The sequence below is a fragment of the Elaeis guineensis genome, chromosome 1 (assembly GCF_000442705.2).
Source record: "Elaeis guineensis isolate ETL-2024a chromosome 1, EG11, whole genome shotgun sequence".
Lineage (NCBI taxonomy): Eukaryota > Viridiplantae > Streptophyta > Magnoliopsida > Arecales > Arecaceae > Elaeis > Elaeis guineensis.
This window is the reverse complement of record NC_025993.2, coordinates 146,316,243-146,388,331: the sequence shown is the minus strand read 5'-3', so window position 1 is coordinate 146,388,331 and position 72,089 is coordinate 146,316,243. Positions and strand designations below refer to the sequence as shown.

Below are 72,089 nucleotides of genomic sequence, written 5' to 3'. Positions count from 1 at the left end.
GTTTCTTCAAGACGAACAGCATCCTGAAAGAAAAATCTTATGTTCTGTATCAGTAAATTTACAACAAATAAAAAGAACTATGATCATTCTAATGACATTAAGAGTTACTTGGGTTGGATGAAGCCCATACAAATCTAAGACATTACAAAAGAAGGGATGAAGAGGAAACTAAAGCCCAGACCGAAGTGCCTCATCGTAGAATGTGATACTATGTTCTAGAGGTTCAGTAATCTGGTCATTTCGATCTGGAACTATTAATTGAAAGTCTTCAAAAATCTGATATTTCTCTTTAAGTTTCAGAAGATCAGATTTAGAAAAAATAGATTATTCAGTATCAAGATCGAAGTAATTCAAAAATTTTCATATTGCAGATTTTAGATCATCCTGACTTGAAGTACTTACATCAATGACTGGTCGAGGGAGAGTTGTCATCTGAAGCTTGATTTGGGACTGGGTTAACCAAGGCATTTGATCATCTAGATTCTTTTTCCTCCTCATATCATCACTGTCAGAAGATATTTTTCTAGAAAAAGAAGTAAAACAAAAGAATAAGTGGAGATAGACAAAAGAAGGTGAAGAAAGGGGAGAGGCCTATCAAAAAAAAGAAGTAGAGGGAACAAGATCTAAAGACCTAAGATATAGAGGAAAAAGAGATAGAGAATAGTGGGATCTATCTAATGAATAGGGATAAGGCCTTAAAAAATCTCTTTCTCTGGCTCGAGCAACCTTAAAAGGACTCTCTTCTCCAGCTCCGATGATGCTAGTGGTTGCAGAAGGCTGAAGAACTTTCTGAAAAAACTTCAGCAACACTTCCATATAACAAACAGTAAAGTAACAATCAGGATAAAGGCTGCTCTATTTATAAAAGTAGCCGATTACTCAAATCAACATCAGCTATTGTTAGATCAGTGACACTTGGTAATTATCTAATAACTGAAAAAGGATTATTCGATGCACCTATACCCAAATTAAGCCATGGGAGCTTGATCCATGTGAAAACTATGGCGACTAATAATGTGTTGACAAATGGTGGGCAGGCATTTAATGAATCCAGGCATGATCTTATAGGTAAATGATGACCTCCCTATATTCTAAAGCCCTCGTAATTGCTTGGGGATCTGATAAGTCATTTTCAAAAAGCGGTATATTGCTTCGAATCATTAAACAATTAATATAGCTGAAATCGCCATACAGCGTATTTATCACTAGCGACAGAGATAGAGAATATTTCTTGGTCTACTTCCCACATCCAATGTGAAAAATGTCACTTCAGATTTGAAAAGTAGGAGGCAATATGTTGGTACACCTCACCTACCTCCAGCCACGTGGCAGCATCAGTTGAGATCGACATGTTACCGATCTGTAGATGAAACATCATCATATCACATTAGCTGATCTGAAGATTCACTAGAATTGCTTTAAGCTAGAGTGAATTATTACCGACTTACTGATATGTTACTCGATTCCCAGCAAGGGGACATCGGATTTAACCGATCTCATGATCAGACTTAACTGATCTCACTCTTAGAGTCAATGAAGCTTCAAGTTAGTTATCTTCCAACTATATTACAGTTGTGCTATAGTTATGTTACAGCTATACTCTATATCAGTGAATGATAACTTACGATCTCCCTACAGCTGACCATTCTGTTATAACAAACTAATGGCCTAACAAATAGATCTTCCGAATCAAATGGTTACTAGCGGCCTAACAAACTCTCTTCATTACTTAGCAGCTAACTTCCTCTATATAAAGAGTAGCAAGGGTCTTTTTGAAGAGAAATCAGAACTCACAAAGTTAAGACTCTACTGAACTTTCTCCTTCATTGAGGAAAATCTGAGTTCTTCCTACTCCAGTCTACTCTCTTTCTACTTCTGATCCTTTTCATTTGCATTTTTTTACTATCTATTTTTAAGGCCTCAACTGACTTAAGCATGGATGGTCCTAAATCGGAGGGTACTCTATCAATTTTAGGATGTTTTTTGCAGTATTACCTGCGGACTTCGTTAATTTGATCATCCTCAGCATTTCGGTTCGGTTCTCGACCGACTTCATTGTGCTTCATCGGAGCCTTGCAACAATAGATAACTTTTATGTTAATGATTCAAGGGAACCTAGAGAAGACTGCAGGATAGAAAATTTTGTTTCTTGATGAGAGGGGCCGCCCTGTATATGTGTGTGGGCAACGTCACATTGTTACAAGAGGATTGTTATTTAGAAGCCGAAGTGCCACACTATGCTTGCCAGTGGCTGGTGATCATGCACAAGATAGAGACGGTCCAGGCCTTTATATTGGTGCGGGGATGCCACTTTGTCGTTAATTATAGCAAGATAGCGAAAATTTATAAGCAGAAATACTACACCTTGCTTGTCAATTTTTGGTGATAACAAGTTAGACAAGGTTCATGCATATCTTCTTGAATGCAGTGGATATAACACTAGTGTTAATTTTAGAAGCTAGATTGTACTAAATATCCTTGATATGTTGAATTAAAAGATGCTCATGACTAGAACAGGCCGAGTAATACGGCTGACAAATTTGTTGCAAGGTTAATTAGGTTCTGACCTGCATCAACCAGGGTATTTTATATATATATATATATATATATATATATAGAGAGAGAGAGAGAGAGAGAGAGAGAGAGAGAGAGAGAGAGAGTTTAGCATCATGCCAGTTAAAATTGACATGAGCATGGGTCTCGGTTGTGGTATATATCAACCTTGCTCAAAAACTCTACCAATTACGTTAGTTGGAACCCGTGTTCATATATAATAGAACTATATACGAGTCATGTTTACTGAGGTTGGGTTGATTGCGTTGCAAAATGTGCGTTCATGTTGAGGCCGGTTTTAGGTGGACGACTCAATCTTTCAACCTATACATGATCCAGTTCCACATTTGGCTATGACACCCTTCTAGTTGTTGCCTTTCTTTGTTGAGAATAAATTGCTTGCCTCCTGTATTTGTAAAGATATAGGAAGCGAAATGCTGTGATAGGATCGTATCATCCAATTATCGGACTCTAGACCAAGGAACCCGTGCGAAATTATACTGTAGCATTTAGAATATTTGTCTCAGAAATAAATAAGAGTGGCCAAGTTAAACAACATAAGCACCATCTTAAGGGATTTTTATTCCATATAAAAATCCAACAAGACATGCAAATTAAATCCATAAAATCCCATCCAACACTTCTCTCAAACCAAACCAATGTGGCAGGGAGGAGGAAAGAATAGCACAGGAACAATAATACAAGAAGAGAGAGAAACAAAAGATAAAAAATAGAGTCATATCTTCCTCTTTCTTTCTTATTTTGTGAGGCCTACTGCAAGTAGAAGGCGAAGAAGGAGAGGATAGAGGCTCCGATGACAGCACCAATAGAAGGGGTGACATCAAAGGAGGCGCTGACGGGGCCAGGGGCCGGGCCATCAGCAGCCAAGGCCGTGGTGGCCGAGGCGGCGGCGGCGACCAGGACGGCGCAGGCAATCTTCCTCATCTCCATTGCGTGCGGGTGGTGGAGTTTGGCCGGAGACCACCTTTGGTATGCGCAGAGGAAATGGGAAAGAATGTGTTAATGGGTTTGTTTCTCCTCCTTGTTTACAGGCCTGAGGAGGGAATGGGAGGAGGTGGATGTGGTTTTATAGGTGGCTTGGGTGGTTGGGATGGTTACTTTAAACGGTTAAAGGTTTTGTGGCCCTTAATTATATTAGGATTGTTGTTAGGTGCTGGGTGGTGGCTATTTGTTGACAGGGTGTTTTACGCGCGCTCATGTGCATGGAAATAGGCATTCAATCGTCTCTTGAGCTTCTTACCCAAAAAAAAACGTCTTTTAAGCCGGCGAAAGGGTAGATATGTAGGAATTTAGCAGAACACCAGGAATGAGGATACTGACTTGCCACGTACCCTGACATAGAAGGTGGTGCCATCTTTGTTCATGCGCTGGGTGCTGGAAATTAGGTTACCTAGGGATGCTTATTGGCTAGCTGCCCCGTGGGCACCTTTTAATATTTTTCTCTGATTATATGATATTGTCCCTTTTTTTTTTTTCTTTTGTTATTATTAATTTTACTTTCTTTTTTTCTCTTCACAATTACATTAGATCGGGGTGGCATCCAATCATGATCACAATAAAAAGTAGAACCAGCTCAAAAGATGCAACAAGGGGGCAAGAAAATCAAAAAATTATTGATTAGGTGATTCTATCATATGAATTTTGGACCATCCAATAAAATATTATAATATCATTCAATAAAATTTTAAAAAAAATTAATAAAAATTAAATTGAAAATGACTAACCATAATTGACCGTATACTTTATTTCTATTCACACGTTCAACCATATAAGAGATTTTAAAATTTTGAATCAATATATATGTTGTGATATTTCATGGGACGGTCAAAGTCCATGCGGTAGGATAGTTGAAACCAATAATTTCTTCCAAAAAATTGAGCCATATATTACTATCAAATGATTCACCATACAGTATATTGAGAATAACTTAATACTTCTTCCTCCTAATTACACATTGGTTGTATTCAAGTTTTGCTCAATATACATCTACAGTTATAACATTCTCTAGTCATGGTCCTTCCACTATTCTCAACAGCAGCTGAAATGATTAAGAAATATTAGCAATTTATGAATTTTACTATTTATTTATATGTTGCTTGGTAATAAACTAATTATTTAAGAAAGAATGTCAGCATCTTTTGGGCACTGCACATATAAACGGTCAAATTAAGTTGTTTTTCTGATTTTTTTAACTTAACGTCTTGGCGTTCCTTTCTGACTTTGTAATTTATGTGTACCTCCACTAAACTGCTCCAATATCCACTTATTATGATCATCAAGCAGCACCAAATTGGAGTTGCCATTGGACCCATATGCACACCGGCAAAACTCCGCTAACCTGGATTCCAGGCAATCCGCAGTGGGTCCTTAAGGCAGCCTAAAAGAAAAGGCAATTGGTACGGTCACGAGCTGCAACAGTCCATAGGTCACGTTGTCCTTGTAGTGCCAGACACCTTATCACGGTGCGAAATAATGGTTCAGGATTAGGAGTAAATCATTGTGTTAGTCTTATATCCTAAATAATGAGACGACATAGGAGCGAGGCATGTGGGAGGTGACTTCAGGCCGGTCTAGCTAGCTAGGGTCAGTATTTTTAAGAAGGATTGTAGTACAGTGCTTTCTAAATATATGTTATATAAAATTAGGGGGCATTTCGAGAATTGATTATTTGAGATTAATTAAGATATTTTCATCTCAACAGGTTACCAACCGATAATCGTAGATTTTTTTTTCTGCATGACTTTCCTCGTCATTTTCCGATCCCTTCGATGCCCCACTACCCTTCGCCACCCTTTCTCCTCACCCACAGCATCTCCATACCGACGGTCTCTCTGCATCGGTAGCGTCCCCAAGCCCTCCTTTCCTCTGCTACGTCCAGACATCTTCAACCCTCGACTCTTGCCCACTACCTCCCCATACCGACGCTTCCCTGCTAGGATAGCGCTGGTCACCTCCTCCTCTTGCTGGCCGCCCCCTCCTCATGTGGGTAGGCATTGCCTCTCCTTTTGCTGCCCCCGCCTCTCACTCGCAGCATCCACATATCGTCGGCCTCCCTGTGTGGTAGCATCAGCACCCCCTCCTCTTGCCCAATGTGTCTGGCTGTCTAGCGGCCTCCTCGTGCCACGGCCTCCTTGCGAGGGCAGCCCAGCCACCCCCACCCGCTCCTCACGCAAGCAGGCGTTGCTCTTCCTTTCGACACCCCCTCCCTTCGCCACCTCTCTCCTCTCGCCCGCAACATCCATGTACCGGTGGCCTCCTTGCACCGAAGCATCGCCGCCCCCTTCTCTCATTGGCAGATCGAGAATAAGGAAGCCATGGATCACGAATGAGGAAGAAATCAATGTTGAAAATGCATGTAATCTTCTAAAATTCACCGTCCTAACCCAACGTTGAAAATACATACAATCTTCTGAAAATTTACCATCCTAACCATTCATTTTACTACAAGAAATAAGACAATTAGCTACGTAAAAAAAAAAAACGTAGCTAAATAACAAAAAAGTGTAGCTAAATATAACTACCGACGTAAAATATATCGGTAAATATGCATCAGCAAAAGAGAGGTCATTGATTCTTTTGCCAATGAAAAAATTTTTCCATCGGAAATATTTACTTTTATCGATATTTTTTTTAACATTGTTGATTATTTACCTATGCTTAAAATAAGCATTGGTAAAAATTTTTAGCGATGCAAAATTAGTGTAAAAAAAATCAATTTATCTACACTTAAAAAGCATCGATAAAAGAATTTAGCAATGCAAATGTTTACCTATGCTAAAATAATCATCGTAAAAATTAATTTTTTGCGATGCTAAAGTTTCATTGGAACAAATAATTAGTGACGCTAAATTTGTGTCATCAAAAATAAGTTTTGCCTATGCTTATTTTGTGTCACTAATTTGTTTTAGCAATGCAAACTAAACATAGATAAAAATCTTTAGCGTCGCTAATGGTAAAACATCCAGCATCCTGACACAACCTTTGGCGACACCATATATAATTTGTCGATGCTAATTAACGTCACTAATGGATTTTGCCTACACTTATTTTGCATCATTAATTATTTAGTGACGAAATATAACCATAGGAAAAAATCTTTAGCATCGCTAATGGTGACACGTCCGTCGCCCTGGCACGCCCTTTAGCGACACTATATTTTATTTGCTACACTAATTAGCATCGCTAAAGATTTTTATCTATGCTTATTTTGCATTGCTAATTATCCTTTTAACAAAAAAAATAATTATTTTATGATAATTTTTTATAAATTTTTCTATAAATCTATAGATAAATAAATATATATAATATATACACAATATATACGCTATCTTCTTCATTCACACATGGTCAGAATCAAATTCATTTATTTTAACAACAATACTATATATATATATATATATATAATATATATATATATATATATATATATATATATATCAGAATATTATATGTTCATTTTTACAACTACACATATAGCAAAACAAATATATAGAACCATATAAAATGTCATATAAAAATATATGTATCCATACAAAATAAAATTGCACATGCCAAGCCATATCACGAACCTGCAATAGATTAAAAAATTAAGTTAGCAAACTAATTATTTACTAAATAATAAAAATATTAGATTAAAAATAATATAAAATAATATTGATCACAAGAGGATATCCATCATCATTATCGTGGAGTCATCATCATAGGCATCAGCAGAGACGTCGGAAATCGATGGGCGGGGGTATACTGGAGGTATGCGGTGAACTAACTCATCGAGCTTTACCCCAAATACAGTAAACTGGGATCTAAGCTCAATATTATCATGCTGTAGGGCCATTATGTCCTCTTGAGATTTACGACGATCCTCCTTTGCTCGATGCATCTACTCCTCATCTCTCCTCTCCGTCTCATGGAGATGAGCATCACAACAAACATGTGATGCATTAGAGGAGCTGGGGCCGCAACCGCATATCTCAACTTCGAAATATAATTGGATCTCTTACTAAGCCCTCATCATAGATATCTCATTTGTAGATGGGGTGGAGCCCTCAGCGGTGGGCTGGGATCATATCTCCATCATTCGGTGCTAATTAAAAAAAAAATAAATATAATCAAAAGTCTAAAGTTCATAATGAAATTGAAATATAGAACATAATCAATTAATACTTGTATGCCTCTCCTTAGTCCCAGGAAGCCACTCCCTTGTCGCCTGACGATGGGTCTTCTGGTAGACGTTAATCTGCTCGGACAGCTGTTTTGTCTCGCTGTCTCTCTAAAATTTATAAATATAAGTACACAGATACACATATTTTAAAAAATTATTAGACATATATGTATGTGTACTTACCAGCTCATATTAATACTATGCAAATGACTTCAATCCGCCATAATGCATCACCGTGAGCCTCGACCAGTTCTGTGCATTCCTATCGCAAAAGGCCTAATAAGTAAATGCATTCAAGATATTAGTGAATATATTATTTTTATTATACCACATCAATTCGATAATTCATATTTTTATTATATATAATAGTTATACCTGATATGCAGGGTCCTCATACTTGTTGCAGAGGAGATCCCAATCGGGATGTGAAATATTCCTGTGAGGTATCTCACGTGCCCCCCCAAGCCCACGTGCACCGAAGATCTCCTTCCAATGGCTATGGAGCTAATATCTGAATTCCTTAAGTAATCTCCTCATATTCCTAAGGATAGCCTCCCGCACATGCGGGGCATCAACCTCCTCGATATCAAAGTCGTACTGTAGAAATAATATACAACATATAAGATTTAAAAAAATAAAGATTAAGTACATATCAAATTAAATATAAAATAAATAGAAAGATCCGTAAAAAATACAACATAATTTATATTTAGTTACCGATAAATGAGCGAGGAGGATCTGTTTTGCGGCCTCGAAACTCTCCATCAATCGAATATCGTCAGGAAAGCGTACACTCGGACAATGATGCCAACCTCGCATACGTACGGATCTCTGATATGGTGCTGAACTAGCATGGCATATCCCTATGGGATGACAATCCTCATCCTCTTTCTGGGATGTGCCCTCCTCCACTCCTAAAGCTTCTCATTTCTGACGGCTCCACGAGTCCACTTAATGACAGTATCAGCTGCAGTAAAATAAAAACTTAAAATTAGTTATTTATACATGATAAAAATTTAAAGTAAATTAAATATAAAAAATATAATATATAAAATTAATCTATCATAGCAGGAGATGATATGCCTACCTCAGTAGATAGCTGTGGGGATGAGGTACTGACATCTCCATGTGGGTCTCTCCTCTCAGATGGTCCTTCTGGTCGTATAGCATAAAATCAATTATTTATACATGATTAAAAATTAAATTAAATTAAATATAAAAAATTATAATACGTAAAATCAACCTGTCACGACAGAAGATGATGTGCCTGCCTCTGAATGACCCAACTGCTGCTGAGATAGAGATGCGTCGACATCTTCATGTGGCCCTCTGTTGTGAGATGGTCCCTGATGGCATAGCTTAAAATCAGTTATTTATACATGATAAAAAAATAAAATAAATTAAATATAAAAAATAATAATATGTAAAATTAATCTATCATCGTAGGAGATGTTGTGGCTGCCTCATCTCCGCATAGGCCCATCCTATGCGGTCGTCCTCCTAGTGCCATGCCTGTATCAAACAGTATATTGAAGATAGTATAATATGGATAAAAATTACATCAATACTAAATGATATATGAAATATAAGATATATGAATTTTTTTTTAAAATTACATATTATTATTTAATGTCTGTATCTTCACCAGAAAGATTATCAATATCTTCATCATCATAATCCACCAATGTATAATTTTCCTCGCCATCATTTATGAAGTTGTCATCATTGTCATCATCATCCTCCAACATGTTCAGATTTAATTTACTGATATCAATATTATCAGGTTGCAAGTCATCCCTAATCAGAGAAGATGTGCTTCCAATATCGGCACTGTACTATCTCAAGTCAGCTGTATTCTATTCCTCCTAAAAAAAATTCTCATCTGCTTGTATCTCAGAATGAACATTTATATTATAAACATCTCTTGGTATAATCCTTTGTACAATATGCCATTCGCCTTTATATCTCATATCTTTTAGGTATATTATCTACTTTGCCTGACTAGCGAGTATGAAAGGATTGAACTGGTATCACGTTCTCACAAAGTTGACACTTGTGAAGTATGCATCTTTATGAATACTAGTCCTATTATTGCTGATATCCTATCATTAGCATTTAAACAGGTAAACAAATCATTTTGACCCATATTTTAACTGTATAATATCCGTTAGGATACCATAATATTCAATCTCATTTTCTCCATCGTTTTCAATATCAAAATTCTACTATTTTGAGTCCACCTCTGCATGTCAAGATCCCTTGTATGAAATCTCATACCACCAACAATACATGAGCTATAACATGAAACCTTAGGATCGTGGTGGCATGCCAAATCATACAGTTTCTTGATTGTACCATCTTTCTTATTATGACATATTAACATCATCTACAATAACATGCGTATAAGTTACGATAAATCATCTGTATACATTACATATAATAAAAAGTTGAATAAAAATGCTATAGTACTTACACGTTGTCTGAACCAAATTGCGAACTTCCTTCGATATCATCCCTCGATATCTCTATTATTTTGTCGCAATAATATGTCTCTATGCTCTCTACAAACTGTCAGGAGAGCTATCAGAAGTGTTTTCAAAATGTGCCCCTTCATATAAATCATCTAATATCTCATTGATGCCAATTGATTCAAGCTGTGATCATATATTGATCTTTTATGTTAGCAGGTCTACATTCCCCATGCAAATCTCAAATAGTATACTTTGGATTCATATCCCATTTCAACAAGTGCTCCAATGCTGTAACTGTAGGCTGGAAGTAATTGTTATGATATCTCTGACAAGGATATTTGATTCTATTGGGATCATCAACTCTTTCTCGTGCAAATCTTATAAAATCTCTAATACCTTGTCGGTATTCAGGTAAAATGATAGAACGAACATTCATCCAACTCTTGTCGATATTTTTCATCTATCCATGAAAAATATAGATCATTAAAGTATGTATTATAAAAAAGATTTTAAAAATGCATGATCCTATCTATTTCTAATAACAATAGTAAGATTAATGAATACCAACTCAACCAACTCTTTCCTAATAGGTGTGGTCCTATCCCTTTCAAAAATGTATCACTTTTATTGTTGCCATAGCTTTGTTCTTTATTTCTTGTTCCATATCCAGAGAAAATCCGACAGTATTTCCTACAGTTCTCTAAGTACACGATATGGATGGTCATATTTTAACCACATCTAATATGTATCCGAAAAGCAAATGAGATAACTACAATAGAATTTTCTATAATAGAACAAAGAACATCATGACAACAATAAAAAATTGATACATTTCTGAACTACCCAAATTGGGGTATTCAAGAGCCGTTCACAGAGTCCGTTTTGGAGACTCTAGGACCGACTCTTGAATGAAAGTCTAAGGTTACATCAATGCATGCATTATACCGAATAATGATCCGGATCTGGATCGAATCCCGAACCGGATCCCGACTTGGATTCGAATCGAATCCCGACCCAGATTCAGACCTATGGTTCTATGCAATGCAAATTTTATAAAAATAAATACTAATTAATCAATTAAATTAATAAGTAATAATAAAATATAAATTCATCAATAACAACAGTTCATATGCATTAAAAATTTACTAGAGGATTCAGCTAATCCTAATTAAAATATTAAATCCTAATCATAATAAAATACAGAGACTAAACAAGCAAAAATATTAAATTATAACAAGCAAAAGTAATTTGTATGAAACAATGTGAATGGCAATAATGCAAGCATTCAGCGAGGCAGTGATATGGAGTACTTTTAGGACAGTTCTACTACTATTTTTCAGAGGTATCAGTCAAGAAATGGCACGTCCAACTGATCGCGGGCTGATACCAATATCAACTTGTCCTTCGCCTCCGGCCCTAGCGATTGTCCCCTCCCCTCGGCCATGACGGTCTGCCCCCAGCCTCCATGCGACTAGCCCCCCCAGGTCCTAGTGCTCTGCCTCCTATCAGTGCCCCCCTCACATTTTTCAAAATTATTTTTTAAAAAATAATATTTTATCATTATTTAAAAAATCTAATTATTTTCATTACATAAAATAATTTATTTTTAAATATTTTATTTTTGTAGCTTTATCATTATTATTTTCTAATACTTATTATTATTTTTATTATTTTTATTAATAAATTAATAATTTTTAAAAAATTATTTTAAAAATAATTTTTTTATTCTTGTTTCCCCTCCTTATGCTTCCACCACATGCCACAACCCCCCCAACCCCGACCACTCTGCCCTCGGCCCCCAACCATCAGCCCCAGCCCCGACGGCTGTCCCCTTGCCCCCAGGCCCCAGTAGTCTGCCTCCGGCCTCTGCACGATTAGCCCCCCTCCTCCTCTCCTCGAGTCTCGACGGTCATCTGTGGGAGTATAAAACCACACCTCGGGTCCTTTGCCCCCGACCCGACGGTCGTTCCCTCACCCTCGGGCCTTGATGGTCCGCCCTCGGCCTCCACGCGACTAGCCCCAAGCCCCACCCTCTCCTCCCCCTCGAGCCCCAACTGCCATTTGCGGGAAAACAAAACCCCCCCCTTGGGTCCTCCACCCCAGCCCCGACGGCCATCCCCTCCCCGCCCAGGCCCCGACCTCCATGCAACTAGCCCCCTCGGGGCCTAGCACTCTGACCCCTGGCCCACCTCCATCCTCCGTCACCCGCAGGCCCCAAGGGGTCCCTCCACCCCCCCCCCCACCGCTCATGGTCGGGAACCACCGCCCCGGCCTGTGGACTAGCCCTCCGACCACCCACAGGCCGGGGGGCCCCTCCTCCCCCCCACGGTCAAGGGCTCCCCCCTTCCCTGCGGAGCCACAAAAAAAAAAGGTTTACCTTCCTCTGCTCAGCGACGGCAGCGGCGGTGATAGCGACAGTGACGGCGATGGTGGTGACTAATAATGGTGACAACCGATAGCTAGAGCGGCGACGGTCAAGAGAGAGGGAGGGAGAGAGGAAAATGGGGGTGAGAGTGGGTTCAGCAGGGGAAATAGGAGGGCGGGGGCGGGAGATGAAATCACGCGGAGGGGGATGGGTTCGCCCATTTTATTTTAATTTCTAACTATTTACCAATGCAAATTTTGCAAGGTAATAACAATAATTATCTATGCAAAACTTAATGCCAGTAAATATCATATCTACCTACATTAGATTAGCATCAACAAATATTTTATTAAAATTAAATAATTAATAAAAAATAAAATCTTTTTCTGATACTACTTTAGTGTAAGAAATTACCATAATTACCTATCCAACGTTTAAACATAAGAAATTAGGCTTATTGCCTACATAATTTTGCATCGATAAATATTTTTTTAATTTTTTTATTTTTCGTAAATAATTTATTGTTATCTAAATAGCCGGTATAATTTTAGAATTTAAAACTCATCTTAACCGTTCATTATCTAAATAATTATCGTTAGAGTATCGGTACAGAAGTTCGTCTCGATCCGATAGCCTTAGCTATATTGATCAATAAAATTTGATTTTGACGATCACGAATGACCGCATGATGATCTGATAGATAGAGACCACTGATAGATTCAAAAATTTACAACAATGATCTCGATGATATTTATAGTGTACTGTCAAAATTTTACTTCAATCAGACATCATTATCATGATCAATTTTGTATGAAATTTTTGGACCGTTAAATGAAAAATAAGTGATCAAAAGGCCAAACTGCGTCTGATTAAGGTGATTTATTAGATAAATAATCTTTGCTACTACTTTCATTATTTATATGATGACAATCATAAAATTCAAATCATGCATATATGAACTATCCATGTTAAGCAGATTCTACAAAAGTAGAAGTATAATTACTTAAGGACTTTAAGAATGAGTATCAAGAGACATATAATTTTAGATCGTTCATATATGTGTGATTTGAATTTTATGATCACCACCGTACAAACGATGAAAGTAGTAACAAAGATCATTTAATTAAAAAATCATCTTAATCGGACGTCGTTTGGCCTTTTGATCACTCATTTTTTATTTAAAGATCGAAATCATCCCGTACTAAATTGACCATGATAACGATATCCGATTGAAGTAAAATTTTGCTAGTGCATTACAAATATCACCGATATTATCGTTGTAAATTTTTAGATCCATCGATGGTCTCTATCTATCATATCATCATACAATTGTTCGTGATCATCGAAATTGAATTTTATTGATTGATATAGCTAGGGCTATTGGATCGAGACGAACTTTTATGACAATACTCTAATAATAATTATTTAGATAATGAATGATCAAGATACGCTTTAAATTCAAAAATTATATCGATAAATTATTTATAAAAAAATTTATTAAAAAAAAATATTTGTCGATGCAAAATTTGCATCAGTAATTATGTTAATTAGCTACGCAAAATTGAGCATACAAAATTAGAATTATTGCCTATAATTTTTTGCATTGGCAATTATTTTTTTTTAATTTTTAATTTTTATAAATTATTTTTCGATGCAATATTAGTGCCGAAAATAAATCTAATTACTTACGTAAAAGTTAAGCATAGGCAATTAGGAACTAATTGCCTACGCTTCAATTTTGCATAGGCAATTATCCTTATTGCCTACGATTACTTAGCATCTGTAAATAGTTTGTCAAAATAAAAAATTAATAAAAAAATATTTATCGATGCTAAAAAAATATAGATAATTATGCTAATTGCCTATGCATACATAGCATCGGCAAATGCTTTGTCAAAATAAAAAAATTAATAAAAAATATATTTTTTGATGCTAAAAAAGCATAGATAATTATGTTAATTGCCTATGATTTCATTTTCCTTATGTAGTTATCCTTATTGCCTACACTTATTTAGGATCAGCAAAGGGATTGCCGAAATAAAAAACATTAAGAAAAAAAAATATTTGTCGATACTAAAAATGCGTAGGCAATTATGCTAATTGCTTATGCCTATGTTTTACGTAGGTAATTATCTTTATTGTCTATACTTATTTAGTGTCAGCAAATTATTTATTAAAATAAAAAAATTAATTAAAAAAATATTAGCCCACGTTAAAAAAGTATAGGAAATTACATTAATTGCCTACGATTCTATTTTGCATGGACATTATCTTATTACCTACACAAATTTACCGTTGGCAAATAATTTATCAAAATTAAATAATTAATAAAAAATATTTATCGATACTAAAAAATATAGATAATTATGTTAATTGTCTATGCAAAATTGAAGCATAAGCAATTATCCTTAATGCCTACACTTATTTAACATCGAAAAATGCTTTGCCTAAATAAAAAAATAATTAAAAAAAATATTTGCTGTTGCTAAAGAGCATAGGCAAATATTCTAATTGTCTACGCTTTATTTAGCATCGGTAAAGATTTTATCAAAATAAAAAAATTAAGACCATCTATTGTCCATGCTTTAATTTAAATACCGACACTATGTTTACATTGATAATTATTTTAATATATTTATTTTTTAGCATACCTAATTATGTCTTTTTTATTTTATTGAGTCTAAAATTTTTTGTAGCTAATTATTTTTTTTACCTACATATAATTTTACATACATAAATATTACGTAGGTAAAAATCTTATTTTTTATAGCGTCTCTATACTAATTTGCCTTCAAAAGTTGAAAAAATTATCCGCACCGATCACGATCGTGAAAACAAACAGTACCCACCCAGTCTATGTCCGTTGCTTTTTAATTCAATAATTAATTTTTTTAAAAAATAAAAATAATATAATGATCTTTAGAGCACCGTAGCATTTGCCTTCTCATCGAGCAAGGTGGCGGCCGAGATTGACGAAAGCCATCTCCATGCACATAAACGGACCGAGAACTCCCTTGATACATTCCCACCACCCACCAACAACAAAAACCTACGATAATTTAAGGCCAAAAGAACCTAAACAGTTTGAAGTTTAAATCAACCATCCCAACCACCAAATCCCGCTATAGAACCCTCCCCTCCTCCCTCCATTCCTCGGTTGATAAACAAGAACAAGCAACAAACTCCAAGACAGATCTCTTTCCCATCTCTTCTGCGCTCTCGCTATCCACCGCCGCCGCAATGGAGATGAGGAAGATTGCCTGCGCCGTCCTAGTCGCCGCCGCCTCGGCCACCGCGGCCTTGGCCGCTGATGCCCCAGCACCCAGCCCTGCCACCAGCGCCGCCTCTGAGGTGATCACTCCTGCCATTGGCACCATGATCGGGGCCTCCGTCCTCTCCTTTTCACCTTTTACTTGCAGTAGTAGGTCTTGCACGAGAGAGAGAGCAAAACTGCAAAAGCCATCCATGTGCAACGATAAGGAAATAACAATTCCCGTTTGTTGAAGATATTTTATCCTTTTTTTATTATTATAAAAAAAAATTCTTATATTGTCGTTCCTGGTCTACTTTGCTTTCCGTCCTACCGTATTGCTTCGGCTTGCGATTTGCCAAACGTAAAAATGAAGGGTTACCAAAACAGGAAAAAAAAGGTTGCATATTCGGCGATTTATTTGATTTATTTGTGAGTACTGTGGCGGATATTCTTGGATTAAAGATCTGTAAAGTATCATATGTATTTTTGGGCTACATGATTCTTACGTGCATATTAATTCTTTGATACGAAGCTCTCCATAATTGGATGACAAGTCTTCCAAGATCATAACACGTACGGCAATTTATTATTCTTAGTAAGTAAAAGATAAGTAATAGATTTGTCGAGTGAAAGGAAGAGATGCCCGGCCATACCATAATTATATGTCCCAGGCAATGGAATCCACGCGAGAATAGATTCTTTATCTTAACAAAATATCATGCCAACAAATTATAAATTACCAAGGTAGGTTGCTGTGGCAAATCATGTACAGAGCTATAATTCTAATCCGCAAACTCTGTATGGCCAAAACTCGTGCCTACCAAAACTTGATAGCTCTTATGGTAATTTTAATGCCGGACTCGAACTCGAACCCAACCCATTTTTTCGATGGGCGCAGGATGGAGTAGGTAGAGGATCTGGACCTAACTCCCTGATGGATTTAGGCCTGAGTTTGGTGAATTTGGAGGCCGACTGGTATAACTCAAAATTATCTGCGAACCTTATCTTAAATAAAATTAAATAAATAAAATATATTAATCATATGAAAAATAAAAAATAGATCTGACCACCAACTAATTAACTTCTCTCTCACTTTGACCATATTCAATAGGGAACCAGTCAATCTTAGCATCAAGGGCTCAGATTATCTCATTCCTCTCAATGCAGTCTAAGGTAAACTTTCTTTTCCATTTGGATCTAGCTAACCAAAATTCATTTACTTTTTCTATTAATCTATTTAAATTTTTAAAATATTAATTTTTTGGTCTGTAATCAGTAGTAGGGGTGACAACTTGGTCTGAGCCATCGGGTATCCGATCGATCTAACCCAATTAAAATTCGGGGTAGATATGAGTTCTAGAAAAAAAAAAAAATCCAAGTGAATACGGATTATGTACGGATAATAGTACATTCTGCCCTGAACCCAACTTGATATATATCTGACCTGACCCGATAATATATCCGACTGATATATATATTTTTTTTTTTTTTTTTTTTTATATATATATATATAATAGTTAAAGCCCACCTTCATCTCTCTGTTTGAATTTAGCATTGCATATATTCGTAAGATTTTCTTGCAACCCATCCAATCCCGGAGGATATGGCTTTCTTTGTATTGCTACGTTTCTATTTCAATCTTCAATCATGCAATGGATTAATTCACTTAGGATTATTTCTGTTGTTGGGGTCTTACATGCATTATTTTCTTTTATCTCAGATCTATGAGTTTACAAGATTGGGCTATATGTTTATTTGGATTTCTAAAGCATGGCATGTCTTTCTATGTTTCCTGTGCTTTCATTTGCTACAGTTGGCTTAATTTTCACATCACTATTGGACACTGCTTTCATCTTGCTGGATGCTGTGTGGGCTTCCATCTACTACTCATCTCTATCCGATTCTATTCTATCCACTGCAACATCTGGGCCTCTATGGATCTATCTATGTTATATTACTCACATATGCTACAGATATGCTGGAGATTCTCTCATACGTTACCTATATTTCCTGATACATTACTGATACGTCGGAGATTATTTGAGTTTCATCTGTATCTGCTAATGGTTGCTCTATGGTCTCCTTCCTTGATTCCTCAGAGCTGCTAGAGATTATCTGCTGGACTTTATCTGCGCTGCAGCTTTGGAGTAACTGCTTGATGGTCTGGGAGAGTTGGTTCAGCAGATATTGCACTTTTTCTCCTGCTGCAGTGTATTTCCTCTACCTGTTGGTTGTCAGGGACTACTGCTTCTACACAGCACAGGTTCAGCATGCGGGTTGTGCTGCTATCATTACTTCTCCATCAGATTATGCATTGGTCTGCTTCACCTTTGATGCTGGCTTATCTACTCCAACATCAGGCTCTGTGAATTGGTTGCACTGGTTTCTGTTCTTTGCACATCTTGGCCTTTTGCTTATAGTCCTCTGGTATGATTTTGTCCTCATTCGTGAACATCTTACATTATGTACTTCTCTTCCTCATAGGATGTAGGCCTACAGCTGTACTTGTTAATTTGGTCTTGGGTACCTTTTGTAATCCGACCTCGTATCATTTTCTGGTTTAACTATCAGTTTAAATCTTTTACTTAAAAAAAATAAAAATTAAAAAAAAAAAAAAAAAAAAAAGAAAAAAGAGAAAAAGAATCCATCCAACCCATCCTTGAGAGCACTTTGAGACACGAGAAGCCAAATGGTCCCGGTTTGCCCGACCATTTCTTCGAGTCGAAGTCTCGCAACCCACAGTTTGCGTTACGCGTCACGAAGCCCCATTCCGGACGGCACGCGTGGAAATCAACCAGAAAAGCAGCGGCGCGCAGCACGCAAATCGGACCGCGTCACCGCGGATTCGGAACAGCTGTCCACGCCCATTAGCTGGTCTCTATCACGTTGTGGGACCCACTCCCTCCTTTCCTTTTTTTGGTAGAACCCACTCTGGCTCTCCTTTCTAGCCTCTATATAAAGAGTCGGCCCGCATCTGTGATCCGCAACGGACTCGAATTTAGGCCAAAGCCCATCGATTCCTGATGGCGCGAGTCACCTTCTCGGCCGTGGCAGCGGCGTTCCTCGTTTTGGTGGTAGCAGCGGTGGCGCAGGAGATCGAGACGGGTCTGGCGCCGGCTTCGGGGCCGGCGCCGCTGGCAGGAGCGGCGGCCGGTGCCGGAACACCGGCCTCCGCTGTGGTCATCTGCTGCTTTCTCTTTTTCTCTCTCCTCGCCCCTTTCCTCTTCTCTCACTAGATTTTTGTTGTGGGTTTTGGGTATCGTTGATATGGGTAGTTGAGTGATGTTCTTCGTAGCGTTATGTGATTTTTCTTTCTTTTCTGTTGTGGCTGTTTTTCTTTTATTTGTGTGGATAATATGTAATGGACCGATTTGATGAATAAATAACATGGATTCTTTTATTTATATGGTTTATGGATCTTTATTGATTTGAGGAATTTTAACTCAATACTTCTATGATTATAAGTTGTTCTTTCAAAATACGAGCTTGGCAATGACAATTATGACAGAACAGCGACAAGATTACAAAATCCTCTTATGAGAGAGAGCTGAAATAATGTTTAGAATTCTTCAGTGATATGGATATAATCTTTTGTGGTGTCATTCTTTGATGGATGCATGCACTGGTATCTTCTACAGCAACATGCACCTGTTAAGAATCTCTATTCGTTGAGGTATCGGTGGATAAGGCACTGGGAAAAATCAAACCTTTCTGTTTGGGCGAACCTTTTTAGTGAAGGCAAATTTAATTCCTCTTTGACTTGAATTTTGTACCTCATCTTGGATTTCGATGTCCATTTCAGAACCAACCTTCCAACATGTTTATAAGCGCAAACAAAACAGCGATAATTATGAACATACCCGTATTAGGAATTAAATGAAAAATGTTAATGCTATCAGACGAAACATAAAATGGCACTCGTCCATAGTTTTTGACTAGAAGTTTAGAATACTCGAGTGGGGTGCATGTCTATTAGCCAATTTGTGCACAAACATCAAAGTTTTTTATACTCTGATTTTCTTTTAAATAAAGCATGGGTATTAGGTTAAGCAATTATGATAGGATGGTTAATGACTTCTTTAGGATTCAATGTCCATCAAGAATATCGGGTTTTTTTTTTTTTTTTTTAATACAAATGAGTGATCTCACCACTCTGATGCAAGTAGGTGTATAAAATATCGTAAAATATTTATGGGCATATATCTTCGTGATATCATGATCAATCTCTAGTGTGATCGACAACAAATGATACTATTCAATCTGTGGTACTGTTTGTCTTTCGATAGATATATCGAACAGCCGTCGCAGACAGTGGCCAAGAGATTTCAAGATATCATGAAATAGCGGATGAGTTTTCATCCACTTCGTTTCGTTTCATATTCAGTCAACGACTGTGGTAGAATCATCCTTCATCAAAATGCTCTCCGTATGTAGCTCCTGTCGTGTGTAAGAGATGCCGATCTAGACTGTCTGGAGCTCTGCTTCTCATACCGATGGATCAAATAGGTGTGAGCTTCCAATAGCCAGGAGTTTACCATTCGAGTTTCAAATGATATAATCTATACCATCTCTGCTATATCTGATACTGTCAATGAAGAATGTCGATTTTTTTAATTTTTTTTAGAAGTGATGAGATTAGCAAAGCATGCCCGCCAATCTATTAAGCAACAGAGGTGTAGTTGTTAAGAGGCCTTACTTATATCAAGAATATCAACTTTAAAGCGGCAAAGCTCATCTAAAACAAAAGTGGAGACAATCACACAAAATTTATGAAACCTAAGAAAATAAAACAATATAGCAGCTAAAGTAATCTATAGACATCAGCACCCCAAAAAAAAACCATAAAAACGTAATCTATAGATGTCAGTGTCTCTCTCCTCGTGTAATCAAACCCATGGTCTTCCAAATGTTGTCTATACATCTAACCCATGTCTCGAAGAACTAAAATTAAATCTATCATCCATACACATTAACCTTGTCACACTAATTTTTGATATGAATTTAATATATTTTCCAAATACATTTGGAAATACACATTGCCGGATGTTTGAAGTTATAGAAGATGTGATTTCAGGCTCATGTATTGGGATTGTATGGTACGGGTTTTGATACAAGGTCCTTCATTATGAGTTGAGCGTTGATACACAGAAATAGCAACTTAGGAATATTTGACCCTCCACGAATCACACGGGGTGACACGCTAGCAGTAGCAGGAACCCCATGCACCATAAGGATCGTATCGTACCATTCGGCGTTCACTTGTTTTGTTTTTTTTGGTAAGAAGTAACTTGCTTTGTTGGAATATTTGATACCAAGTCGCTTGAGAAGCAGTGTTAATTCCCAATAATTACAATGATCAAATTTGATACCAAGTCGCTTGAGAAGCAGTGTTAATTCCCAATAATTACAATGAGCAGGTGAGAGAACAGAATGCCTCAGCAAAGAGACTCATCATGTCTCACCCAAAAAAAGAGACCCCATCACGAATCTGCGGCAAACTTTTCGTGCTACGATTGTCCAAGTGGATTGTTGCTTGCATTCGCGTAGTATGCAATAACCCATCTCCAATGGAAAAAGAGGCGGAAAGTGTGGGAAACCCTTGACATTTAGGAAATGGTAATCATTGCTTTTAGCCTTTTTCTTTTCCCCAAAAGAAAGCAACTAATGACAAAGAATGCGGATACATGATTCGAACCTAGAAAGTAGACTCAGATGATGGCGCATCATAAAGAGTGGAACAATCTAATACGACAAAGTTCTTTCTTGCATAATTTATTAAAACATCCAATACGTCCCGGAGGCAATGCACAGCCAACGCACACCACTTCCGCCGGGGAACAGCAAAACACAGCTATCGCGCACCATCTTTTTCCGAGACTTTCCGTACTGCCCAAGCATGTCACCAGGACTGCTTCAAAGCGACCATGCATCTAGACAACACTAGAGAAACGGAGAAGCGCCTTGAGCAGAGAAGAAAGAAAGAGTTTGGTAGATCAAATACGACGAGGCAAAAACACGTGGAAATTTATACGCATGGACGAGCTTTCTAAGTTGGGTCATAACTGAGTTGCAAGGCCGATACGCGAAGGGACGATCTCAGACCGAGGAAAATACAACGGAGACCTTCCCAGTAAACCACGACTCCAGAGGGTCGCCGCAGTTAAAGCATTATTTCGTCTCACAAGGATAATGTCTCGAACATCTAAGCAGCCACAAAGCGACCTGACCGATTTGCGGTCCATCCTGAAATCATTAAGAGCTCACCGGCACTCATGCCTTCGAAAACAAAATTGAATATGGCAAGCAAAGATAAAAATAATAATTCAAAAAAGCCTTGACCAACATTACAGCTTTTTGTTCGGTATTAAATATAGAATCTGATGCGCAAGGACAATACATATATATATATATATATATATATATATATATATATATATATATATATATATATATATATATATAAATCAAGACATTGAAACATTTTTCTGCATGATGAGCAAAACAACAGAAGCTCATTCCTCATGGAAGAACCCAGCAGACTCACTCCACTAAAAAGCCTGCATGTCTTGTAACAATATAAGTTCATTGTAAATTTTAAAACCACGTCTTGGCAGAGAACTAAGAATAACTAACGGAACAATGCCAAAATTTGTATGTGATATGATGCTGAAAAGAAACAGGCACAAGGTCTCATGCAACAGCACAACTTTGTGACTAGTAAGGGTGAGTTTTTCATGGTAACACGCCATTATTTGTGTTTTCCTTTCTCTCTTGCTATTTCTGTTTTTCTTTACCATTTATGATATATTTTTTTCCAACTGATAATTAAGCAAGCCCAACAGCGTCATTTACATGTCTCTATACTTCATCCAGTCAAAATATTCTGCATTAAAATGCCAATATATCAGTTCCAAGATTCAGAATAGACTAGAAAGTAATGACCCAAAAGTACTGCATCAATCTTTGGAAAAGATCCTTTATGCAAGCAAAAAGAAAATATACCAGAAATGTTTCAGGCTATTAGTATTCTTTAACCATATGCAAAGAGTGAAGGGCAACAGTTGCCACTCACCCTTGAGTTTAATTATGGGAGTACAGAGACATCCCAAATTTTGGGTGCCAGATTTATACGCCACTTGGTCATTTCGAATGAAACTATACACCGACAGATGGGCCTTCAGATGCAGCAGACAATAAGTCAAACTGATTGTGATATAAATCTTCCCAACTTAAAAAAATAGTGGCAAACTAAATTGGATTAATTATTGATTAAATCAGAATTTCTTTCATACTTGGGACATTTCCTTGGTATCACAGATGTCAAGAGAACAACAAACTTCAAGATTACCCTGCTTTACATGGGTTGATTTAATGGGGCAGTTTGATATTCCAACTGGTGCATTAAGTACTTCAAAAACTTAGAAAGAAATGATAACGGTGAAACAATAAATAGACAAAAAGGCCTTACACTTAGCAGCCAATGCTGATAGAAAACATGGAAGGTGGCTAGACATGATCTCCATCAGGTTAAGGGGAAAAGGTGGTAGAACCAATAATGTTGCTCCCATTTTTAGAAATCTTGCTTACCTTCTATTATTAAACAATACATTTACCAACCTAGAAATAACAGGAACTGTAAGTTACCTTTAGACCAGATTCTTGACCAGTATACATACATCTCCCTGACTGCAGGTGGAGGTAATCGGGCAGCTGTATGAATTTTTGAAACGTGAAAATGAACATGATTCCTAGGCCATTATATATATCCTGAAAAAGAAATCAAGTAAAAAGAGCATCAGGGAAGTTCTTCTATCATCATTAATGCACTGCCGGCTCAAGCAGAAACTTCTTAAGTTGGATTGTCTTTTTTTTGTTCTGCTGCAAGTAGATTTTCTCTTCCAGCAGATATCTTACCATTTGAAAATTGAAGTTCTAATGTAAGGCATGTCATGGAACATTCAAGGATTATACTTATATTGATAAAAAGAAGTAACTCATTGTAATTTGTACAGAAGACTTAATCTTTGTGCTTACATTTAAAGTATGCATGAGTCACATAGATCCTACATCCTAGAGATGTAATGCACTGAAGAAGTCCGAAAGCCTGAGACAATGATCAATTTAGAAATAAACAGCAGCCTGTATGACAAATAGATTCCTATTTTCATGCGAAACAATATGGAAGAAAGCAATGATGAACCTAATATTCTTAGCTATCACAGTGCTCCCATCTTCAGCATCAAAATGCCGTAGTACCACTTCTTCTAAACGACCATCTCTGTAAGCATGCTGAAATAGTAGATAAGCTTGTACAATCAGGAATTCATACCTTGATATCAAGGTAAGAAATCAAATCATAAGTAGCTAGAGTTGTGCACATCTTATCAACCAAACATAAATGTATGCCCAAGATAATGCTGGAGAAGCCAAAAGGTGATGCAACATTAGCAAAATCAAACAGAAGAGATGAATGATATACCATCAGAAAGACAAACACCATTAATGTGAAAATTGGTATATGTCAAGACCTAACTTGCATGGATAGCAAACCACAAATAATATCATAGGAGTTCAAGACACAACCTACTCTAAGAAAAACTCACTATGGAATACCATGCTAACTGGAAGTAGGTAAAGAATACCTTCTTCCTTTTCCAAACAAGGCCGAGAGGATGCTTGCCAACATAATTTATAACACATCATATTCACATTTTAACCTATATCATTTAAATATTTAAGAAACTGAGAATGAACAGAATCCAGCGTGCAATTACAATACTACCATACAGGAAAAATGACAATGATGATCCAGGGTAACAGAATCAAGAACGCACTAAGAGAAGTTACACAGAATCATCAATAAATGAAATAAGCATACACTTGACTTCCAAGTCAGGAAAAAAATTGTGTTCAATGTCCAATATCAAGCTTATCAGCCAGAATTTAACAAATTCTGCACCAACTTATCATACCATGTACACATGCTTCAGTTTGAATTTCTAAGATTTAAAGCATGTCACTTCTGATGCTCGTTTTTAAGATCACATAATAATGTTCCTACTAAAAGCCAATACTCCTGACCACAAATTGAATAGGCAATTACGAGAATGAAACATTGACCAAGAACATAAAGACCGGTCTTGAGCAAGCATTAAAGTGGCCACCAACTCTGTAAGAATAAAGAAAAAGCAAAATCAAGGACTGCTTCCCATATTGCCTTCTAACCAAAAGCTGGGAGGCCACTCAAAATTCGAAGTCAACTTAGTTCAAATTCAACAGAATAAACATCCATACATTACAGATGAAGAAACAAAATGGAGATCAGTTCTCATCATCGCTAAATGAGTCCCAGTCATCAAAACCCAACTGCATTAGTAGAGCACTCATTCCCAAAAAACTGCCAATATCTTCAGTATCAAGATCCCCAAGTTCCTCTTCTTCTATAACTAGTTGCCTTGCAAGATCAACTAACTCCTCTTCTATGACTAGTTCTCTGACAAGGTTTTCTATTGCCTCTTCTGCTACAACTACTTGTCTGGGCCTGTACGTACAAGGCCTAAAGTTAGGTGGCCTTTTTGCATGCGGCTTGTAAGTGTGCTGGAACACAACAAACACGGTACTCATTAAAACCCAAACTTTTTCGAAATAGTGGAACAAGTTGCAGAATAAAAATTAAAAGCCAAGTCACATATATCCTGGCATTTACTTGTCTTAATCTAGCAAATACTTAATTAACATTCTGCAGAATAAGTTCCAACAGCTGCTACTAAAATAAATTATAATTAAAGAGAATTAATATGATGAGCATGGAACTCTTCAAAGAACAAGGATAGAAAGGATCAGATTAACAAGAATATTTGCGGCAACAACATAATTTTAACAGATGCAGATCACTTTGGTCAGATTTATATTTCACTTCAGAAATATAAAATATATAACCTGAGGTAAGCACAAAATATGCTAGTAAAAGAATTGGTCAACATCCCAAGGTGCAAGCATGAGGACTGCCAAAGAGGGTTGGGATCATGTCATGCCATGAAGAAGGTGCTTGGTCATTTCACCTAAGCCATTCCATGCATTGGATGCTTTTAGTGATCAGTCACTGGAAAACCTACACGTCAGAGCAAAAAGGCGACAGATTGACTGGCAAAGGTGGCTAGGTCGTGGCGCATCAGGCCCATAGTGATTTGATGCAACTAAGAGTGTCTTTCTAATAGACATTGTGTTTCGAATAACTCTGACTTGGATGACTTGAAATGCCACAGACTAGAAACTTTGTTTTAAAAAAGCTGTAAATTAGCATGAAGTACTTGTATGGTGTCGAAAAATGACTTTGTAGGTTGCATACTTGACGTGGGTACATGCATCATAAACATAAGAAGATACATACGGGCATACAGCATAACACAAAAGTTGGAGCTGCCCATTTATGCTACAAAAGTCATGCTTCTTTCACATAAACAAAATCAATAACAAAGAATGATCAAATGTATATATAAAATTTAAAATGGTGACAACATTGACAGGGAGATAGATTGCAAAAACAGAATAGAGAAACGAATTGTTATACCCATACATTCATGTTATGTAACAAGCAACAATACAAATACTCAACTCACAAAAGACTAGAAGGCAACTAGATCTGATCACGAGCCATGTGGCCTGCCCAGCCTAGAACAAAATTTAGTGGGCTTGGGCCCTAAAAATAGGCCCATGGGATAGGCCTAGGCAAAAAAGTAGGAAAAATCAAGACTGGCCTAGAAAAATTAAAAAATAGCCTGGCTCAAGATTACATATATTGACTAATTACATATTATGATAAAATAATAATATATTATGTAATATGATATAATAATAATAATGATAATAATACATTATTACTAGAATATTGCAAAAGGTTGAGGGAATTAAATTATATTATTGGCTAAAATATAGCATCTAGATTTTATTTTGCACTATGAAATTATATTGCATGTAGCCTATAATAGTGGGGAGGGGGAGGGGGAGGGGGAGAAAATCGAACCAAATGGGTGAGCCTAGGATTGGCTCTTCAAAATTGCGCCAGGCCACACATAGGTATCATGTATCAATCTAGGACTTTATCCAAAAAGACCAACCAGAAAGTATTATTTAGATTCCTTGGTCCTATATGAGTATCTAAAATCTTCCCAGCGAATAACCGATGTAGGACTAAATATACCATACATATTCTCACATGCTCTCCCGTCTAAGCTTTAACATTCTTACTAGGCTAAGGGTCCAAATCCATGCAAATTCATTCATAAACACCATGATTGGCCCGTAGTCATCCCCAATGAACCCATGCTACAGTGTTCTCTATTCCACATAGATTTTGATATCATTTATAACGACTCACCCAAAAAGATTAGTCAGAAGATATTATTCGGATTTCTTAATTCCGTATAAGTATCCAAAATCTTCTCAATGAATAACTGATGTAGAACTAAATATATGTCCATACGGATCCTCACACATCGGGCCAAAATTCTACTATACAGCTTAGTCCAACTCGATGTTTGACCAACTCTAAAGGCAATTAAACCCTATGAAGTAGCCAAGCATCTTTTGAGGACAAGAAGATATTGATTTTGCGAACCTATGAATCTTTTGTCATCGAATCTTCCAATAATCTAGTAATTACATATATGCACTTGCAAGTAAGAACTGAGAACATCTATTTATCCGGTCATTGCTCAGGATAATGGCTTCCTTACATTTTTGTGTTCCACAAAGGAAATGCTACTGAATGTGAAGTAACGCCATATATATGTCAGTGATGATTTAGAATGTTAACTTAAATCATAATCACATTTCAAAAACCAAAGTCTTTCCATTTGCATCATTTCGCAATCTAAGTCCTAGACAACATCCTCTGGTAGTATTCATTCTACTCAAAAACATGGTCCAATGAAGTCATGACTTGACATTCAAAGTATAGTTGCTTTATTGCCACAAGCTTTTCCAAAACAGAAATTTGCTGATCTATCCATTAGGATTTCAAGTTCTTTATCCGATCAGTCATATAGGTGTTCCAGATGAAAAGAGGAGGACAAATTGCACCAGCATAGACATTTAAGGCTTTATTTTACTTATCAAACACAATAAATTGGCATACATAGAGCATGCATGCACACACATACAAAACACATATTGTGGGGGTGGGGGTGGGGGAGAGAGGGATAACAAAGTCATTTAAGCAAGCTGCATGATTGCATTACCCTAAAAACAAGCCTCAGTTTATAACAATCACTGGAAATACTAAGATATGAAACTGAAGTCTAAACTAAAAACAGGCATACCCTGTAGAAACAACTAGTCCCGAAAGGGCATGTCCCATTCCCGAAGTCAAAGTATTTACAATCAATAGACCTGCCAAAGAAAAAGAGTATTAATCCCAAGCACATGATAAGTCAGTCAGTTTTGCAAATATTTATGGTTCACCAGACACAATCATGAACTTTACCCTACCAAACTTTATGATTTCTAGTGCATCATCCCCGTCCTTATCAGGTCATGTTTAGACAATGTTGCATAAATACAAATTTGGCAATATAAGAAAGTTAGAAGCATTCATAAATACATCTAGCTGCTATGGTAAGTAGAAGGAATTCACAACAGGATGGCCACATCTCCTCGATTCTAAACTGCTAGTGTTGGCTAAAGCCAACAACAACCCTTTAAGCCCCAAGACTGAACCAAATCAATTTCAGGCTTGTAAAATAATGCCCATCCATGAGCAAGTAACTCCAAGTTGCTAGCCTAAGGCCAAGAATTTTTTTCTACTTGCAAACTTTTCCATGTCTCCAACACCTCTATGATGCACAACTAAAAAGAAAACGATGGTAAGCATATTCTTAGAAGTTGCACATGCAGTGGTCTCCCTCTCAACTATGCAATCATAATGGACTTCAAGGATTAATTTATGATGACTAAACCTTAAAAAGGATTGACATGGAGAAAGGAGAGACAGATGAAAAATAAATTGTAATTTATTGAAAAAGTATAGGATCCACCAATAAATGAAGGATGGAAACATAACTAATTTATAAATAAATAAATAAATAACACTATAATACCGAAGGCTTTTCCTTCTTAAAGTAGGCAGACACAAATAAAAACACAGTAGACTTCATGGCAACCTTTATATGACAGCCACATCTAAATAGAGGTTAAATCTGGTATTCAATCATGTGGATCCTTGAGCATGAATTCTATCACATCAAGAAAAAAATGGAGTCAAGTGTATACAAAAGAGGAAGAAACAAAAATTACAGTAAAAGTATTCTTAAAGAAGGCAGACCCACATAGGCACCTCGGTAAGCCTTCCCATGCAGAAATTATAGTAAATTCCAGCATTTGATCAAGTGAATCTTGAGTGTAAATAATCAAAGAAGAATGTTTTCAACCATATAAAAAAATGGGAAAAATAAAAAATACAGTAAAAGTTTTCAGGTGGACCCACATATGCACCAAGGCAGGCCAAGCCATGTGAGGATTAAAATCAGAAATAGCAGAAAACTAAAATTAGAGAGATCAGACCTTGAACAGAAAAAAACCAATCTTATACTTGTCCATATTGAGTAAGTATATTATTACCTCATGGTATATTATGTAGAGACTAAACATTTCGCATAAAACATCCATGGATATGCAGCATAAAAGAAAGAAATGACATGTAGCATAAAAGAAAATCTAATAGTTGAAGCATATAGATATCCATATAGAGATAGATTGGAGTATAGAAATACTTGAGCTTGGCTTTGTAGTTATCAACGATCTCTTGTTTCTCCTCCTTTGTTGAATACCATATAACACTAGGGATGACAAAATAAGATATCTTTCTGCATATTGGACAGGCCCTCACTGCATTGTTGACATCCATGCCAGAAGCAGGAGAATTACTCCGCCAATTCCGGATGCATGAAATACAAAATGGATGGTCACATTCTGAAAGCAATCCAAACTTCCGTTCAGCAGCAGTGGGCTTAGAGAGCACTCGATCCAAGCATACACTGCATTCTATCTCCTGACTAAGCTTCAATGCTTCAAGACGTTTGTTATTTTTCTGACAGAGCTTTATATGTTCCTCTCTTTCACCCAGACGGTGTGGATGTAAGCAATGCTTTCCACAAATGGAACACAAATCCCCATGGATGTGAGGGCACTTTTCCCCATAAGGACAACTACCAGCAGCAGCAAATGAACAGATTGGCAGGTCGGCCAATATGACAGACATGGGCACATGACCGCCCTCATTTTCTGGAAATGTATGAGTCTCAAAATTTTGGGTCCATACAGGTTTACCAGGAGGAACGAAAGGTTTACTTGAGGCTGTTAACTCTTTTGGAGCACTTGATGCTGCTTTAAATTCTCCATTCAGAGCATCCATATGAGGATGGGTGATTTGAACAGAATCTGATGCCACATATGGAAGAGAACTTGATGACGATGATGAGGCAGATGCCTGATGACGAGAAACTTTAACATGGTCATACCTGCATCGACTACCATAAGAGCACACCCCTTTCTGATAAAAGGTGCATACCTGCAACCATAAACAGTACCAAGAGGAAAATATTAAATGGATGAGCTATGCATTCTAGGTTAAAGCAGCTAAACTGGATGACAAGGTTAAAGAGTTTAACATTGTTACATTGTTGGGTTGGGCTTTCCAATCATGGGAAAATTCACAGTACTCCCCTTTCAGGCATGCCCCATGTGCAAAATACTTGCAAAGAATCCTGGAAGGATTGACAAATATCAAACTGAGGATACTGTAACTAGTTTATATAGATGGAGGTCTATGATGTTAGGCTCATTCAAAAGTGACAAACACCTTGAGACACGAGTAAGCTTCATAGACTTTCCTTATTTACTAAAGAAATGTTAAACTGGTAAACTTGTGTAAAATGCACGATGAATGCATGATTTTTGTGTTTGCACTTGGATATTGTACCAAACAATGGTAAATATTTAAAACTGCATACACAACTGGAAAAACTAATAATAATAATAAAGGAAAAGGATTAGGAATATTCCCTAATTCTACCTGGCATCACTATGTTTCAAGATCCATGAGTAAGATATATGCACAAAAATAGATAATCATTGTCTTGTCAAAATGCATGAAACAATCAAATTTAGGATTCACATATTGATAAGTCACAATTGGTCTCAAGAGGCCAATTATCTCGTTCTTCATTGAATTCCCAACACCATTTTGAATTGAGTAGGACATCTGAATTCTACCCCTTGCATAGCCTCAGGGAAACAAACCTAACTCCACTTAGATGGATGAGACTCATCATACTTACTCTCTCCAAAAATTCAAATGTCGCCTCCCATTTCTATCTTAAGCTCTAACCTTAATTTGTTGGGATGGCATGAATTAAACAAAATAGACGAAGGATCTACAATCTGATAAAAGGAAGCCAAAACATATTAATGTCGATAAGTAAACAAATCTCCACAAAATCCACATGCGATTAGGATGAAATAGTCACAGAAGTCACATCCTGATATCCTCTCAACTTAGAATAGTTGTTAAATATTTATAATTTTATTGATACAAGTTTCGAAATAGTGACAAGTCATCATCTCTCTGGTGGAATTTTAACCCATTCCACTTGTCCTTGGGGAAGGGTTTTCTTCTAACTCGAGCAGCCACAATCCAAACACAGTCGATTCTGTATCTACTGAATCCCCAACCTTCTGCCAAACTGCCGGACTCTCCCCACGTCCGCTCAGCCAAAACGAAAAACCTAAAATTTCGTATCCATGTCTTACATCGGACTGTTAGAAAGCTATATTGACATGTTTCATCCAATCATCTAGGTGATTAAAAAAAGAAGTAAAAAACTGGATAAAATCTTGATCCTCGCAAAGCGGAGTCTCAAATCACCTTCTAAATGCTCTCACTAGCCTCATATGCCTCCAATATCACATCAAAAATCACAAAGAAAAGCACAACACAAGAATTCCTCACCAAAAGTGCAACCAAAAAAGCCAAATAAAAAGATACCATAGAATCCAAAATAAAGAACATCTTAATCGCGAAAAAAAGGGCAGAAATTGACGATTGACATGCGTTAGGCGAGGGGGAGAGGGACAGAGAATGCAAAGAAGATTATTACCTTCTCGACATGGGAAGAGGAGAGGAGAGGAGAGTCCAATCGAGCTCGGAATCACCAAGAGAAAAGACGGTCTCGGCGAGATTGGGGATACTAGCCAGCGGTTCTAGGGTTGGGGCGGCAGAGGATCGCCTGAAATGGTGTTCGTTTCTGGGAAACTACCGAAATACCCCACGCCAAGGTGTAAGGGAAAGAAGCGGAAAGGTAGGATTGTGATTAAAGATAAGTGTAAGGGTATAAAGTTTATGGGCCCGACCGGCTTAACATTGTCCGGTCGCATGCGCTTCTTTCTGGGGCCAAGCGCACAAAGAGACAGCATGATTAATGGAATAACTTAAACTAAACGCTAAAGAGTACGTTCCTGGGAGAAGCTGAGACTAGATTCACGGAGTGCTAATATAATTTTTAATTTATTTATTAAATTAATATAAATTTTATAAAATATTATTTAAAATGATGTTTTATATATCCACATCACCATTTTTTTTCATCTTTTTTAACATTGACGATGAAAAAAAAATTAAACTCGCTATTTCAAAAGATATTTTTGAAAATAATATTTAAATGATATTTTTAAAAAACATCATTTCAAATGATGAGTCTAATTATTAATTCTTCAAAAAAAATAAAAATAAATTATAATTTTAAATTTTTAAAAAAGTAAAAATTTTAATTTTAATTCAAATAAAAATTATCATTTCAAATTAGTATCCTCATTTCAAATTATTTTTTTAAAAAAATATCTGAAAAAAATTAATATAAAATAATAAAATATATCATAAAAAAATTAAAAAAAATTATAATTCTAAATTTTAAAAAACTAAAAATTTTAATTTTAATTCAAATAAAAATCATCATTTCAAATTACAATCCCCTTTTCAAATTAATTTTTTTAAAAAAATACCATAAAAAAAGAAAAAAATGAGAAAAAAATAAAAATTATAATTTTAAATTTAAAAAAATAAAAATTTAAATTTAAATAAAAAAACATCATTTCAAATTATTTTTTTTAAAAAAAAATATCTCAAAAAAATATCTTAAAAATTTAAAAAAATAAAAAATATCATTAAAAAAATGAGAAAAAAATAAAAATTATAATTTTAAATTTTTTTAATTCAAATAAAAAACAACATTTCAAATTACTTTCTCCATTTCAAATTAATTTTTTTAAAAAATATCTCAAAAAAATATATTAAAAAATAAAAAAAAAATAAAAAATATCACAAAAATAAAAAAAAATAAAAAAAATAAAAATTATAATTTTAAATTTAAAAAATTAAAAATTTTAATTTTAAGTCAAATAAAAAACATCATTTCAAATTACTTTCTCCATTTAAAATTAATTTTTTTAAAAAATATTTCAAACAAAGGAAAAAAATGCCTAAAAAAATGCCATAAAAACAGACAAAAAGGCCAAAAATAGAAAAAAATTAAAATTATAATTTTAAATTATTAAAAAAATAAAAATTTGAATTTGAATTCCAAAAAAATAAAAAAAATAAAAAATACCATAAAAAAGTGACAAAAAGGGGAAAAATGAAAAAAAATTATAATTATAATTTTAAATTAAAAAAATAAAAATTTTAAATTTAATTCAAATAAAAATTATCATTTCAAATTACTATCCTCATTTTAAATTAATTTTTTTATTAAAAATCACATAAAAATAACTAAAAAATTAAAAAAATTAATTTAAAATGGAAAAAATAATTTGAAATGATGTTTTTTATTTGAATTAAAATTAAAATTTTTATTTTCTTAAATTTAAAATTATAATTTTTATTTTTTTCTCATTTCTTTCTCATTTTTTCTTTTTTTATGACATTTTTTTATTTTTTTAATTTTTTAAAATATTTTTTTGGGATATTTTTTAAAAAATTAATTTGAAATGGGGAAGTAATTTGAAATGATATTTTTTATTTAAATTAAAATTAAAATATTTATTTTTTAAATTCAAAATTATAATTTTTATTTTTTTCTCATTTTTTTTCTCATTTATGATTTTTTTTAAAATAATTAATTTGAAAAGGGGATTGTAATTTGAAATGATGATTTTTATTTGAATTAAAATTAAAATTTTTATTTTTTAAAAATTTAGAATTAGAATTTTTATTTTTTTAATTCTTTTTTTATGGTATTTTTTTTTACACTAATTTTTTTTCAGATATTTTTTTTAAAAGATAATTTGAAATGAAGATACTAATTTGAAATGATGATTTTTATTTGAATCAAAATTATAATTTTTATTTTTTTAAATTTAAAATTATAATTTTTTTATTTTTTTATTTTTTTTATTTTTTTAAAAAATTTAATAATTAAACTTGCTACTTGAAATGGTGTTTTTGAAAACATCATTTCAAATGGCATTTTTAAAAATGACGTTTTCAAAAACGCTATTTGAAATGATAAGTTTTTTTTTTTCGTAGTCCACGTGAAAAAATGGTGGAAAAGGGGTGGTGACGTGGACATATAAAATGGATGGGTAGATAAGTTAAAAACTATATTATTTTTATAAATAATTTTTTTTTAAAATATTTAGGTAAAGCACTCGGGATTCACGAGCATGGAACCTACAGAAGAGCTGGGGCAAAATTAATTGGGTGGGTAGAGAAATTTTTTGGACACTAGAAAATCCGATGTGGAGCATATTATTTTATATGATTGATTTATATAATTATTATTTAATATATATATATATATATATTTAATATTTATAATTTTATTTTTTATTTAAAAATTTTATAAGATAAAAATATTTTTATTTTTTAAAAAAATTATAATATTATGTGATATATTATGACTTTCTATACGCAGGATATCATAATATGGTTCAGAAAATTATGACATCCTGTACATATTATGACATCCGGCGTCAAATTATGATTTTCTACATGCAGGATATTATAATATAGCTCAGGATATGATAATATGGCCTATGATATCATAATATGAAAGAAGTATTTTTGTCCAACCACTTTTCAATGCTCATTTAATATCTGCACTTTATTTTTTCTTTTGAAAATTTTTAATGACGAAAATGTCTCTATTGTTTAGAAAAAATTATGATATCCTATGTATATTATGATATCCTGCATTATATTATGACATTCTGTAGACAAAAATTATGATTTTCTAGATGCAGGATATCATAATATGGACATAGGATATCATAATTTTTTCAAAAAATAAGAGTATTTTCATCATTCAAAATTTTAAATGAAAAAATAAAGCTGCAGGTATTAAATGTGTATTGAAAAACGATGACTACATGGACCAAGTGGATAAGATGGTGCACTCTACATCGGATTTTCTATACACTCGCGGTGCACAAAAAATTTTCGAGTGGGTATTCAATGGGCCTTCCATTAATGTATGGCACATATTTTGCAGCATGTTAATGGTCATTTAATTATGATTTAATTATGATTATTAATGACAATTTGAGGTGCTCATGAGGAACCAATAATGTTATCTCTTGCACTCCTGTATAGAAATTTTATTTGAAAGTCTAACATCATGTACATGATAGCACGTCCTGTATATATATATATATATATATATTGATCAAGCGGGGCTTAAATCAGGTTGAGACATGCAACAAGATTATCTCAGATTGAGTTTATGCCAGAACACTCAGGGGATGCTTGGTTGGAGGGAGTGGGGATCTGAAATCAAAATGAGAATGAGTAACTCTCGTTCCAACTGTTTCATTGGGAGAAGTCCTATTCCAATTCCAAAGTGAAATGTGAATAGTCTAATTTATCTAGAACTTAATTTGACCATTCCAAGATTCTGATTTCAATCATGAACCAAATATTTTGAAAAATTTGACCATTCTGATTCTGAATCCGATTCCAATCCATTCTTATTTTCATTCTAATTTCGATTCCGGCGGCAAACCAAGCAATGCCTCGTAGATTTACCCTTATTTCCAAGGCTCCCAACCATTTAATTGCATTCTTATATTAGTTAAACTGGATGGATCACAATCATGTCGACCTAAATTATTAAATGGTTCAAGGCTCTAAATCCGAACCTATTCCATTCAATTAGTAGACTAATTGATAGACATGTTTATAACACAAATCTTGTTATACCAACCAAATTTGCTTTTCTTGTTTTGAATTGATATACCATGTTTTTAATTGCTGCATCACCTCTAGTGTCTCAAATGGACTAGAGGAAAATAAATTTAGGTTGGAGACCTAAGTGCCTTCTAGTAACTCAGGGACATCTGGCCTGCCATAAATATCACACCCCTCTAGTTAGCAAGCAAAGGATCGAGTCCAACTCTTGGATGGTAGGTTTTCAAAAATCTAAATCTGGATATGATTCTTTCATACATCCAAACTTGCTTTTTGTGAAGTCAGAAGGCAAGTGATAGCCCATTCAGGGATCAGGAACATTAATGCAGCTACTGCAACATGAGTCTAAGGGGCAAACAAATATTGATAGATCATACTTACATTAAAGAGTATACATTATCCCTTGTTAAATCGCATCATAATAATTCATAGTTGATTGCATGTACAATGCATTAACCTTTTCCTTTAATTCTCCCGTATACGCTTGTGGCGTGTTTGTCTTAGTTTTACAACAGCTGAGGTATGTGAATGGTAATGCTAGCTAACAAAGACGGTTACCATTATTTACATGTGTTGCTGATTATATGAATTTGCTTGAAACTGGAATGGTTACAAATCTGATACTACTCATGAAGCAGTTCCCTTGGATTGCTGGATCTCCAACTCGTGCTCTGCTACCATGATGCAAGAATCCGACTCCAAAGCAGAGGCCGTGCTATTATCTCTCAATAGAGATGTTTTGGGTGAAGTTAGCACATCAGGAGTGCATTGTACATCAGGTGCAATGCCAACCTGATCGATATCGTGCAGCGCTGGTGACAAGTACTTTGCAACAGTGATGAATAGTGCTGAACCATCGTGAAGCTCAGTCACACTCTGCATCCCAATTTCACAGATGACACCATGGCATAAGTTAAATGCTTGACAAGCACTCAAAGAGCTCATCGAATTATGACTATTAAATAAGAGCTTCAGCGGTGACCAAATGGTAATTAAAATTCTGAATCAGAAAAAGTGGAAACATGAACTTTCAAGTTTTCTAGGCCTTGCCATTCTCTATGGCATCAGACTGCTGATAGTGGAGGTGCCATGTAGTCTCTCCCTTTTTTGGGTCCAGAAGGAAGAATTCATGCAGTGGAGGTGCCATGTAGTATCTATGGCATCAGACTGCTGATAGTGGAGGTGCCATGGTCCAAGAGTATCAGGTTGTTTAGGAGTGACAGTTGTATGAAGAACTCACACAGTTTATCACGTGGAACTAATGAAGAATACCTGAATTTTTCCTTTACCAAAGGTTTTGTGTCCAATGAGAATAGCACGGCCATTATCATGTAATGCCGCAGCCAGGATTTCACTTGCACTTGCACTACCTTCATTAACCTGTATTAACAAATCAAAAACATAGAGAAAAAGTCACTTCAAAAGGTACCAAATTGCATTTTCTCCAGTCCGACAAATCTATAAGATGCTGATCGAGAAGAAGTGCAACTTTATGATTAATTTATCAAAAGTATACAGTAGACTGAAAAGACAATGGTGATAAAGAATCATGTGACATATGAAAAGAATTTTGACAAATAGCATGAGCTTACTAAAAACTCAAGGAGTACTCAAGATAGAGCAAGTAGTCAATCAGGGAAAGTAAAAAGCAGCGAAAGGCAGAAAAATAGAGCCCTCATTGGAGTTAATTAATTGATATTTATTCTAGTTTCTTGGTATAATATACTGTCATTCATAGAATTATTTAGGGCTTTTCTACAGTACTCTGAAGGGTATGTGAGTCTTTTTGACATTGTCCTATCCCTGGCCATATGATTCAACATGGACGATTTGGATTTGTCCACCAGCAACCCAGTTGTAGCTGGTTATGTGTATCGCTGGTGTGATAAATATATCAACTTTTAAAGTCATTTTATTATTGAACAAGATGGCAAAATCGGTAATTATCTCAAACTTCATGGTCTTTTCTTGAACACCCTTCTCCATCAGCCCCGATTGCTAATGCCCTATGAGGGGGAGGAGGAAGAGGAGGTGGAGTGCTGCACAAGGAGGAGGAGGGCCACACGAGAAGGAATGGATATCCTGGGGTGTAGGCAATGGTGGTGGCTGCATCATCGTCCAAGTGGAAGGGCGACCAAGGAGGAGGAAGAGGCGGTGGCACTGGAGAGGGAGGAAAGGAGGGAGTGGAGGTGGCAGAGGAGGAGGGCAAGGAGGAAGCTCTTTTAAAGATCCACCACAAGATCCGCTCCCTAAAGAATGGTGGAGAAGGAGAGCACGTCGCTCCTAGCCTGCTGCAGCGAACCCAACCTCCTCTTCCATGCCCTCACTGAGATCTGTCAAGATTTGCCACCAAGGTGCGATGCACTTGTGGTTCGAGGACCTCAAGGTCCTCAGCCTCCTAATGTACAAGTGAGTCCTTGCCAATCTCTTCTGCCACCTCTTTACCCTTCTAGTGTCGTTGCCTCTTCCTCCGTCTTGCCCTCCCTCACCACCACCGCCACCACCTCTATCCACTGCCTCCACCTCCAGAGCATGGCAAGGTATCAGGGCTAAGATGGAAGAAAGTAATAAAATATTTTTTTTGAAAAAAAAATAACAAATAAGAAACACAACCAAAATAATATAATGTTTTTGTTTTTAGATTTTTTTTAAAAAAAAAAACATAGGTAACATGGATTTAACTGGTTGTTGACATGCTAGGAATGAAATCTCCTAAATAGCCTCATTATTAGATGATCAAAATGTCTCCTATTTTTTTATAAAAACTATAAATAAGTACTGTAGCAACTCCCAATTATTTAACAATACCATCCAATATGTAGAGCGAGGGTGAGCCTTGGCACAATAATAAGATTGCTCCATTGTGACCTAGATGTCATTGGTTCAAATCATAAAAACAGCCTCTCCATATGCTAGGATAAGGCTGCATACATCTGACCCACCATAGACCTTGCACGCGAACTTTGTGCATTGGAGCACCTTTTTTTATCTAATATGTAGAGCAATCATTTTAAGATTTGTGCACATTTTTAAATATTCGTAAAGAGGTGTTAGAGAAAACAGACAGTAAATTAATTGAACCAAAGATTTATAAGGCAGCACTTTGCTGCAGAAGAATATTCCTGCATGTTTGCATTCTCAGTCAGCACAGTTAACTTGAATAGCCAAATAATTTGAAATGATTATTGAAAAGGTGGGAAAACTCACAAGAACAACAAGTGGATCATGTGTTATAGCATGTCCATTGATCATATTGATAGGTAACATATTTCCATCCCGGTCAATAGTGTTCACAAGAGTTTCATCACCATCTAGCCATATTTGGGCAACATCAAGTCCAGCTTTCACTAAACCTCCCTGTTGAAAACATGAAGAGATCAGACTGATGAGATGTTACATATCTAACTTGAACAGTTAAAAATATTTACATGAGTGATGAGAATTAACCACCGGATTATTACGCAAATCTAGTATGTAAGACTGAACACCCATATCCTCCAGTTGATGAATAGCATTCTCCATCTCAGCAGCAGCATTCTGATCAGAAACAAGCAAGCAAACATTGATATCACGAAGATAGACAAAGTAATTTATTAAAACAATAGTTTGCATTAGATTTTTAGAAATACTGCATCCAGATCACACTAGAATCCAGTGTAAAAAAAGGTGCCTATGCAATAAATCATGTTGGTAACATTTAAGAGCTAACAAAATTTTATGAAGATAAGATACAGGATCAAATAAGTTTCTATCAATGCATGGTGTTTTCATAAAGATTTATCATTTTATTACCCTTTTTTTGTTGAGGCGCAAGGAGGTGCTCAAACCACCAAATTATTTACTTATCACTATTATTCCCTATATTTCTTCATGATAGTCAAACTCCATCCGCCACCTCTAGGGTATTCTAGTAATATATGATTTTCATAATTGACTCTTCCTTTGGAGTCGAATTTAGGAATATGTCTTCCACCTGTTAGTTAAGATAAAAGTTTCAAAAGGAAGAAGAATGAAAAACACACTTAGATGATCAGAAATAGCCTACTATACATACATACATACACACTATACATAAATAGATAGATAGATACATATAGATACATACATATACATACATGCATACACACACACACACACACACACACACACGTACATGTATGTATGCATACACATACATACATACATACATACATATACAGATATACATATACATATATACATATATACATATATACATACATACATATACATATATACATATACAGATATACATATATACATATATATACATATATACATATATACATATACATATACATATACATATACATATACATACATATATATATATATATATATATATATATATATATATATATATATATATATATATATATATATATATATATATATGTATGTATGTATGTATACATACATATATATGTATGTATGTATACATATATATATATGTATGCGATGAAATCAATATCATACAAAAGAGCATGACAAAGTATGTAATAAATTTGAATAAAATCCTTCTCTTTTCCTGATCATGGATATGGAATTTTAGATGGTAATATATCCTTTCTCATGTTAGTTGATGCAATCATATATTTAGATCAGCTCCGACTGGTATCAGATTGGTCTTGGCTGATTCATCACTATGACACCTGTAAATGATCTGACAATGCCTCTATTTTGATGTAAGAAATTGTTATCCCATCAGCATTTGATTTAGGTAACAAGGTGAGCTACATCTAAAAAAGAAAAGAATAATAGATGAGAAATATCCAATGTCATAATGCCTACCCAATAAAGAGAACTTGACTGACATTTTGCATCATAGTAACATTTCCATGTTAAAGAACAAGGATCTTCCTGGAGGACAACCTAATCAAGAATTGTGATAAAGTTTCCCCATCTAACTCAATCTAGGATTGACAGATATCCAACCAGAGAAAAATGTCAAGAAAATCAGATTCAAAAATTTGAACCAGATATCTGGAATGAATACCATGTATACCCAGTTGCTCATATTTGACAAGCTTATTCAGATAATAAAAGAAATGCATCAAATAATCAGTTAACTTCTGGAAGATTGCATCAAGTTGATGCCTGCCATGCAATGAAAATAGCTTCAGAACCAGCACCTGTGAGAATGCAGATAGCCTCACATATCCGGTCTTTGACTCATGTCCATCGCTTGATTTATGAGAGATGACAGTGCTAGATATAGGTGAAAGCTTAATAACCTCACGAGAAAGTTTCACCTTCAATGAAAGAAAAAGTTGTGGAGCTGCAATCAGGACTCATCCAACACAAGCATGGATATAAAATGTAATATGGCATTGGTGAAAACTTTAAAAGAAAAAGGTTCACACAAATCATTCTACTGGATAACTTTAGCATCTTCTGCTAAAGATATATATGTATCACTGATATTCCATACATGATCTTTTATGAAAAAGGTAAAGAATTCTACCTCTCTAAGACCATTACTGCTTCCACGATCCATCCCCTGAGAAGACAGATTTTGCATCAGTTAAACTATTCATATGCTTTCTAAGAGATAAATAAGAATGGAATAAACTTGTCTGGGCCTTTCATGTCCGGCATGTTGATATTGCTAAAGAAATTCCAGTTTATATACCTATCAATCAATCTCTGTATATGCACTTCGCAGATATTCTGCCAACTTAAGGATAAAATGAGAGGGGAAATAACTTCCAGTAGTCATTTACTGGGAAATGCCATATGCTCCACAAAATTTCAGATTATTGGAAAAAGAAGGAAAACAAGTGGATGTGAATTTATTATATCAACAACTTAGAAGGAATTGGGAAAGGAGTGGAGATGGTAAAGTAAATCATTTTTAAAAATAAAGCTAAGGTTTATCTTCACATTTATATAAGTAAATAACAATGCATTCAGGATAGCAATTGTATCAATAATTTGTAGCAATAATAACCACAGTTTACCTCTTTAAAGCTTTTTATGAGACAGAATACACACAATGATGGTTTAACATAGAAGACTAAAAGATTATTTGCATTTCAGATTGCCACCAAAAATAACCAATTTTAATACACTAATTGGGAAAAACTTGGTCTTCATGACTGTTAAATATTAATGCATCATGGAATGAAGAAACTAAATGGCTATTTACTCTGTAAAGCTTTACTGTCACACTTGTTCCAGCACGCCCTCGAAGCCTCTCAGCTGCTGCCTCACCATCAATTCCAGCAAGACTCTCTCCTGATGATAAAGAACAAAAGAACACATGATCAGTCTTATCGATATCTTCTACCACAGTCAGTAACATAGACACAATTATCTGCTTCACATAATTAACATGTCAAAATGCTAGTAGGCATTCTACTTTGTTTTCTTGTGCAAGAGTTAAATGCATTTTGAACATGCAAAGCAATGAAAGTAAGCTGGCTTCAATATTTAAAGACAGAAAAGACACTTGCTTTACTTTGCACCTGGATGCTCTGTACCGATAAGAAGGCCTTCTGGCACAATCATAATTGTCATCTATGTAGAAAAGAATACGTGGAGAAAAGAAATGAGTATCATCGTACCAAAAAAAAAAAAAAAAGAATGAGTTATAATCATTGAAAAAAAAAGTCTGCCACAGTAGAGGATATAGTAGAGAAGAACTGAATAAGACCGCATCTTCATGTAAGATATGTAGAAGGCAGCCTTGTAAAATGAAAGATTTGGACAAGGGTAGCCACGAAATTTTGATGGTGGTTACCAAATTTAACTTATAAAGGTTACTTCATCATTGATTTAACCTTTGAGAAGAATGGATTGCAAAGAATAACTAATACAGAACCTTAGGGAAAAGATGGGCTTGTTATCCATGATTATGGTACTTCTGATATTCATTAATTGAAAATGAGAAGTATCCAGATTTTCTCCACTCTTTATCAAATAATTAGATGATAAATGTAAAGATCTGTATTAGAAAATACAAAGTGAGGCAGGAATATGTGGTATAAGTATAATACTTGAGCCATGATGATATCATTATTGACAAAAAGACTGAGGATATATAAGACAACTATGACTTGGGAATAGGTTTGAAACTTGTAAAAATATTTTGAAACTAAAGTGCATTGAGTGGCAAATTTTTTAGAGGAAGGAAAAGGGATACTACAGAATTTTATTTCGATTACTAATACCAAGAGAAACTAAAACTCCAGCTAAACTTATGATCCAAAAATTTTAGCAAGCAAATAAATTAACAAGATTTAGATACTTATGAATCACACCTAGTGTTGTTATTTAAGAACATTCCTCACATAGTCAAGTGCATCTTTTTCCATCTCAAAGCAATCGAGAACACAAGATTCGAAATTAAATTATCTGGATGAAAATGCACATTATTTTGATTAAAAATAAGCAGGAAAAGAAAAAGGAAACTTCTCTATTTTAAACTTACCATCAATCTCGATCAGCTCATCCCCTTCATGTATACCAGCTCGGTCAGCTGGGCTTCCCTCGATACAAGACAGAACAACCTGCAGCAATATATTGACATTAATAAGTAAAACATGATGGTTGGTGTTTCAATAAGACACACAAAAGTGGCATATCATATCAATTTCCTTCTTCTATTTTTTCAAGCAAAAGTAACCAAATGTAATCTGGCACAGTGGCCAGGCTGGTCAGATGGGTCCTCAAGCCTGGTCCTCCGGCCAGGCCCACTATGTTATAACATATGAGGCATCCCTAGAAATAAGTGTGAAAAAAACCATAGTCAAGAGGCCATTTTCCGACAAGAATTTGTCAATTTATCATTTATTAACATACAAAAGGATTGTAAAAGGTTAGTTGCCATTATTTCCATTTTAACACTACATGAATGTCATATGCAGACATCACATAACTAATGCAGGTACTGCAGTAAAACAAAGCTAGATGAAGAAGAGATGGACTTGTAGAATTGTTTCACTAACCAAGCGTCCAGAACTTGGCTCCTTATTTACAAAGAGACCAACTCCATGCAAATTTCCATCACTGCCTATTCTGAAACTTTGATACTCCTACAATTTGAGAACAATTGTTAGGTTCAACTATGGCCTCAATTGCAAGAGCCAATTAAGCGAATGACCTACCCAGATATAACATTATAACTGCACCAAATGGAACATAGTTAATTCCAACACTGAAAATATAAGGAATTTTTTTAACATTCTAACTGCATAAAAATGGAACATAATTAATTCCAACAGTGAAAATACAAGGAAATTTTTGCATGAAATAAGAAAGGCGACACTAGAAAAGGAATAAGTCCTCATGCATGTGGGTAACTGTTTTTCCCATTGAGCTTGACTGAGAAAGTACAGCATAGAAAATTCTATGATATAAAAGCCATGAGCTATACAGTTGCACCTAATGAGAGACAAGTTCGCCTTGAAATTTGAGAAATTTGTCCTAATAGAATTTAAGCAGATCAAAGATTCAATATCATGCATAAGTAAAAACAAATAATGGAACATAACAAATGAAAAGACAAGGCTTGTTTTGAAACCAAGAACCTTTGGGCTAATAATTCTAGTAAATGGGTCCCCAAGGGATGCAAGCATTCCACTGATTTTGTTATATGCTGCATCTGCTGACTTTAGTGGAAACATTTCTACCATAGTTTGTTGTAGTTTTAGATCCCAATCTGCAAACAAATAATCTTGTAAAGAATAATCACGTGAAAGAACTTGAACAACAGCAACTTACAAAACTCAGAAAGATAAGAGCTAAAGTAATTGTAAACAGACTGCAGAAACAACAACTACTCGAGATTTTTACACATAGTAAATAGGGATAGGAGGGGAAAGAAATTTCAATATAAGGCAATGCAATCTAGATCAAATCCTTGAATGAGAAACTCCAAAATATTTCAATTATTAGGAAAATGAAGAAATGAAATGACGCTTTGGTACAATATTCCACATACAAGACCACAATAGGGTTCAAAAGGTAAGTTTTATTTGTCAAAAATCTGCATGTATGAAAAGTTGATGCACCTGCATGAGTTATAAATGATGCTTGAGAATATTCATCTGCAGACCATTTAGATTCTACACTCTAAAGGAATTTTCCATGGTGTACCCCCAAGGCTTCTATGTCCGATATGCAATGAACTGGTACTGATGAGAGGCAGCAAAAGTAGCAGGTTAATTCATTTGCAGGTAAAGTCATGGACAATCTGATGCAGAGAGCCTTCCAACTTCGGTTGAATAGTCTGAAAATAGGTGGGTGATCAAGGAAAAGAGGCTAGGACAAGGTAACAAAGAACTTAAGGAAGCTCAAGTTTGTCAGTGGATATGGCTTCGGACAGGAGTGACTCGGCAAAATGAATAAGGGCAACCAGAAATATATGGACCAGGCTTGCAAGTACGATAATGGTAGTTGAAGTGATAGTGTTGATGCACATGGTTAATTAATATTGTTTATCGCTTGCAAATTGTTTAGTTCAATTTTTGCTTTCAAAAGAGGTACTTTTTTTTTTAAAAAAAGAATTGTTCAGTTTAATTGTGCAATCAGTGGCAAACATTTCAACACCTCAGTTAAATTAAATAATAGGAAAAGTTTTGGCATATTAGTTATATGGCAGCTAACTAACAATTTCTCGTTACAAGGATTCAAACTTCATTTGGACCTTTTACTTTGTATGTTATGACTCAAGGTGCATAGCTGATCTCAGCCCTATCAATCTGAATAAAAGGAGACCCCCGTGCTGCCTCAGCCACAAATGTCAAGCTGCCATCCATCAAGCCATATAACCATCCCATAAACAGCAAGGCATTCATCCCCAAATTACTGACCAACTAGGTCTAGATAACCGGCCCTGGCCACTCTTCCAGGCTCCAATATTTCCTTGATCTTCATTGGACCAGTCATCTCGAGTTTTATCATCTCGTAAATCCTACATCTGCAGCACATGTTTCCATTGCCAAACTCACATTTGGCCCATCACCTATATCTCAAGTTGCATTAGTTCATGCAGACATATGAAATGAAAATCCAGATTCACATCATGGGACCAGAATCTCATGCATTCTCCAAGATATTCAAATCTTCAAACAAGTTTGCAGGCAGTATAAAACAAATCTTAAGGGCTCAAGAAATCAAATTTCTCGTTGAAATGGAAAATCAGTAGCTAACTGATCAGTGATGTAATCTAACAAGAAAGCCCAAACAAACCAGGAGAACAACGAGCCAAGTCAATAAATCAAATAACTTTTTTCCTAGAATGGTAAAGATTTCTAAAGGTCAACTTTTAAGGGAGGTTTGAAAAAAAAGTCAAATAAACAAAAGAAAAGACAAATTTTGGCACGGTACCTTGATGATTGAAAGTGGGATCTATGAAGGACTCACGGATCAAGCCCCAAGCCTCTATCAGAGTTCTCTGCACTGTATTCACCTGATGGAGTAGCAAAATACTCATAAGTAATGAACAAAAAAAAAAAAAAAATCATAAAAACGCATCTTTTAACTCAAATTTAATTCCAATATTGATATATCAAGCTAAAACACCTAATTTCTTGTTTTCCTGGAAACAAGTCGTTATATTATCCAACCATATTTAAAAAAATCTCTTTTTCCCCCTCTTACCTCGCGAGCTCTGGAAACCGGGAAGGCAATGGTGAGGGACTCCGCGACGGCGGGAGGATCACAGCCGTACATGGAGATCATGGCAGCGGCGGCGGCGGCAGCGAATCCGGTGGCCGCCTGCCGCAGTACTCTGACCAGGCCTCCATCGGAGCCATTGGTTTCGAATCCGACGGATCCGGAGGCGCGGAACTCTCTCTTCTGCGACCGAATCCGGAGCTTGGGACCAGAGCGAAATTGAAAGGGAATGAGGGCTCCTCGCGGTCGCTTTGGAAGCTCGAAGAGAGGAGCCGAGGAGAGGTTTCGGAGGCCGACCTCGCATTTTGGACAGAGAGATTCCATTGGAGAAGGTGGGCTTGGGAGGAAGGGAGAAAGGGGAACGCGGCCTCCGATATAGGGCTCCAGAGATTCCGGTGGGGCCGACTTGAATCTTTATTGTGGTCTCCGGGGCTTCCGTCTCTTGGCATCTCGATTCTCGAGAGAAACGAATCACCGAAGCTGAGAAGCAGCACGTGTACGTACAGCGGAAGCAGAAAGCGATGGAAGATGATACGTCCGTTTTTACGCACGAACACGTACACGGCACGTGCACCACAGAGTCCGGCAAGTGTGGCTGTGGTCTCCGGTACTTCACCACACGGCTCATCGGCCGAGATGGTGAACGCTCGCCTTGTCTGGTTCTAGTCCTCTCCCGTCGAATTGTAGCAGTAGAACTCTATGCTTTTTATTTTTTCTGGAGGAAACTCGATGCACATGTTAGTTGATGGAGCAATGATTTCTTCCCCAATTAAAGAGAAAATTTGATGGCTAATGTCATGCTTTAGAGCTCTCCTTAGCATGTACGAAAATTTTCTTGGGTCCACTGAATGTTGAGTTCGCAGAGTTATGTTTTACACTCTCCATATGGGACATTATTTTCAATGAGTCAACCCAATCCCCTCATGCTATGCGATGGTAGGAATTTTTATATACATATGCACTAAAATCTGCACACTGTGGAGGTATTCCTGATGCATCATGAACGGAGCTGATTTGTGTAAGAGAGAGGAGTGGGGAAAAGTAAATTAGATAAGAAAGGATGCCATTGTGTATTTTCCCTCTCTTTTTTTTTTTTCACATTCTATGGGTGATAAAATATCCAGGAGAAAAATAAAAATAAGGATTTTTAGCAATTTCTCATAGCAAGCATAATTTTAATGCATTGAAACACATATTTGTAGGTTTGAAAGCAAGTTATGGATCCGAGTGAAATGAACCGATATGCATTATAAGTCAATGTAATTTAAGAAAAAAAAGTGAAATAAATATATACCATAAGACATTTGACTAAGGGTATAAATGGATTAGATTGAATTGGATTATATCTAAATCCAACTCCAATTCAAAATATTTTAGACTTGAAAATTTGGCTCCAAAATCGAACTAAATATTCTACTAATCCAATCCAATCCAGTCTACAAAATTCGGATTGAATTGGACTGGATTTTTGGATTTTTACATACATTAAACTATAATTTAGATCATAATTCAAAAGCAAATTATATGAATTTGAAATATATACTACTTATAAAAATTTTATAATATTGCCTTACATCTAACAATTAATATTATAATAATAATGAATAAAAAATAAAAAATATAAATTTCAATACCAAAGGTCTCAACAAATCGTGCTATTAAGACTGCTATGTTTTGAAGTTTGTAGAATCTTATGATTATATAATCCGATTTTACGATTCGATCTTGATTCCTGAGGACCCTTCATCAATCCTAGGTAGGATCCCAATCCTAATAACATTGTATACTAGTACTATTACTAGCAATTTCATATTGCACTACCTTTTCTATATTAAAAATATTATTAGTAGTATGTTTATTTACTATATAGAATAACCTAGTTGAACCCTAATGATATATGTTTGTTATGCATTATATATGTTCCTTTCTTCTACCCTTTCCTATTAACCAATGACTATTTGTGGCTACTAGCTTGACACCAAAGAAGAGTTCAATTCTATAGTTTTTATTACTTTTATTATTAAATTTTTATTTAATTATTATTTTCTTATTATTCTTAATTATTACTATAGTGTTAAATTAAATGTATAATTATTTATTAAAAATTTTATAAACATTATTGTTATATTTTATATTATATTTAGTTTATAGTATATTTATTCTATTGTATATTTGAAAAAAATGTTATTATATATTGATATATGATACTTTTTCTATTTTCATATCATATTAATAAAATAAAATTATATATATTATCATATTAAAGTATATTATGTATATTAATTATATTATATATATTATTATATAAGCATTATATTACAATATTAAATTATTATATATATACATATAAATATATTAAATTATATATATTATTATATTAATACTATTTTATAATATTAATTTATTTTATACATATATATATATATACATATACATATATACACACACACACACACATATATATATATATATAATCCAAAAGTCCAAATTAAAAGAATGGATTAGATTTGGTTTGGACCCATAGTTTGAATTTTAAATTGAATTTAAATTTTATAACATTATATCCAAATTTAAATTTAAAATTTATAATTTTTAAAAATTAACTTCAAATCCAAATCAAAGTCCAAAAATTCTATCCAATCCTCTAATTTAATTTGGATCGATTTGAATTTTCTCTAATCCACTTGCACCCTTATATTTGGCAAATTAATTTTTACAGGTTCTCCTTTGCGTGGGTTCTCCAAACTCCTGATGGACATGAATATAAGATATGATTTAATATAAGATGGATCCACATATTTACTTCAACACAATAGGTATTGTTGCGACCAATCGCCTCGTCGCCCGATCGCCGAAAAGCGTACACCTGCAAAAGGAAATCTGCACTGACCGGAGGCGGCTCCGACGGGGACCCTCCGACGGTCAAGTCAGAGAGGTGACTGGGCAACAGTGAAATGCAGACAGAGAGCTCTGAGGAAGAGAGAGAGAGAGAGAGGGAGAGGAGCGAGCCTGCGTATGTGGGAGAGACGGGCGGATCGATCGATTGCACTGTTGCCTTCCCCGGTATATATAGTGGAGCTAGGTATGGCGCCGTCATTAATGGCGCGGACAAGTGAGGAACTGTCAACTCACTGTGGGCTGTCAGAGCCACCGTGAAAACGTCATGTCGCCGTGCGGCCGTTCAATCACCAGGGTTGACCCGGCTCTCGGCGGGACAATGCCCCTAGGTAACTGCGCCGCATGTCCGTGTCAGAGCTGACAACGTCTGGCGGCTGTACGGTGGTTGGAGGAGCCGACCGACCTAAAGTCGGTAGCCAGCCGAGTGGTGTCGGGCCCCTCCATCGGTCGGCGAGCTTCATGTAAGTCGGCCATATAACCTCGGGGTTCAGTCGGTCGGGATGGATACGCCCGACATACCCCCAGTCGGCGATGGGCCGTTGGACGGCCGGCGGTTAGCCGCTGATGGCATCCGTCAGTCGGTCGCCCCGACCGACGATCGGTCGGTCTGTCGGCCAGTCGGAGTCGTCCAACGGAGGCGGTCAGGCCGTCAGCCGGTCGGGCGGTCGGGCCCTCCGGCAGTCGGTCGGGCGGTCGAGCCCTCCGTCAGTCGGTCGGGCGGTCGGACCCTCCGGCAGTCGGTCGGGCGGTCGGGCCCTCCGGCAGTCGGTCGGCGGGTATCCCCCAACAGTTGCCCCCCTCCACTCCTAAGTCGGGTGGAGAGCTGGCCGAGGCTTCCATTTGGGCAGCAATCCCGGACGACTGGGAGTGGATTTGTCGCATGTGTAGATCCGACCGTACTGCCGATTGATCCGATGTCAGACACCTCATGAATGCCTAGCGATCCGGACGTCCAGTCGATTTCAGAAGTCACGTCGGCGTCAGGTGTCAGACGCCACGTCTTGTCGTCGTCAGTCGTTACGTCGGTGTCAGAAGATCGGGCGCCGGACGATACGGCGTCAGTCGATCGGATATTCGGCGCCGATCGCGGGAGAGAGGGCCGCTGTCAGGCGTCCCATCGGGAACGCGAACCGACGCGGGCGCGTGAATGCAGGGCCGCGCCCCGCATGCCGCGTGTCAAGGTGGTTGGCCGGCGCCCCTCCGGCATTTAATGCGGGCGGTGCGGCCGTCCCGGGGCGGGGCGCGCCGAATCCTCCGCCAACCGACGGGCGCCACGCGTCGCGCATCTGCAGGTCTTCGGTCAGCGCGGAAGGATCTCGGCCGTCGGTCGGCCCTATATATATAGGACCTCCCGGACCCCTGACCCACATTTGCAACATTTCGCTGGGAAAACTCTGTCCGGGCGATTTTTCAGTCGTCGCGGGCAGAGCTCTTCTTCGCTTGCGGAGGGTCCATCCGGTTCGTGGTCCCTCCTTCTCCTTCTTCCTTCCTTTCTTCTCTTTCTTTTCTTCCGGTCCCTGCATAATGACCAGGAAACCGACTCAGGGAGCTCGGTCGGGGAACCCGACCGACGACTCCCGATCGGCTCCGGAAGATGAGGCCTCCTCGCTTTCGGGGCCGAACGTCGATCAGCTTCGGGAGCACTATCGCATCCCGGAGCAGTTTCGGCTCTCCGCCCCAGGGGCCGGCAGTCGGATCAACAACCCTCCGCCCGACGATCTGGCGCTGTACGTTGAAGACCTTCGCGCGGGTCTTCGACTTCCGATTCCGGAGTTCGTCCGGAATCTACTTGATTACTACGGACTCTGTCCGGCGCAACTGGCACCGAACTCTGTTCGGTTAATCATTTCTTTCGCGCTGTTGTGTCAGCTCTTGCCGACCAACCCCCGCATTTCACTCTTCCGGGCCTTCTTTGTGCTCCGACCCCACCCTAAAGCCCGAGGGTGGTGGCTCTTCAACCCCCGGAAGGGTCTTGCTTTCATAACTGGTCTTCCATCGTCCATTCATGGATGGAAGAACCAGTTTTTCTTTGTTTCCTCCTCTTCTTCGTGGGGCTTTCCTTCTCGTTGGGGTATACCCCGAACAGAGGCCAACGACAACAGTCGGGTGGATGCGGACGACCGGGAGGACTTTCACCGACTGAAGGATATGTCGGTACCGAAGCAGAGGGAGCTTGTTACCGAACAAGCTCTCTATGACGCTGGCTTAAGTCTGGTCCCCCGAATAGGTATCGCCCGATCCTCCGGCTTTTCTTTTTGTTCATCTTTTGGTCGGCTTTTGGTCTAGCCTTTAACTCTCTTGTCGGTATTGCAGGGACACCACCGAGGATGAGGCCGACGGATGCCGAGATTTGGCAGTTCGCCAGGAGGAAGAGGCCAGCATCGGGGGCCGGCCCTTCGCGTCCTGCAAAGAAGCCAACCCCAGCCCCGCCGATCGTCGAGTCGTCGGCAACCGACCAGTCGGAGCCGGTCATAGCTCTTGCGGCTCCGACGGTCCAAGTCGAGGAGAGGCCGACTGAGGAGGCGGCCGAAGGAGTATCGGTGTCTTCGCCTATGCGGGTGGAGCCGGATGACGTTCGGGAAACCGAACATCGTCCGGCGGCGTCCGTTGGCGCAACGGGAGGCGTCGGGTCAAACTCCAGCGTCCCGTCGCTGCCAGCCCCGTCGGTCGGGGCAGCTGATCGGGGGAAGTCCCCGATGGAGCCCACGGAAGAGGATAGGTCGGGGGGCCGGTCGATGCCTCCAAGCGCCTACTACCCCGAGGGTGCGTCGGCGTTGGCCGACCACGATCTTGCGAGGAGGTTGTGCCAAGGGATCCTCCTCCCAACCGACGTGGGGTTGCTGCGAACTCGGCAGGTGACCGAGATGTTGTCTCGGTTTTACCCGGCGATGGTCGAGGTAAGCTTCGGGTCCTCTCTTCCTTGGAAATTTTCCTTAGGAATTTTTGTTTATCATGCGATTCTGACGAAGCTTCCTCCCGCCGGCAGCTGATCTTCACAATGTCCGAACTGGAGGCCGGATACCGAAGGTTCGGCAACGCTCGGGCAGCCTTCAAGGAAAAATCGGCGGCGGCCGAGGCTGAGAGGGCAATGCTGGCCGACCAACTTCAGCAATCGGCCGACCGGGAGGCCAAGTTGGTTGACGAGGTCTCCCGGCTTGGGTCCGAACTCCGGTCGGCCAAAAAGGAGGCCAAGCACAAAGGTCGGGCCGTACGTCGCCTTCGCCGTGAACGGGATGGTGCCACCACCGAACTCCAAGGTGAACGCGAGCAACTTCGGGCTGGCCTGGAGAAACTTGCGGAAGCCGAAGAGGAGTTGTCCATCGCCCAGGTCGACGCCGAAATGGCTAAGGCCGAGGCGGAGTCGGCGAGGCAGGAGCTTGCCCGTGCTGAGGAGGAGGCAAGGTCGGCGAGGGAGTCGGCCGATCGGGCGGTGGAGGACTTCCGGGCCTCCGACCGATACCGGGAGGAGATGCTCGAGTCGGGCTTCGCCTCATACCGGGTCGGGTTCGAGGATGGTCGGGACGCCGTCCATGCCTTGTACCCGGAGGTGGACGTCAGCCGCGTCGTCCCGCCGTTCGTCGAGGAAGGAGCCGAAGAGGAAGGAGCCGAAGAAGAGGCCGACCAGCCGTCGGGAGGCATCATCCTAGCGGAGGAAGCTGTCCCGGAGCAGGTGCCGACCGAAGCTCCTTTGCCGACTGAAGCCCACTCTTTGCCGACTGAAGGACATCCTTCTACCGTTGACCCAGCGCTGCCCACGGTCGAGACGCCGATCATTCCCGATCCTCCGTCGGTTGAAGAGATCGACTAGGACGAATGATCGGCCCAGCCGACCGTCTTCCCTTTTTGTTTCTTTTTGAAAATACATGTAATCGGGCTTCGACCCTGACTTTGTAATTTCCTTTCATCAATGAATGAAATTCTCTTCTTTTCCTTCTTGTTTGTAATGCCGACCATTGCTGCGATATGGAACCTTAGTCACTAACTTAAGCAAGTCGCCAACTTACGTAAGTCGATAGGACTTCGACAATTCGCGCAGCCCCGAAGGTAGAATGCGTCCCGACTTTAGGTCGGCTTCGGGTAGTCGAAGTTGTCAGTCGGGTCCATCTGTTGAGTCGGGAGCCGACCGAACCTGATAAAGGTTAGGGAGTCGGACTTCCGTAGATGCGTTTAGTCGGTCATTTGCGTCGCAATGTCGGGGAACGATAGCAAGTCGGGTCCCCACTCTCCTGCATCGCAATGTCGGGGAACGATAGCAAGTCGGGTCCCCACTCTCCTGCGTCGGGTCCTGTATCCTCCGACAGACGGTAGCAAGCCGAATGTCGTTCAGCCGGTCGAAAGTCGGTCGGTAAGTCATGGATACGACTAAGGTCACGTCGTGTGATAGACGGTGGTAAGCCGAATATCCCTCGACCGGCCGTAGCCCGATCGGAAGTCGCGACAGCAGTCGCATGGGCCTTTAGCCTTTCTTCGGTCGGGGCCCGATCGGCCTGTCGGTCGATGGCTCTGCCCGAAAATTCGACCGTAGAAGGAGTATGAACTCCCGTTGCAACAGATGCATCGGCCTTTGTCAGGGGCGGATGTGTTGCCGAAAGTCGAAGGAGTGTAACTCCCGTTCATAAGAGTCCGTCGGCCCTTGTGAAGGTCCAACGAGTCGTCGAAGGAGTGTCGACTCCCGTCATTGTAGATGCATCGGTCCGTGTAAGGGCCCGGTGTATCGTCGGTGCCAGGTCCACATCGATACGTCGGGGTTGAGCGTCGATTGCTAGTCGAAGAGTTAGAACTCCAATTTTTCAAACTGAACTTGTATTCCGACAATGGAGTTACAAGATTCACTAGTAGTACAGCTTCAAGTTGTCGGCGTTCCAAGTCCGGGGAATGGGTTTCCCCTCAAGGGTCTCCAGCCGATAGGCTCTCGGCCCGAAGGTGTCAGCAACCTTGTAGGGTCCTTCCCAGTTGGGAGCCAGCTTCCCTTGGTCCAAGGGCTTCGACACTTCTGCCTTCCTCAAGACTAGGTCGCCAGGCCTGAAGAGCTTGGGTCTGACCTTGGCGTTGTAGTACCGAGCGACCTTCTGTCGGTACGAGGCCATTCGAATTTGAGCCTCGTCTCGCAGCTCGGGGAGGAGGTCTAGGTCGGCCCTCCGACTCTCGGAGTTGTCTGGCTCTTGGTACTGTTCGACCCTTGAAGAGGGTAGGCCGATCTCGAGCGGGATCATCGCCTCCGTCCCGTAGGCCAAGCTGAACGGCGACTCCCCGGTCGGGACGCGGGGGGTCGTTCGGTAAGCCCATAGAACGGAGCCCAGCTCGTCGACCCAGAGACCTTTGGCTTCGTTCAGTCGGGTCTTGAGTCCATGGAGCAAGGTTCGGTTGGTCACCTCAACCTCACCGTTGGACTGTGGGTGCCCGACTGAAGTTAGTCGGTGGCGGATGTGGAACCTGACGCAGAAGTCTCTGAAGTCTTGATTGTCGAATTGCCGTCCGTTATCGGTGATGATGGTGTGCGGCAATCCGAACCTGAAGATGACGGACTTTTGGATGAAGTCTCCATCTTCCGCTCGGTGATCTGCGCCAAGGGTTCGGCTTCGACCCACTTCGTGAAATAGTCGATGGCGACAACGATAAACTTCCTCTGGCCTGACGCCGGTGGGAATGGGCCGAGGATATCGACTCCCCACTGAGCGAAGGGCCACGGAGCGACAATGGGAGCGATTTGGCTGGCCGGTTGGTGCTGAATATTGGCATACTTCTGGCATGGCTCGCACCTTCGGACCAGCTCTGCCGCATCCTTCCTCATGGTCGGCCAGTAGTAGCCTTGTCGCAAGACCTTGAAGGCTAAGGACTTGCCCCCCAAGTGGTTCCCACAAATTCCTTCATGAACCTCTCGGAGAGCGTAGTCGGCATCGGTCGGCCCCAAGCACCTGAGCAGAGGGAGGGAGAACGACCTTTTGTAAAGTCGGCCGTCCATGATCACATACTGCGACGCCGACCATCGGAGTCGCTTGGCCCCCGCGGGATCTTCGGGACTGGTCCCGTTGGTCAGGTACTGGACGATCGGGTCCATCCAACTTGGTTCGGACGTTAGCTGCTGTACCTCTTCGACCCGATCGATGCTCGGCTGCTGGAGATTTTCGACGAACGTCCGACCCAAAGAGTCATAGGCCGACGTTGCCAATCTGGAGAGAGCATCGGCGCGGTCATTCTCCGTCCTGGGGATGTGGGAGATCTCGAAATACTCGAGGCGTGCCACGAGGTCCTTCACCTTCTGAAGATACTTGACCATGGTCGAATCTCGCGCCTCGAAGTCGCCCTTGACCTGCCCCACGATCAGCTGAGAGTCGGAGAATGCCCGGAGGCTGTCGATGCCCAGCTCCTTCGCCATCCTCAAGCCCGCGAGGAGCACCTCGTATTCGGCTTGATTGTTGGAGGCCTTGAAGTCGAACCGGAGGGCGTATTCGGTGACTACCCCATCCGAATTCGTGAGCAGGAGCCCGGCCCCGCTTCCCTGAGCGTTGGAGGCTCCGTCGATGTGGAGTACCCAAGTGGAGATCGGGTCTGGCTCAGAGACCGAATCTCGTCCCGAGCCTTCAGCTCCCGACCCTCGGTCGGTCGTCGGGCATTCGGCGATGAAGTCGGCCAAGACCTGGGCCTTCAAGGCAGGCCTTGGCCGGTACTGAATGTCGAACTCGCTAAGCTTCATCGCCCACTTAGCGAGTCGTCCGGATGTGTCGGGTCGGCGCAGTATGGCCCTCAGGGGCTGGTTGGTGAGTACCACGATGGCGTGGGCCTGGAAGTATGGTCGAAGCTGTTGCGCGGAGACGGTCAGGGCGAAAATCATCTTTTCAGTCTCCGAGTATCTGGCTTCGGCACCGTGGAGCACTTTGCTGGTGTAGTAGACGGGCTGATGGGTCCGGCACTCGTTTTCCCGAACAAGCACCGAACTGATCGCCTCGGAAGATGTGGCCAAGTAGAGATACAAGGTCTCCCCGACTTGCGGCTTTACGAGCAGCGACGGGGAAGTCAAGTACCTTTTCAGGTCTTCGAAGGCCTGTTCGCACTCATCCGACCAAGAGAAGCCGTTCGCCTGACGCAGAGTCTTGAAGAACGGGAGGCACCTTTCAGCCGACCGGGAAATGAATCGGCTAAGAGCGACGATTCTTCCGTTCAGCTGTTGGACCTCCTTCTTGGTGTTCGGATGACGCATGTCGAGGATTGCCTTTATCTTCTCAGGGTTGGCCTCGATCCCTCTCTGAGAAACGAGGAATCCGAGGAACTTCCCTGAGGTCACCCCGAAAGCACATTTGGTCGGGTTGAGCTTCATTCGGTGTCGCCGAAGGGTGCAGAAGGTCTCCTCGAGATCCTGAACATGGTCCGGGATCTGCGTGCTCTTTACCAGCATGTCGTCCACGTACACTTCCATGTTACGCCCGATCTGGTCTTTAAAGACCTTATTGACGAGTCGCTGGTAGGTGGCACCGGCGTTCTTCAATCCAAAGGGCATCACCCGATAACAGTAGAGGCCCTTGGGAGTCACGAACGCGGTGTGCTCCTCGTCTTCAGGCGCCATCCGGATCTGGTTGTACCCAGCGAAGGCATCCATGAAGCTGAGCAGTCGAAATCTGGACGTCGCATCCACCAGCTGGTCGATCTTCGGAAGTGGGAAGCTATCCTTCGGGCAGGCTCGGTTGAGGTCGGTATAGTCGATGCAGATCCTCCACTTCCCGTTGGCTTTCTTGACCATGACGACATTGGCGAGCCAGTCGGGATACGTAGATTCCCGAATGAAGCCCGCTTCGAGTAGCTTGTCCACTTCTTCGTCGATGGCCCTCTGCCTCTCTGGGGCGAAGGACCTTTTCTTCTGCCTCACCGACTTCATCGTCGGATCGATGTTGAGTCGGTGAGTAATTGTTTCTGGAGGGATGCCCGACATATCTGCTGCCGACCAAGCGAATATGTCGGCATTGGCCGTCAGCAGCTCCGCCAGTCGGTGACGTTCGGTGTCGGGCAATTGAGACCCGACCCAAACTTTTCTGTCGGGATTTTCTCCAATCGGGATTGCCTCGAGCTGCTCGGCGGGCGAACCCCGTTCTTCCTCCTCCCTTTGGTCCAGTTTGTCGATTGTCAGAGGATCCTTCGTCCCGTCGCTTTGAGCGAAGATTTGGAAGCATCGGCGAGCGAGCTGTTAATCTCCGCGCATCTCCCCGACTCCATTTTTGGTCGGAAATCGAACAAGGAGATGGTACGTCGAGACGATCGCCTTGAGGGCGTTCAATCCGGGTCGTCCGAGTATGGCATTGTAGGCCGAAGGAACTTGGGCGACCGCGAAAGTGAGGGAGACCGTGCTTTGCCGTGGTTCAGCGCCGACCGTCACGGGCAGGATAATTTCTCCCTCTGTCGTGACGGTGTCTCCGGCAAAGCCGATCAGGGGCACAGGGATCCTCCTAAGTCGGTCAGTTGACAGTCGCATTCGGGAGAAAGTCGAGTAGAACAAAATATTTGTCGAACTTCCATTATCAACAAAAATTCGTTTTACATCATAATTGGCTATTGTCGCCGACACGACAACAGCGTCGTCGTGGGGAGTCTGGATGCCCCGAATGTCGTCTTCCGTGAAGGCGATCACGTCGTCCGGGCGCGGCCTTTTCGTCGGCTCCCCTCCTGTAGACGTCCCCGGTCCCAGCCGCTTGGAGATCATGTTGATGACTCCGGCCGTCGGCTGGTTATTCGGTGCCTCTTCAGTCGGCTGGGGGCGTCGTTCGGCGATCGGTTGGGTCGGCGGACCCTTCCGGAATTTGTCGAGGTACCCCCGGCGGATGAGATTTTCGATCTCGTTCTTCAACTGGATGCACCGTTCGGTGTCGTGGCCGTGGCTCCGATGGAACCGGCAGTACTTCCGATGGTCGAGGCCCTTTGCCTTCAGAGGCGGAGGCCGTCGCAGGTATTCTTCTCCCTCGATCTCCATCAGGATCTGCGCACGGGGAGCGGAGAGAGGAGTGTAGGAGTCATACCTGGGACGCACCGGCCTCGGAGTCTGCTGCCGAGGTGGCTTTTGGATCCGTCGGGGTGGAGAAAGCCGACTATCGGTCGGGGGCCGGCTTGGTTCGGCGGGCTCCCGACCTTTTCTCCGCTTCTCCTTCGGGCCTCTGGGCTCGGCCAAGCGTCGGTCGGACGCTCCTTCGTCCGCGCGCATATACTTGTATGCGCGCTCCAGTAGCTCGGCATACGTTCGGGGGAGGGTCTTGTCCAGAGAATAAGTAAATCGGGACGCCCTCAGGCCCCGCTTCATGGCCGAAACAGCCATGTCTTCGTTGAGGTCCCGAACCTCGAGCGTGGCCGCGTTGAATCGCGCCACGAAGTGTCGGAGCGTCTCGTTTTCTCCCTGCTTGAGGGAGAAAAGACTGTCCGACGTTCGCGGCGGCTTTCGGCTGGTGCTGAAATGGGCCACGAACGAGTGCTCGAGCTGCCCGAAGGAATGGATACTTCCCGATCGGAGACCGGAGTACCAGGCCCTGACAGCCTTGCGGAGTGTGGCGGGGAAGCCGATGCAAAAAAGAGCGTCGGTTGCCCCTTGAATCGTCATGAGAGCTTTATAGCTCTCGAGGTGGTCGACTGGGTCGGTGGAGCCGTCGTATGGCTCCACGTGCGGCATCTTGAACCGACTGGGAATCGGTTCGTCGAGGACCAGTCGGGAGAGAGGTTGGGCGGTCTGGAAGTCGACGTCGTTCGAAGACCTCTGACCGTCCGTCTGCAGTTGGGCGAGTCGGCGGTCGATTTCCTCGAACCGTCGCTCGTAGTCGTCCGCTCGTCGATGCTGGGAGACCCCAGGGGTGGAGCCTCCGGAAGATTCTGAAAAGGAGGCCGACGGTGTGCGCGGCCGCTTCTCCTTCCTTGCCCGTTCCAACGGGGAGGGAGAGGGCCGCTGGGATCGTTGGTCATCGCGCCGTGGTCGTCCCTCCTCCTCTCCGTGGGAGCGCTGTTGAGGGCGCTCACGTGGAGGCGACAGGGGTCGGCGCGGCCGTCGGCGGCTGCTCCTGGAAGGCATAGGTCGAGCCGCCGGTTGTTGCTGGAGGCTTTTGACTGCGTCGGTCAGTACGGTCATCTGCCGTACGATGGCCGCAATCTGAGCCTCCGTGGTCACTGCAGGGCGCGGAGAGCTAGGCTCCGCCGCCGGTGGTGGTGGGGAGGCCTCTTCCCGGCGGGAAGAGCGTCTGGCCGACCCAGTGACTCTCGATCGTTGAGCTCTTGTCTTTGTCATGCTGTACCCCCATACCTGGCGCGCCAATCTGTTGCGGCCAATCGCCTCGTCGCCCGATCGCCGGGAAGCGTGCACCTGCAAAAGGAAGTCCGCACTGACCGGAGGCGGCTCCGGCGGGGACCCTCCGACGGTCAAGTCAGAGAGGTGACTGGGCAACAGTGAAATGCAGACAGAGAGCTCTGAAGAAGAGAGAGAGAGAGAGGGAGAGGAGCGAGCCTGCGTATGTGGGAGAGACGGGCGGATCGATCGATTGCACTGTTGCCTTCCCCGGTATATATAGTGGAGCTAGGTATGGCGCCGTCATTAATGGCGCGGACAAGTGAGGAACTGTCAACTCACTGTGGGCTGTCAGAGCCGCCGTGAAAACGTCATGTCGCTGTGCGGCCGTCCAATCACCAGGGTTGACCCGGCTCTCGGCGGGACAATGCCCCTAGGTAACTGCGCCGCATGTCCGTGTCAGAGCTGACAACGTCTGGCGGCTGTACGGTGGTTGGAGGAGCCGACCGACCTAAAGTCGGTAGCCAGCCGAGTGGTGTCGGACCCCTCCATCGATCGGCGAGCTTCATGTAAGTCGGCCATATAACCTCGGGGTTCAGTCGGTCGGGATGGATACGCCCGACATACCCCCAATCGACGATGGACCGTTGGACGACCGGCGGTTAGCCGCTGATGGCATCCGTCAGTCGGTCGCCCCGACCGACGATCGGTCGGTCTGTCGGCCAGTCGGAGTCGTCCAACGGAGGCGGTCAGGCCGTCAGTCGGTCGGGCGGTCGGACCCTCCGTCAGTCGGTCGGACGGTCGGGCCCTCCGACAGTCAGTCGGACGGTCGGGCCCTCCGACAGTCGGTCGACGGATATCCTCCAACAGGTATAAATGATTATATAAACTGTTGTCTATCAATCATTCAGTAATTTGGATCGGTTGTCCTAACAAACAGAAGAGGGAGTCCATGCTTTTATTTACCTACCCGCTCGGGATGCCTCCAACATGAAACTACGAGCAAGCACGCACTCGTAAACAAAGTCACATTCGCACTCACGAGCGTCTCACGTGCTCGGCCCAGGTCCAGAGAAAACGGTAGGTGACCGCAACAGGAGGTAATCTGATCCCAGATTTTATGCCACTCGTGGATAAGGTCACCTTCCCTCGCTCCCGGCTTCCACAGGCGTCACAAATTCAATCAACCCCCATCCGAAAAAAAAAAAAAAAATCTCGAATATGGCAACCCTCTTCGCGGCCTCCGCTGTCCTCTCCACCGCCACAACCGCAGGCGCCGCCAGCACCGCTACGACCTCCTCAGCCCCTCCCAGACCTTTAATCAAACCCCACTTCACTCCCCCCAAACCTCTCTCCACCACCCTCGCCGCCACCGCCGCCGCGGCCTCACTCCTCCTCTCCTCCCCCTCCCCTTCCCTCGCCGACTCTCCCACCTTCCACCTCTACTACGGCACCGCCGCTAGTGCCGCCAACTACGGTGGCTACGGCGGCAACGAGAGCAAGAAGGACTCGGCGGAGTATATCTACGAGGTCCCCGACGGTTGGAAGGAGCGGCTCATCTCCAAAGTGGAGAAGGGCACCAACGGCACCGACAGCGAGTTCTACAACCCCAAGAAGCGCGCCGAGCGCGTGTACCTCACCTTCCTCGCTGGCTTCCCCGGCCTCGCCCCAGTCGACGCCGTCCTCTCCAACCTGGCCCTCTCCGACGTCGACCTCCAGGACCAGATCGCCGGCGCCGAGGCGGTGCGGTCGGAGGAGCGGCGGGACGACAAGGGCCAGCTCTATTACGCCTACGAGATCGAGGGAGCCGGGGCCCACAGCCTGGTCTCGGTTACGTGCGCCCGGAACAAGCTGTACGCCCACTTCGTAAGCGCGCCCAATCCGGAGTGGAATCGGGATCAGGATACCCTCCGCCGGCTCCACGAGTCCTTCAAGACCGTCGACCCGGCTCCTTCTTCCTAGTTGTTCCTCGTCCGTGTGTTCGTTTTGCTGGAGGGGAGGTTATTATATATGAAAGACGTGAGCAAGAACAAATGAGATTAGGCTTCATTTCAAGTTCTTTTGTGGTGTGCTGTGTTTATCTTATGCAAGAGATAGAGATACTCGCTTAAATAAGATGATCAAGTGCCCTAAACATGCTCTCATCTTGCATTTTGGAACTAAAATACTTCGTAGAATCGAGGAGGTTAAAAAGGATTACCTTTTCCTTTGAGAACCAAAAGAGGATTTTCCAGCTTCTCCTTCAGAAAATAAATCAGCAGTCGCACTAAGGTAATGCTTCTTTCACATGATCAAGCAATGATAAGAAATGGTTACATTACAACGATTGTCAACCCTGCTTAAAGCTTTCCAAAGGAAGTGCTTCTTGATTAATGCATTAGAACATGCAAATAACAAGATAGTGGCTGCATCTCTTTGATCTGTAAACACAATGGAAAATTTTTCATTTGGATTAAAGAGCAAGCGTAAAATGAAACATTATCAGGACAACAACTATACATACCACCAAGATGTATGCTGCTTAAGAAAAAACTAAAAAACAAAAGATCACAAGCAGTAAATGATACAATCAATCCAACCGCTCCATCAACCAGCAAAGGGGAAGAAATGACATGATGAAATCTTGACCAGAGATTGCAGAATCTACTGAGGAATGGAAAGCATGGCAACCGCAAACCCAGAGTGATTTCAACAGATTAACCGAAGCCAGTAGAATAGGGCAAAGTTCAAAAAAGAAACATTCATTAAAGCGCCTTGTCATAAAATGCCATCTGAAGCTGTTTAACAAGGGCCAAGCACCCAGCGTCTGCCCATCAACTGCAACCCAGTCCACGGCTGTTGCTACTGGTTGACCACTTGTCAACCTGCAAATGAAACAACTAAATGTAAGGTTTCCCTATGTAGATAGCAAATATACATGCATAAAAATGTTTACAGTGTCTTCTATAGCATGATCCTAGCATTTGTATGCTAATCCATATGGTTAGTGAAAACGTGCTGCAAAGTCCAAACCAACCATCATGTTTGTGAATTGTGATATTAACAAAAGGGCTGGTAGCAGGTCTACAAATCAAAAAAATATGACCATGCATATTGGAATGATAAAGTGAAAGATAAATGACACGCAACATACATCTGCCATAGATATAGTTTCAAGACATAAATAATGGCAAAAGGCAAGAAACATCTACCTGCAACAAAGAAGCCAGACATCTTGGATCGCACTTCCGGGCAACCATGGGTAACAAAATCAAGGATACATCGTTGGGTGTTGCTTACCAAGCCCCTAAACACAGACAATTTGCAAGCATCTTTGAGCATTCAAAACTGCATTCCTAAGTTCTGGCAACCATCTTTCTGTAACAACTTTCTCTTGTTCACCAGACAACTTCAGAGAATAATTCGCCATCCTGCAGGGTTTGTAAGAAGTTCAAAACTCCTCTCAAATTCTTTCTCTATAAATCATGCAAAAATTCATGCTGGGAACATAAATTCAGCCTGCAAGAAGACAAATATATGCCTGAGGAGCAACTCTAAAATCCACTGGAGTCCAAAGAGAGCTCAAGCCCTTTAAAGTATGCTATTTATGTTGCAGGGGTGATTGACATATGGAGGACGATACCCACTGAACCACCAACAATACTTTTCACTGCAATATGGTTGTAAGGAGGTTTATGTGAATTAAAGTACTATGAAATTTTATTTTGCATTCGATCCATTTTTTTTCATGCCAGTTTCATCTCTAGATTCTTTTCGGCTCCTAAGTTATAATTTGACTAGAAACAAAAGTCAAGCACACAAAGTGCATCACCATTAATTGGAGCACTAACAGAACATTGACTGGTAATGTTCATCAGGTATTCAAATGACTCATAGGAACAGAATGATTTCACCAAGGAAAATAAAGAAAGGGGGTCAGCCTCAAAGAAAAACAACCAAGAGACCTTCATCTAAGACCCAAGTGAACCACATTTACACTTTTAGCCTGCATTAGTGAATGTCAGTTTTGATTGTATTTGTTGGCAAATAGGTTACCACATATTCTTCAAAGCCTCATCAATCGATGAATCAAGATAAGCATGAATACATGAAGAAATTCTCATAGTTCATGTGATGCTCCTTATCAAGCTTGTGTGAATTTTTTTCATGAGATCTCCCATAATTTCAGGATGAGGAGCATGTGATGGCTCTTCATATCAGTTCCACACTAGAATATCTTTCTGATGATTGACAATCTTACATTCAACAAGTGATGAGGTAAATTTTCAGTCAGTAGCCATCTTCTTGCCTCATCAGTCAATGAATCACGACAAGCATGAATACATGAAGTGAAGAGATTCTCACAATTCATGTGATGCTCCTTATCAAGCTTGTGTGATTTTTTTCATGAGATCTTCAATAACTTCAGTATAAGGAGCATGTGATGGCTCTTCACATATAGATCCCAGATTTTGGACAAAAAGAGTTGGGTACAACATGTTCTTGGGAATTAAGAACTAGGATCAATATGGTTAAGATATCGTTAGAGATAAGAGAAAGGAACTGGAGTTGTTCTTTTTTGGTTTAGAATAGAGTCCTGATTTAGATTTATCTCATATACATTACTCTGATTATTGACCATACAGAATGTACAAGGAAAATGAAGGGGTGAAAAAAAGTGAATGCCACTACAATGATTATAGCTGTTTCAACTCAATTATTTGAATTACATGATAACGCCAATGCACCACCCTGAATCGTAGCTATTGAAAGTCTTTCTTTAGTCAACTTGTCACTGAATTTCTAAGAAGAAAGAAAACAAACTATTTAATTTATCCTTAGCCTTTGTCAGAAGAATTTTGGAATCAAAATTTGTCTGTGTAAGAAATTTGAAATTTCAACATCGGCATTTTTTATCATACTGTTAATAGGCGATCGCATAATATGAAGTGCAGAAAGAAGATAGAAAAGAAATGTGACCTGCAAGTTAAAAGCGAATTCTAAATTCTGCAGTTTGTGATACTTTTCATAAGTTTTAAACACATTCAACTGATGTTGTAGCAAGATCGATATATTGTTGTTCTTACAAACAAGCTACTTTCCAAATTGTTGCAATTAGAAAATTCAAAGTAATATTGTCACTCTTAATGCAAACTGACTTGATCTGAAATCTGTAGTTTATTTTGCCCTCATCTTAGCAAATTCAGTTTCCTGCTCTTCTTCCCTTCAACACAACATACATAGAGCAACCTGAAACTTGCATGCTTGACCTTATTGATTTATAAGTCTAGTTAGTTTTCTCATCTTATATTTCATGTTTTGTGACCTAAATATCACCATTAAGCATCCATGAACCTGACATCAGCATTTATCCTTTTCATCTAAGCTTGCAACTGCATCAGCAGCATAAAGCATGGAAAAGGATCATTGGAGAAAGAGGGGGGAAATCCATGTTAACTTATTCACTAATTTAAGTAACTAGTATTTGCTTAATGCTAACTAGTGTCTGCTTAATGCTTTCTATCTTTAGTTACATGATCTGTCATTAAAAGGGCATTCAAATGGAGAACCGACTTGCACCAGTGATCTTATTGCTAAGCAAATGCATGCAATGGGATGTGGTGAGCCATGCTCAAGCGACCCTGCAGAAACAGTGCCCTGGAAGGTCTTGCAAATATTAATTGCACAGAAAAACTACCAGCAATATCTTATTAAATACTCTAATGATGAAGACTTCCACATTATGTTGAACAGGAGATTAAATTATTGTTATTGGGAAACTTTATGTCCTGTCTAGAACGACAGGAAGAAGTGTAAACAATGACAAAATTAGAAACTAAAGGCTATAAATACCTCAAGAGTTCTGCATCAGCTCTGACGTAAATCTTTTCAGCTTCTCTATGAATAAGTGTATTAACCAGTGAAGTATGTGCAGTAATTGACCGAAGTATAAGAGAAGGATTTCTCAGTGCATCTATTATTGTTGTTTTAACATCTTCAGGCCTTATTTGGCAGCATCTAACTGGGGATTCAAGTTAATACCGCTCCCTTCATATGCTGGAAAAGTACTATGAATTCTTTCAATCATATGAGAAGCAAGAGTTTCACATGCTTTCCAGTATCTCTTTCTCTTGATGTCTCTCTGAGAATGATGTCATCTGATGACTTGTTGCCCTTGATGGTTAAGTAAATTGCCACCATGTGCATGGAGATCATCAGCTCCATTGTCAGCACTGTCTGTAGTCAGCCTCCGCACAACTCTTGCTTGATTTACACAATGATGAAGCTGTGTTTGGTACTTGGCAAATATCTTAGCTGCTTCATCACATTGCCAATCATATGCCTCCAACGTCACCTGCTTGTGCCTAATATAGCAAAATCAACAATATAAACAACAAAAGCAAAGTGCAAAACACTATTGATAGTTTCCACCATGGGCACTAATAGTACAATACAAAAACACTGTACCAACAAAGGGGAGCACGTTTTCTTAGGACTTTCTCAAAGCCATCACATTTTATTAGACAGTTTCAGATAGGAGACAATGGGAAATTCATATTAAAAAAAAAAATCTCCAGTTTCACATATACTTCAAACTGGAGTAAGGCGAAAGGAGGAAGTTGTTAGGAATATCTAAACTTAATTGTGCATGGATCTTGGAGTCCAAGTTTGATAAAATCAAGAGATGCTATTTGTTGGTCAAAGAGTCTTTTGTGTTTTCAAGAAACCTTGTTTTAAAAGGAGATATTGGGATTAATAAACTAAATTAATATTGTCTTGTTATTATCAATGACCTTTAGTGTTTCCTATGAAATTCACTTAGAATTCCTCTCTATATATAAAACCAAAGTGTTGCATATAAATATGGCTCTTAGTATTTTGTGTAGAAGATAATTGAAGGGTCGTAAATTCCTAGGAAGCACAGATCTTCAAAATAGCTGCCGTACCCATGTTGGATATGTTTTCGATACGAATACATCAGGAATACATTGTGATACGTATCCATTGCGTGTCCGTCCATTTTTCCTCTCTTTTCTAGTTTTTCGGTGTCGGATATGGCTGGGTACGGCTGGGATACAGCCGGCTTTTGATGTATGGCTGGGTATAACTATTTTCCCTCTCTTTTCTAGTTTTTATGTTAATCTTTTAGGATTTTTGCTTGTAATAACTATGCATTAACGATGCTTATTTTTCAAACATAGATACTCTAGAGTTATGATTTGTGTTTATATGTTAAATTTATCTTGAATATTTATGTTTCTATATTAATATTATATTAATTTTATATTTTTTAATATACTATATCCCAACCGTATCGTATTCTGTATTTTAAGAATTTATCGTATCTCCGTATCCGTATCGTACCCGTGTCCCATATCGTATCTGTGCTTCCTAGGTAAAATCTCCTATATAAAGGGATGTACTTGACCCATTTTGGATCAGGAGAGTTCAACAAATTCAAAACAAAGTTAAAATTTTTTTCTTCTATTAGATGTACTCTCTCCATATTTTTTTGTATGAAAAATACTACAAATTCTCCTCTCCTCCTCTATCCACCATAACAAAGTTATATCAGAGCTATGGCTAATGTAGGGGGGCTTTCATAATTACCTCTACCTCGTCTGACCAATACCAACTATGAGAATTGAAATATCCAAATGAAGGCGTTACTTGAATCTCAAGATATTTGGGACAGTCGAAAGAAGCTATGAAGAAGTCGGAGAAGGAGATACTCTCACGGTGCAACAATGAGAGGTTCTACGAGACAAGAGGAAAAAAGATAAGAAGGCCCTCTACTTAATCTATCAAGCCGTAGATGAGTTGGCCTTTAAGAAGATTATTGTGGCCACCACCTCCAAAGAAGCATGGGAGATTCTCCAAAATGCATATAAAGGAGTTGAAAAGATGAACAAAATTCACTTTCAAACTCTTAGAGGCGAATTTGAAGCGCTACAAATGAAAGAGTCCGAATCCATCTCGAATTTCTTTACAAAAGTCTTGATCGTCGTTAACCAATTAAGAAGGAATGGCGAGACCTTGAGTGCTACACGAGTAGTAGAGAAAATTCTACGCTCATTAGATGTCAAGTTTGACTACATCATAATCGCTATTGAAGAATCAAAAGATTTGGAGGCCATGACAATTGATGAACTCATGGATTCCTTATAAGCCCATGAACAAAGGCTTAACAAGAAGAAGCAAGAGCCTTTGGAGCAAGCTCTTTAATCCAAGTTTACTTTAAAGGAAGAAAAAAAATACTCCAAGAATGAAAGGAGTCAAAAAGGCCAAGGACGAGGCCGTGGCCAATGGAGAGGCCGTGGACGTGGAGGCTATCATAACAAAAAGGAGTTTAGCCAAAGTCCAAAAGAAGGGCGTGGACAAGGAGGCTCATCTAGAGATCGAAGGTATGATAATTTCAAAGTTCGTTGTTTCATTTGCAACAAACTCGGTCATTATGCTTCGAATTATTAGTATAATGATGCTAACCAAGTTGAAGAAAAAGCTCATTATGCAAAAAAGAAGAAGAAGATGATGATGAAGTCTTGTTGCTAGCTTGCAAAAAAGATGACACCAGTGAGCAAAATATGTGATACTTGGACACCGATGCAAGTAATTACATGTGTGGCTATAAGAACATGTTCGTGGAGTTGGACAACTCGATGAATGGGCATGTGTCTTTTGATGACTCCTCCAAAATAGACGTGAAGGACAAAGATAAAATTCTTATTCAATTAAAAGATGGAAGTGATAAATTTATCTCTAATATTTATTATATACCGGAGATGAAGAACAATATTTTGAGTTTAGGACAACTTTTGAAGAAAGGATATGATGTACATATGAAAAATAAAAGTCTATTTTTGAGAGATTAAAAGAATAATTTGATAGCCCATGTTCAAATGACAAAAAATAGAATGTTCATGCTTAACATCAAACATGTCAATGCTAAATGTTTGAATGCGAGTGTGAAGGATAGGTCATGACTATGACACTTGAGATTTGGCCATCTTCACTTTGGTGGCCTCAAGCAATTATCAAACAAGAAGATGGTAAAGGGCTTGCCGTATATTGATTCTCCAAAATAATTTTGTGAAGGATATGTTCTTAGCAAGCAACTAAGAAAGAGTTTTTCCAAAAAAGCTTTCTATCATGCAAAGAAGCCACTTGAGCTCATCCACACCGACATATGTGGGCCAATTTCTCCAACATCCTTGCGAGAGCACCGTTATTTTTTAACCTTGATTGATGATTTTAGCAAGAAAACTTGGGTGTATTTTTTGAAGGAGAAGTCTAAAGCATTTTTCACATTCAAGAAGTTCAAAGCAATGATGGAAAAAGAATGTAGCTACTACATCAAGGCCTTGTGATCTAATCGTGGAGACTAATTCACGTCCAAAGAGTTTGAACATTTTTGTAAGGAGCATGGCATCCCGCGACTCTTAACAGCACCTTATCCCCCAACAAAATGGTGCGGTGGAGAGAGAATCAGATCATTTTTGATGTAGTTCGAAGCATGCTGAAGACCAAGGATATACTGAAAAAATTTTGGACGAAGGCCACAAATTGTGCGGTCTACTTGCTTAATCGATGTCTTAAAGTGAGTCTAAAAGACAACTCCATAATACACATGGAGTGGAAGACGACCTAGTGTCTCTCACTTGAAGATTTTCGGGAGTATCGCCTATGCTTATATCCCGGACCAAAAAAGAATAAAGCTTGAAAACAAGAGTGAAAGTTTATCTTCATTGATTATGATGCTCAGTATAAAGCCTACAAGCTCTTTGATCTAAAAACTAAAAGAATTCATGTTAGTAGAGATGTGGAGTTCCATAAAGATGGCATATGGAGTTGACAATCAAACAAAGAGCTATTTTATGAAGAGAAGGAAGAAGAAGAGAAAGAATCAAAGGAGCATTTTGAAATTTCTTCACCACCTTCATCTTCACATTTAAGAGTATCACCTCCTTTGGATGATAGTCCAATGCAAAGGAAGACAAGGAGTTTGCAAGAACTATATGAGATAACAAACGAACTTAATCTCGTTTGTCTTTTGGCTAACAATGAAAATATTTCATTTGAAGAAGCAATACAAAATAAGATTTGGAAAGCTGCCATGGATGAGGAGATCAAAGCAATAGAGAAAAATGATACTTGAAAACTTACTACCCTCCTCGAAAGCCATAAACCCATAGGTGTCAAATGGGTTTATAAGAAGAAGAATGCTTAAGGACATATAGAGAGTACAAAGTAAGATTGATGGCCAACGGCTACAAGCAACAAATCGGTATTGACTATGAAGAAGTGTTTACCTAGATTACTTCCATAGAAACTATAAGATTGCTTATCTCTATTGCGGCATAATTTAAATGGCCAATTCTTCAAATGGATGTCAAATCGACTTTCTTGAATGGATTTCTAGAAGAAGAGGTCTATATAAATTAACTCAAAGGATATGTGAAGAAGGATCATGAAGAAAAAGTCTTGAAGTTGAAGAAGACGCTCTATGACTCGAAACAAGCACCAAGAGCATGGAATAGAACAATTGATGCATACTTTAAAGCTAATAACTTCATGCAATGTCCATACGAGCATGCCTTATATGTGAAGAAGAAGAATGAAGATATATTACTTATTTTTTTGTATGTAGATGATTTTATTTTTATAGGAAGCAACCCTCAAATATTTGAAGAATTCAAGCAAGCTATGATCCAAGAGTTTGAGATGACATATTTGGGGCTTATGTCATATTTTCTCGGCTTAGACGTCAAGCAAAACATTGAAGGCATCTTCATTTCTCAAGAAGTATATGCAAAGGAGATTCTTAAGAGGTTTAAGATGAAAAATTGCAAGACAATAAGCACCTCCATTGATGGTGGAGCCAAACTATCAAAATTTGAAGACAAGGTGATGGATCCTACTCTTTACAAAAGCTTAATTGGAAGCTTAAGATACCTCACATGTACAAGACTTGATATTCTATATAGAGCTGGCTTACTAGGCCATTTGATAGAGGAACCAAAATCTACACATTGGAAGGCTGCAAAAAAAATTCTTCATTACATCCGAGGTACTATATCTTATGGAGTAATACATTCTTCTTCTTATATTTTTCGACTTTTTGGTTATTCGGATAGTGATTGGGAAGGAGATTCGGATGATAGAAAGAGTATAACTGGATTTGTTTTCTACATGGATGATATGGCATTCACTTGATTTTTTAAGAAGCAAGCTATTATGACTCTTTTTACTTGTGAGGCAAAATATGTTGCGACATCTTCATATGTTTGTCATGCTATATGGCTTAAAAGATTGTGACAAAACATTTATTTCTCTCAAATTGATGCTATAAAGATATATGTGGATAGTAAATCGGCAATGGCATTAGCAAAAAATCCGATCTATCATGAAAGGAGCAAGCATATCGACATCCGTTTTTATTTCATAAAAGAACATGTAAAGGAGAAGAATGTGGAGTTAACTTATATGAAGACTCATTATCAAGTTGCCAATATCTTCACTAAGCCACTTGCAGTGGATCTTTTCTACAAGTTCAAGAATCTTCTTGAAATGAAACATGGAAGACAATTAAGTTTAAAGGAGGGTGTTGAAAATATCTAAACTTAATTGTGCATAGATATTGGAGTCCAAGTTTGATAAAATCAAAGGACGCGATTTGCTAGTCAAAGAGTCTTTTATGTTTCCAAGAGACCATATTTCAAGAGGGGATATTAGGATTAGTAAACCAAATTAATATTATCTTGTTATTATCAATGGCCTTTAATATTTCCTATGAAATTCACTTAGAATTCCTCTTCATGTATAAAACCAAAGTGTTGCATATAAATATGGCTCTTAGTATTTTGTATAGAAGGTAGTTGAAGGATTGTAAAATCCCCTATATAAAAGGATGTACTTGAGCCATTTTGGATTAAGAGAGTTCAAAGAATTCAAAACAAAGTTTAAGTTTTCTTCTTCTATTAGATCTACTCTCTTCATATTTTTTTGTGTGAGAAATACTACAAGTTATCCTCTCCTCCTCTATCCACCGTAACAGAAGTAACTAGTAAAAGGATCTTTTGTCCCTATTTTCAATAAAAATATTTTTCTATAACAAGGCGACTTGGAGCATAAAGAGTGTATATTTCCTTTAAAATTTTCTCAGCCCTCCCTTGCCAGTAGCATTCTCATCTCTCAGCAATGAGAACCAATGAGAGAAGAAGATTACAGACTGCATATCTACTACCGGTATCCTAATTTTGAAAATTTT

The 72,089-nt window shown here is 39.5% G+C and overlaps 4 protein-coding genes across 10 annotated transcripts in view; 1 reads left to right on the top strand and 3 right to left on the bottom strand.

Moving 5' to 3' along the window:
* Positions 1–21,411: 21,411 nt before the first annotated feature.
* Positions 21,412–32,137, bottom strand: LOC105038925 (E3 ubiquitin-protein ligase makorin). Of its 7 annotated transcripts, XR_830810.4 has the most exons (8): positions 31,979–32,137; positions 30,499–30,586; positions 29,594–30,390; positions 28,145–28,214; positions 24,025–24,113; positions 23,859–23,928; positions 23,469–23,591; positions 22,315–22,707 (listed from the first exon to the last, which is right to left on the bottom strand). XR_830810.4 is itself a non-coding variant. In XM_010914852.4 (7 exons), the coding sequence occupies exons 1-7, from the start codon at positions 31,987–31,989 to the stop codon at positions 22,673–22,675; spliced, it is 1,227 nt and encodes a 408-aa protein (XP_010913154.1). In that variant the 5' UTR covers positions 31,990–32,137; the 3' UTR covers positions 22,315–22,672. The 7 variants fall into 7 exon arrangements, 5 of the variants coding, with proteins under 5 accessions (XP_010913155.1, XP_010913154.1, XP_010913157.1 ...); XR_003799869.2 differs by lacking the exons at positions 22,315–22,707; positions 23,859–23,928; positions 24,025–24,113 and adding exons at positions 21,412–21,764; positions 21,888–22,067; XM_010914852.4 differs by lacking the exons at positions 23,859–23,928; positions 24,025–24,113 and adding an exon at positions 22,897–22,999.
* A 4,300-nt stretch (positions 32,138–36,437) lies between these two features.
* Positions 36,438–47,285, bottom strand: LOC105038927 (carboxyl-terminal-processing peptidase 3, chloroplastic). The gene is made up of 12 exons (XM_019848423.3): positions 46,684–47,285; positions 46,411–46,492; positions 44,610–44,740; positions 44,028–44,114; positions 43,511–43,589; positions 42,227–42,315; positions 41,543–41,578; positions 41,211–41,330; positions 39,511–39,597; positions 39,268–39,417; positions 37,333–37,440; positions 36,438–36,936 (listed from the first exon to the last, which is right to left on the bottom strand). Exons 1-12 carry the CDS (start codon positions 47,020–47,022, stop codon positions 36,688–36,690), a joined length of 1,557 nt encoding a protein of 518 aa, XP_019703982.1. The 5' UTR covers positions 47,023–47,285; the 3' UTR covers positions 36,438–36,687.
* A 13,709-nt stretch (positions 47,286–60,994) lies between these two features.
* On the top strand, positions 60,995–61,976 carry LOC105038928 (thylakoid lumenal 19 kDa protein, chloroplastic). Its single transcript, XM_010914862.4, has one exon. It carries the CDS (start codon positions 61,064–61,066, stop codon positions 61,802–61,804), a length of 741 nt encoding a protein of 246 aa, XP_010913164.2. The 5' UTR covers positions 60,995–61,063; the 3' UTR covers positions 61,805–61,976.
* Positions 61,977–62,042: 66 nt separating this feature from the next.
* LOC105038929 (AUGMIN subunit 5) overlaps positions 62,043–72,089 on the bottom strand; it is a 10,860-nt gene continuing 813 nt past the window's right edge. Inside the window, 6 exon segments of the mRNA XM_073243035.1 lie at positions 62,043–62,706; positions 63,034–63,252; positions 65,675–65,828; positions 65,831–65,938; positions 65,941–66,017; positions 66,019–66,186. Of these exon segments, the coding sequence (XP_073099136.1) occupies positions 63,129–63,252; positions 65,675–65,828; positions 65,831–65,938; positions 65,941–66,017; positions 66,019–66,186 (631 nt within the window). The 3' untranslated portion in view covers positions 62,043–62,706; positions 63,034–63,128.

What these genes read in the sequence shown, in the direction of transcription:
- LOC105038925 (XM_073243039.1), bottom strand. An exon ending in AACTACAAAGCCAAGCTCAA is followed by an intron (nt 28,215 to 29,593) that starts GTATTTCTATAC and finishes TTTCTTTGGCAG; the next exon opens with GTCTATTGATTGTAAATACT. An exon ending in GGACTAGTTGTTTCTACAGG is followed by an intron (nt 23,592 to 28,144) that starts GTATGCCTGTTT and finishes TTTCTTTTTCAG; the next exon opens with GATATATATAATGGCCTAGG.
- LOC105038927 (XM_019848423.3), bottom strand. Translation starts at nt 47,022, where the DNA reads ATGGAATCTCTCTGTCCAAAATGCGAGGTCGGCCTCCGAAACCTCTCC. An exon ending in AGCCAAGTTCTGGACGCTTG is followed by an intron (nt 43,590 to 44,027) that starts GTTAGTGAAACA and finishes ATATTGCTGCAG; the next exon opens with GTTGTTCTGTCTTGTATCGA. An exon ending in GCAGTAATGGTCTTAGAGAG is followed by an intron (nt 41,331 to 41,542) that starts GTAGAATTCTTT and finishes CTTTCATTGAAG; the next exon opens with GTGAAACTTTCTCGTGAGGT.
- LOC105038928 (XM_010914862.4), top strand. Translation starts at nt 61,064, where the DNA reads ATGGCAACCCTCTTCGCGGCCTCCGCTGTCCTCTCCACCGCCACAACC.